We start from the raw sequence: 72089 nt of genomic DNA, 5'->3' as shown, positions 1-72089 counted from the left end.
AGTTAGTGAAGCGTTGGCTTGTGAGGTTCGAGTTTGAGAGTGTTGGTTTTGGGACAAGAAATTTGTGAATGTTGGTTCAAATGAGATTTTGGAAGTTGTTCATGAAAGAAAATATTTGCAAAAAGTTTGTGAGGAAGGATGCAACGTATGAGGACCAATAGAAAAAAAAAAGAAAAAAAAAAAAGAGAAAAGGAATTTGAAAAAAAAATGAATTAAAAAAAGAGGTGAAAGAAATGAAAAAAAGAAAGAGAAAATGATGGGAGAAATGATGTAATGTTGTGAAATTTGTATTGAAGGTTGCAATTTGAATTAATGTTCAATTCTTAGGTTGTTCTTGAGAGATGGCCACTCTTTTGCTTCACTTAGGATTTGCCACCAAAATTTTCAAATTGATTCCCAACCTTAACCCCTAGCCATGACATTACAACCCGAGTTAAGACCCTTGGACTTGGAGGAGTGCGGTCAAAGAACGATGGAGGGAGATGGATTTCAACCCTATAGAGAGAGTATGCATAGCTGAGATGTCGGGATAACCTCATTGTTCCACACAGAAATATCTTTTCCGGTTCCCTCGAGGAATCATGAGGAGCTAACTAGGGGATGAATGCAAATTTATTTTAGGTTATTTTATTAAAGCAATGAAAACCGAAAAAATTAATTTTCCAGAAATTCTTCGAGTACGGAAGTCGAAAATTTTCCGAAAAACACCGAAATTTGCCCAGCATTTATCTGCAAATTAGCGCCGCTTATTTGCAACTGGCGCCTGCCAGGGAAATATGGCGTCAGGCGCCAATTCCATCGGCTGGCGCTGATGGCTGTTGGCTGGCGCCAGAGCTTTCTCTGCGACGCCGATATTTTGCCGATCTTCTGTCGAATTTTAATTAACTCTGGGACGCGAGAGTGTCGAAAAATAAAGTGGCCGCACCCGTAAAGGGTTGCCTACGTATCCTTTCTTAAGGAATCAGGCCAAACGTAGCTCTCTTGAGTATCCTACTCAAGTAATTATGGGTAGTATTTCTTAAGTTGGTCAAGATTTGTCATGTTCGAGAACTCATTTCCATCCTTATCAGTTAGTTTTGCCGCACCTCCTGACAGGATTGTTTTGACAATGTAGGGTCCAGACCAATTAGGTCTAAATTTTCCCCTTGGATCTAAAACATTCTTCCTTAGCGCTTTTAACACCAAGTCTCCTACTTTGATGTTCCTTGTCTTGACCTTCTTATTAAAATGCCTAGCCATACGAGTTTGATAACACTGAGTGTGATGCAGAGCTTCTAGTCGTTTCTCATCGAGTAGAATTAATTCTTCATATCTTGCCCTAGTCCATTCGACTTCATCGAGTTTACTCTCTTACGCAATGCGTAGAGATGGTATTTCTAGTTCAACAGGTTGTACAACATCCATTCCATATACCAAGGAAAATGGCGTATTTCCTGTTGATGTGCGGATTGACGTGCGATAACCCCACAATGCGAAGTGAAGCTTGTTAGGCCAATCCTTATAATTTTCAGTCATTTTCTCGATGATAGTCTTTAAATTTTTATTAGCTGCCTCAATTGCTGCGTTTGCTTGAGGTCTATAAGGGGAAGAATGATGATGTTGAATGCCGTATTTTTGTAGCAATTCTTCACATTCAGCTTGAAAGTAAGTTCCATTGTCACTTATCAACTCATGTAGGACTCCATATCGACAGATAATCTTTCTTTCGATAAAGAGTGCTACATGTTTTGCAGTGAGTTTAGCGTATGATTGCGCTTCGACCCACTTTGTAAAGTAATCGATTGCTACTAGAATAAATTCGTGGCCTCCTGTTCCTGGGGGAGTGATTTTGCCGATTATGTCAATTCCCCATGTAGAGAATGGCCATGGCGATGTGTAGGTGTAGAGCAAAGATGGAGGGACATGTTGTAAGTTGGCGTAAATTTGGCACTTAGGGCATCTTTTTACGTATTGATGGCAATCCCTATTCATTGTAGTCCAATAATATCCTTCTCGCATTATTTTCTGGACTAACATTTTGCCATTTACATGAATGCCACAGATTCCTTCGTGAACTATTCTCATTACTCTTTGTGCATCCATCTTTCCTACACATAAGAAAGCTCGACCTTTAGGTACCCTTTTATGTAGCTCATTGTCTATGAGTACATATTGAGAAGCCAAAATTCTTAACGCTCGCTTTGCTCTTTTGTCAGCATGAGGAGGGTATTCTCCATTGGTGACATAATTGAGTATGTCCGTGTACCACGGTTCTTCTTCTTCTTCTTCTTCTTGGACTAAGTCGTCGTCTTCTATAGCTTGGATGTATGCTGGTTTGTTCCTTTTTTCGATAGTTAGAGGCATTTGCTCGATTTCCGTGGGAATCCTAACCATTGAGGCTAATCTTGCCAAGGCATCGGCAAATTGGTTTTCCTCTCTAGGTAGATATGTGTATTCTACTTTCTCTAACTGATCGGTAAGAGTTTCCAGATAAGTTTGGTAAGGGGCTAAGCTTTCGCTCCTTGCTTTCCACCTTTTAGATATCTGATTGATGATCAAAGAAGAGTCTCTGAATATCCTTAACTTCTTTACTCCCAATGCCAAAGATGTTTCAAGGCCTACCACGCATGCTTCATATTCAGCAGCGTTGTTGGTAACGTCGAAATCAAGCTTTATTGAGATTGGAACGTGCTCTTCTTTTGGTGATACTAGTAGCACTCCGACGCCACATCCCTTTTGGTTTGAGGCTCCGTCAAAATACAAGGTCCAAGTATCATCTTCAGTGACCATTAGGTCTTCATCTGGAAAGCCATTGTCTTGTATTGGCGTTAAGTCTTCTATTGGAAAATCTGCTATAAAGTCTGACACCACGGATCCTTTAATAGCTTTTTGTGGCATAAACTGTACATCAAACTGGGCTATATTGACTATCCATCTTGATATGCGTCCATTGAGCGTAGATTTCTCGAATAGATACTTGAGTGGATCTAATCGGGAGACTACGAAAACGGTATGCACCAACATGTAATGTCTTAACTTAGTTGTGGCCCACACCAAGGCGAGGCACAATTTCTCGAGCGGTGTATAGCGTGTTTCGTATTCGAGCATCTTTTTACTTAGGTAATAGATTGCGTTCTCTTTGCCTTCTACCTCTTGTGCTAGCATGGCTCCCATTATCTCCTTGGTAACCGTCAAATATAACCTAAGAGGTATTCCGGGAAGTGCTGGTGCTAATACGGGAGGATTTGCGAGATAGGCTTTGATCTTTTCAAAGGCTTTTTGACACTCGTCATCCCATATTACTGGTACATTCTTCTTGAGCTTCTTGAAGATTGGTTCACATATTGTCGTCAGTTTTGATATGAACCTACTTATGTATTGCAACCGGCCAATAAATCCTCGAATCTGTTTCTCAGTCTTGGGCGGTGGCATTGACATGATTGCTTTAATCTTGGTTAGATCTACCTCTATTCCTCTAGAGCTTATGACGTATCCCAAGAGCTTGCCTGAGGTGACTCCAAAAGCACATTTTAATGGATTCAACCTCATGTTATATTTTCTCAGTCTTTCGAAAAATTTCCTTAAGGCTATTTGATGGCCTGGACGGTCTTTTGATTTTACAATCATGTCGTCGACATATACTTCGACTTCTTTGTGCATCATGTCATGGAGTAAGGCAGTTGTTGCACGTTGGTAAGTAGCACCCGCGTTTTTCAACCCGAATGGCATTACCGTGTAGCAGTAAGTGCCCCATGGTGTTATAAAGGTTGTTTTCTCCATGTCTTCTTCTGCCATGAGAATCTGGTTATAACCTGCGTACCCATCCATGAACGAGAGAAGCGCGTGATTTGCCGTGTTATCTACCAGAATATCGATGTGTGGCAAAGGGAAGTCGTCCTTTGGACTTGCCTTATTTAGATCTCGATAGTCGACACACATCCTTACCCTTCTGTCTTTCTTTGGAACTGGGACGACGTTGGCGACCCATTCGGGGTATTTGGATACCTTGATGAAACCTACAGTTATTTGTTTTTGAACTTCTTCTTTTATTTTAAGTGCTACGTCGGGTTTCATTCGACGCAACTTTTGTTTTATAGGTTTCATTCCTGGAATTAGTGGTATAGTGTGTTGAGCTATTTCTCTATTAATGCCTGGCATATCTTCATATGACCAAGAAAATACATCGATAAATTCTTTAAGTAAGTTAATTAAATCGGTTCTTTCTTGTTTATTCAATGTTAATCCGATTTTAACTTCTCTTTTATGGGTTGAATCGTTCGAGATATCAACCGTTTCAGTTTCTTCAATTACCGGTGTTTTCTTTTCGAGTGTTTCCATTGCTTTAATAATTTCTTTGTCTTTTTCATCGTTGGCTAAGCAATGCTCGTCATCTTGGGTTAGGGAGGAACACAAGAAGTAAGGAGAATGAGAAATATTATTATACTCTAAGATCATTACATCAAAGAGTGATATCTCCTCAGGGACTGGATCACTAACTATCCTAGGAGAAGAGATAGGAGGGGAAGGTGCTACTACTAAAGACTTAGAAGACTCTAAAGGGAAAGACTCTGACTCGGACTCTGACTCGGAAGACTCTTCAAACATCGGTCCCTATCCTGTCGTGATTGATATCTTCCTTCCGCTTGGAGTAGTCACTTTGATAGTCTTGCGCCATCCATGTAGTGATCCTTCAGCTGGAGTAATTAGCTTCGAGGGGTCGAAGCTTTCACTTTGTAGGACCGTTTGAATGAGTGAGGAGTTATCTTCTTCATAAGTTAGCTCATTCTTTTCTCGCCCAAACAGTAATCCCATGACGTTAAAGTCAAAGCATGGGGGTGCTTTCTCCTTATGGACGGGAATTGGGATTTCATCAGTGAAGTATCAATCCAAGAAAATCTTGAATCCCGGTTGTCGTATGCCGTTTACAACAAATGGTTCGGGAAATTCATGGCATGGATAGTCCTCTCCTTCTTTCATGAACTGACCATTAAGCGTAAGAGGGTACTGATCCATTGGGATTGCTTTCTTTTGAATGTGAGCGTCCCTACGTGCTTTCAACCTTTCCTGGGCTCGCTTGATATCCTTCCGAGTCGGTTCAAAACCAAGTCCGAAAGTATCTAACTTAGGGAGGCCAGGTGACTCCAGCGGTTTTGCTATTCCTTTCTTCTTTCCTAAAGTCATTCCAGGAAAGTGTCCTTGTTTCTTCAGCATGGCGTTGACGGTCATGTTGGAATGGGGGTCATGGCAAAGAGATGTCCTTTCATCCTCCTAGATTAAGGATACTTCTTCGTTAAACCCCATAGGTCTTCATCATCCTCGTCGTGCTCCACATTAATGATTGGATTCTCTATGGATTTGATTCTCATAGGCGAAGCATCGATGGTGATTGGAATTCCTCCAACTATAGCTTTCACTTGTTGGTGAAGAGATGAAGGGACGGCCTATAGATCATGAAGCCAAGGGCGTCCCAACAATAAGTTGAATGAAGCTTTGATGTCTACTACTTGGAAAGTAGTAACATGTTCTATTGCTCCTGCCGTTACATTTAGGGTAATTTTGCCAAGAGCTTGACGACGAGTATTATCGTACGCTCTTATTCCTTGTGTGGACGGAGTTAGGTCCTCATCCCTTATGCCGAGCATCCTCGCAGTTCTAAGTGGACAGACATTGATAGCCGATCCATTGTCTACAAGAGTCATGGGAACATTCATCCTTTTGCAGACTACCGTGAGGTTTAATGCCTTGTAATGTTTGTCACCTTCTGGGGGTAAGTCTTTTTCAGAAAAGGTGATCAAATTAATCGGACTAGGAAGGTCACTTGTGAGGAATTTGGCTAGTCCCTCAGGAGTAGTGTCAGAATCTATCCCGATTTTATCCAAGGCATTCATTACAGCCAACCTATGTTCTTGAGATGTTGCCAGAAGTTTCCACACATTCATCTCAACTTTTGTCTTCTTAAACTGTTTAACAATGTCATTGTCTTCGATGATAGGTATGGGAACTTGATGTATGGTGGGCATAGGTTGCGTTGAAACGGGAGGTTGCATTCTCCCGGATCTTGTGAGGACATCTATTGATGAATCTTCTTCAGCCCAAATGTCATCTGTGGTGTATGATACAGAAGGTGAAGGTCCTACTATGTCCTTTAGATAGACATCTTCTTCATCACTGTCCCAAACTCCATTAATGGTTGTATCCTCTTCTTGTTGAACTTGGACTAGTTTCTTTTCATCAATCATTTTCTATACCAAATCCTTGAATTTAAAACAGTTTTCTATAGTGTGACCCCCTGATTGATGATACTGACAGTAATATCTATCTGTCATTTTCAATTACTCGAATGGTCTCGGTTCGAGAGGTTTGACCTCGCCACTCTCGAAGAGCATTTCGAACATTTGCGCATATGGGATCCCAATCGGAGTGTAGGTTCTATTGCTCTTCTTGGGTTTTTCAGTGACTTGTAAGGGAAAGCACTTTGCCTCATAAGTCGTTCTCACTGGTGTGAACTCTCTTTTAGGTTCTTCTTTTGGAAGTGGAAGCTCATCATATTTCTTATGGAGTTCGTTCATAACTTTGAGAGATTCACGTAGTAATTGCGATGCCTCCTTCATAGACAGTGTGAGCAATTGTATATCTTCCTTATTTGTCGGTTCTGGAAGACTATCCTTGACATCGAAAAAGATCTCCTCTTATTTTCCTATGGCACAGATTTCTTTGACAGGTTTAATGAGAGAGGAGGGGTTAACCTCGTTTTCTTCATCGGAGATGGCTAGGGTATGAGCTAGAGGTGCATTGTCGATACTTGGCTTCTTACTAGCAGGGGGAAACGGCAGTTTGTTGTTGTCGATTAGGTCTTGGATAGCTTCCTTAAGCTTCCAACAGCTTTAAGTGAAATGGCCCCTACCTTGGTGATACTTGCCGTGTGCATTGGGGTTCCAGTTAACCGACCTCTTCTCAACTGGTGGGTCCCCAAATGGTCCAATAGGAGTTATAAGACCTTTTGCATTTAATCGATCAAATGCGGTGTCATAACTCATGCCAATAGGAGTGAAGTTCCTCCTAAATGGTTTCTTCTGTCCTTGGTTGTTCATGGCAAGAACTTCTCCTAAATTAAAGGTGCTAACATTATTTGAGTGGGCGGTTTTGGAAGAAGAAGGATTGTCGTTCTTCTTTCCTTTCCAGCCACTGTTGGAGTTATTGTTGGCAGCTTTTAACTTAGCCAAGTCATCTTCAATATTGATCCCAATGTCATAAACGGCCTTGAAGGTATGGAGATTATTTTGATATTTAAGATACTTGGAATATTTTTCTTGGAGATTCTTGATAAACAGTCTCACAGACTCTTTTTCACTTGGCACCTTAATCATCTTAGCTGAGGTTTCTCTCCACTTGTTAAAGAAAGAGGTGAAGCCTTCATTCTCTTTCTGCTTGAGGATTTCAAGTTCTCTATGGTCAGTCTCGACTTGAATGTTGCATTTGTACCTATCTACGAAAATGTTTGCTATAGACTCCCAGGTAGAGGTCTTTTCTTTCTCGAGAGAAAAGAACCATTGTTGGCAAACGGTCTCGAGAGATAGTGAGAAAAGAGAAGGAAAGACCTTCTTATCGATACCCTTGATACTCATTATTGTTTCAAACGCTCTTAAATGGAAGTAAGGGTTGTCAATTGCTCTGAATTTTGGGATGTCGTTGGCGTTGAACTTCTGCGGAAGAAGATCTTTGTCCACCGAGACCCCTTGTGATGTAAGCTCTTGAAACTTGTAGTCGCTGGACAACTTGATTAAACTCTCTTGCATGAGGTCCATTTGTTGTTGCTTCACGGGATCATCGATTCTAAGTGCAAGAAGCTTCAGTGTCTCAGTCACAGTAGCCAGTTGGTTCTTAAGATCATTGACTTCTTCTTGAGTTGCCATTATAACCCTAGCTTTTCTGTTGTAAGGTTTTGATGATTGTGAACAAATGATGATTATCTAACTAATATATGTATTGAGATGTGCATGAACAAGTCATGAAGCATGAAGATGATTGAGTACAGGTTAGATCATCATTGAAGATGGTTCCCTACATACAATGTATGGATCGTGCTTGAGTTCCTCAAGGGGAACATAAAGAGAAGAAGTCTAAAAGTACAAACGTATTGTTAGACTTTACATACAGTTCCTAAGAAGAATGAGAAGATGTTCTTTGCAAGGAATGAGCAGCAGTTCCTCAGGGGGAACAAGTAAAGAGAAGTTCCTTTGCGGGAGTAGAAGCTTCAGAGTAGAAGTTTCATCAGAGAAGAGAAGTTCCTTTGCAGGAACAGAAGCATCAGAGTAGAAGCTTCATCAGAGAAACATGAAGACAGAAAAATAGGAGTATATTTTTCTAGGAATCATGTAAGTATGTTGGACAAGAGAAATTGTCTGGAACAAGCCTAAGGAACTACATTGGAACTTCAGTCGGTAAGAAACTTAGTGTTGATGACCAGTAAGTTCCTTACTAGTCAGTCTAGAATTCATTTATAGAAGGAACACGAGTTTGCACAGCACTAGTAGTCAGTTTTCCACGTTAAATAGTCATTGCATTATGTTTGCCTACTTTATAGGAATTTAGTTTTTACTTGGTATTAATATTTATTATTAGATTTTATTTTATAAAATATAAGTTTTTGAAAATAAAATCTGATTTTCTCTTAGTCAAAAAGATAACTTATTTTCCTAGTTTCTAGGGATTTAGTTTTCAAATAAAATAATTTATAAAATGATTTTATTTTATAAAACAAAGTTTTATAATCAAAATCTGATTTTATTGTAGTCAAAGTCGTGGGAAAAAGATTTTCAAAGTGGTTACCTTAAAAGTAGGAGTTCAGTTGAGATTTTGTTTGTTAAGGAACAAAATGAATCTGCTCTATATGTGAAGTTAAATTAATGAATGAGTGTGTTATTTTAACTTATCTTCTTAAAGAAGTCAGTTTTAAACTCCTATTTTTTAGCACAAGGACTTGGTCCCCAAGGAACTTGTGGCTGGTATTTGCAAAACGTGCTGATTGCTTTCCTAACAAAAAGGAAGTTATTGAGCGAGTCGTGGAGAAACTAATTGACCCATTATTGTTGCTTATAATCAGAATTAGTTTTCTATTCGTGGGCCTAAAGATTCGGACCACTTCTGATCATAAGGAACATGGGCAATTAGTGGGTTTTCTAATCTTCTATTAATATAACGTTTTTAATTCTTTCAAAATTGTCTGACTTTAGAGAGTCATTCCATATAGTGTCTCACTTAAGTGGAATAGTTTTTCATGAGAAATATATTATGTCTTCCACGTTGGTGAGTCAGTTCCTTTAGGTTCCAAGTTCCTTACATGTCTCAAAGTGTCCAACATATTAATTTCGTACATCTATCTTTCATATGTATTTGAGAAATGTTTAAGGGTTTGAGTGAACTCTTGCATTAGGGAATTTGTAAGGGTTTGAGTGAACTCTTGTATTAGGGAATTTGTAAGGGTTTGAGTGAACTCTTGTATTGGGGAGTTGGGAAGTTTGAGTGAACTTCTATTTGTGAGAAAGAGAAGAGAAAGGGAAGTGGGAAGAGAAAGAGAAAGAGAAAGAGAAGTGAGAAGAGAAAGAGAAGTGAGAAGAGAGAAAGAGAAGAAAAGAGTAACAAGTTGGGTGACTTGTTCCTCGGGGCTTTGAGTTCATTGAGGAACTTGAAGTTAGAGTCTTTAGTTTGTAATGGGTCATTGCCCTATTCTAGTGAAGATTCTTTTCCTAAAATCCCTTGTGGTCGTGGTTTTCCTCCTTGATTAGGGCCAAGGAGTTTTCCACGTAAAAATCTCTCTTGCACTTTTAGTTCCTTTAGCTATCTTTCAGTTCCTTTAGCTTACTTAATTTTATTTCCGCAAAAAGTTTGGCTAAACTGCCATACTACAATTCAACCCCCCCCCCTTCTTGTAGTATTCATTGAAACAACATTTTCTCTTGCGATCTATAGGTTTGTCGAAAAGTTGGACTTGTACGAAGAGGTTATCTTTGATTAATCGTCCTTCCTTTCTTGACCACGCGCTGTAAATTAAACCATTTTGCGTTTTAATTACTTTACTCGAATCATCTTGAATTTATGGTTTATTTTAAGGGAAAAAAGAAAAAAGGGTGCATATTTTTGGCAAAAATAATGTACATATTTTTAGGGAATTAAGTATTATTATTTTTATTGGAGGATTAATATCCAACTTACCCCCCTAAAAAAATGACGGAAAAACGCGCACACAAGACTCTCTTAATCATGGTCAAAGTATGTGTATTGGTGTGTGCGTTGAGTGTAAGTGACATGCTTGGAATCTTGTGTAAGACCATGGGACTTAGTGCCTAAACTCAATCATTGATTCAATTAAACATTATTGACAGCAAAACTAACCGAATTAAACAGAAAACTGATTAATTAGACCTTAGGTGATGACTCGACAAATAATCCGAACTGTCGGCCAAGCGACAGGACTAGCGTCACACTGTGGAGCTTGGCGCCAGACAACATAGCTGTCGTCAGGCGCTACACTCCATCGTGTGGCGCTACAGCTCAGACCTTGGCGCCAATATTGGAGCTTCGGTCTGGGACTGTTTTCGGTGTTATTAATCAACTGGGGTATGCCTAAAGTCGTACTAGGTCAATTCCGATTAAAATATTAGACTTTATTGACTCAAATTAATTAATTAATTAATTAGGCAAAGTTCTTTAAGTCATTAATTTATTTAATCTCAACACAAGTCAACAAACGGTTAAGAGAAACATATAATATATATGCACAACAAATGATGCACAATTAGTCAAGTAGGCACAATATGATGCAATGCGTTCGCAACCTAAACATGGCTCTAGTTCTCTAAAGTTTGGGATATGGTTTAGTCAAAGAGGGTCCATGGTTAATTGTCCGGATGCACCGCGTGGAAGCCTAACCGTGAAGGGTTGGCGCGAGTGGATGGGACACCGCGAGTTTTAGAAAAAACTCGCTTCCATGGTTTGGTGAATTCAACATCTCGGATGTACCCTTTGTTGCACGGAGCGTTCAATCAGGTAGATGGAGCATGAATTCCCAGAGGGTTATGTCCATATGTAGAACACATATGGGTTTCAGAAAAGTGAGAAAAAATTCAATCAGGAAGTAGGATCGAGCAAACAATACGAAAAACCGGTCGAAATTAGAACGCATATTTCTGGCTCGGTATTGGGGGAAATTGGCGCCAGCAATCAGAGACTGGCGCCAGCTTTTAACTGTAGCGCCTGGCGCCAATGTTGGCGTCTGGCGCTACGGCTAAAAGTCTGGCGCCAAGCTCTGGCCCCTGACGCTACTTCCCACATGCCTCAGCAGCTTTCTGTGCTCGATAAAATTTTCCAGTTTCGCGCGATGTTATTTCAGTCCTAGTTGTGAAAGACATTCCTCAAATTTCCTAAGTGTAAAATCCTATGTTTTTAACTCATTGCGGATGGTCTTTCCAATGAGATCTTTTTTATGCATATGACAATAATGTTAATCAAAATTACGCACATGAAATACTTAGAACTTTTCGAGTCTCATCCACTCATTCTAAATCATTGCCGAAACAAATTCGAGAATTAAAATAGAAATCCTCCCCAGTGGAGTCGCCAAAAACTGTAGGGAATAATTTCAAGCCTTTAAAAATCCCACTAGCTTGAACCCTACTGAGATCATACACTAAAGTACGGTGGCGTCCAAAAGGGAAGAAGATAGAGCAAAAGAGTCACCAACAAGTTATTAAGGAACTTGTAAACCGTTCACGAGGTGAAGGTTACACCCCTTAACGATCCAAGAGATCGTCAACTCCATAAGGTCTAGAACCAAATAAGGGTTCGGGGATGAAGGTACAAATCAAACCTAAAAGAGATTGAACCTGCCCTAATAATAGGCCTCTACTTTATTCTGATCGTATTCATGTGCGCTTTCTGACTAACATGCAATCAATAAGATTAACCCTAAGCCTGTTTAATCTATGTTTGTTGAATATTAATGCACAAATAAATCTATTATTGGCGATCACTTGAATTTATAATCATAATTAACCCTAAACAAGATTATTAAATATCTTATTAAGCGTGATTACAAGTACCAATTCCCTTTAAACATGCATAAAAAGGTGTGATCAAGCAATAACAAAATAAGCATCAAGCAACATAATAAATAATCAATATCATGAATAATAATAATCACCATCAAAATAATAATAATAATAATAATAATAATAATAATAATAATAATAATAATAATAATAATAATAATAATAATAATAATAATAATAATAATAATAATAATAATAATAATAATAATAATAATAATAATAATCATAATCATAAATTATAATAATTATAATCATAATCATGTTCATGTTAATATTAAAGCATAATAAAAATAGCAAGATCCTAGGCATGATACTAACAAGATTAATAACAAACCCTAGCATGTCACTAAGCAATAAAAATCAAATCTTTAGCCCTAACATGATACTAACAATCATAAATATTAGGAAGAATATAGGAAGCATCGCAGGAATCATATTTAATATATTTGATATTATAACATTTTCCCTAAACATGATACTAGGAATATCATAATAACAATATAAACATGATTTCTACATCATAATATCAATTAAAACCATTAAAGCACTTACTTTGATGCCTCGTACCTCTTTCTAATAACAAAATACACACGTTAGTAACTTCAAGGAAAATAATAAACAAACAATCAAATTAAATAATTGAAAGAGAGATTTGGGACCAAACCCTCAGAAATTAAACCTTTCACGTCTAGAGCAAAGGCAACTTCGAATATAGCTAGGTGTTTCTAGATCTTGATGCGGAATTTTGTATGAAAAGCAAAGTAAGAAAGAATTGAAGGTTTAAGAGAGCTGAGATGATTTAGAGAATGCTAAAGAATTAATGATTGTTGATGATTGATCATGAGAATTGGTGAATGAATGTAGATGATGATAATTGGTGTATGAAAACGGAGTTTTTAATACGATATTTATAGAGAAAATCAGCCAAAAAAGATAATTTAACAAAAAAGAGTATGACGCTCAGAAAACAGGGTTGGCGCCAACCCTGGCTAGCTGGCGCCTGGCCTGGTTCCAGGCGCCAAGGCCTGGGGTTAGGCGCCAAGCCTGATTCCAACGCGTTTTCGAAAATCCGATAAGTTTACCGTACTGGAGGATAAAATAATATAATTTCTTCGAAAATGCTATTTGATTTTGATTAAAAACTCTAAAAAGTCAACAAAAGTCAATTTATCAATGCTAATTGAATTAGGAAAGAAAGGAACCTTCTAGAAGAATCTAGAAGACTAAAACCATTCCTAATTGCATTAGGAATGATAAATCATATTAGGCCCTCCCCTAGATCATTGGGCCGTACATAAAGCTCAAACCGGGCCCAGTTTAGTAAATTGGTCATAATTTCCTCAATATTCATCGGAATTGGGCTTATAATATATCGTTGGAAAGGTCTTTGCAAGCCCCATCCAACTACACTACTATTGGACCCATATCATGGACCAACCAAACTGGATTGGCTGTTTTCTTAAAATAAGTTTTCAAAAACAGAGAGAAGAGAAAAGAAATTAAAACCTTCCGCAACACTAGACCTTTCCACACTTTCGTTTCATTCGATTATGATTCGACGCAAAAGGTACTCATCATCGGGTTTGGTTTTGGGGAGACACAAATGGGTGTCTACAATGATAGTCTTTAAATTTTTGTTATCTGCCTCGACTGCTCCATTTGCTTGAGGCCTATAAGGGGATGAATGATAATGTTGAATGCCGTATTTTTGTAGCAATTCTTCACATTCGGCTTGAAAGTGAGTCCCATTGTCACTTATCATTTCATGTGGGACTCCGTATCGACAAAAAATATTTCTCTCGATAAAGAGTGCTACATGTTTTGCAGTGAGTTTAGCGTATGATTGCGCTTCGACCCACTTTGTGAAGTAATCAATCGCTACTAAGATGTATTCGTGGCCTCCTGTTCCTGGGGGAGTGATTTTGCCGATGATGTCGATTCCCCATGTAGAGAATGGTCATGGCGATGTGTAGGTGTAGAGCAAGGATGGAGGAACATGTTGTAAATTAGCGTAAATTTGGCACTTAGGGCATCTTTTTACGTATTGATGGCAATCCCTATTCATTGTAGTCCAATAATATCCTTCTCGCATTATTTTCAGGACTAACATTTTGCCATTTATATGAGTGCCACAGATTCCTTCGTGGACTATTCTCATTACTCTTTGCACATCCTTTTTTCCTACACATAAGAGAGCTCGACCCTTAGGTACCCTTTTATGTAGCTCTTTGTCTATGAGTACATATTGGAAAGCCAAAAGCCTTAATGCTCGTTTTGCTCTTTTGTCAGCATGAGGAGGGTATTCTCCTTTGGTGACATAATTGAGTATATCCGTGTACCACGGTTCTTCTTCTTCTTCTTCATCTTGGACTACTTCGTCGTCTTCTATAGCCTGGATGTATGCTGGGTTGTGCCTTTTTTCTATGGTTAGAGACATTTGCTCGATTTCCGTGGGAATCCTAACCATTGAGGCTAGTCTTGCCAAGGCATCAGCAAATTGATTTTCTTCCCTAGGTAGATATGTGTATTCTACCTTCTCTAATTGATCGGTAAGATTTTCCAGATAGGTTTGGTAAGGGGCTAGACTTTCGCTCCTTACTTTCCACCTTTTGGATATCTGATTGATAATCAAAGAAGAGTCTCCGAATATCCTTAACTTGTTTACTCCCAATGCCAAAGCTGTTTCAAGGCCTATCACGCATGCTTCATATTCAGCAGCATTGTTGGTAACGTCGAAATCGAGCTTTATGGAGATTGGAACATGCTCTTCTTTAGGCGATACTAGTAATACTCCAACGCCACATCCCTTTTGGTTTGAGGCTCCATCGAAGTATAAGGTCCAAGTATCATCTTCAGTAACCATTAAGTCTACATGTGGAAATTCGTTGTCTTGTATTGGCGTCGAGTCTTCTATTGGGAAGTCTGCTAGAAAGTCTGACACCACGGATCCTTTGATAGCTTTTTGTGGCATGAACCTTACATCAAACTGAGCTAGATTGACTATCCATCTCGATATGCGTCCATTGAGTGTAGATTTCTCAAATAGATACTTGAGTGGATCTAATCGGGAGACTACGAAGACAGTATGCACTAACATATAATGTCTTAACTTGGTTGTGGCCCATACCAAGGCGAGGCACAACTTCTCGAGTGGCGTATAGCGTGATTCGTATTCGAGCATCTTCTTGCTTAGGTAGTAGATTGCATTCTCTTTGCCTTCTACTTCTTGTGCTAGCATCGCTCCCATTGTCTCTTTGGTAACCGTCAAATATAACCTAAGAGGTATTCCGGGAAGTGCTGGTGCTAATACGGGAGGATTTGCGAGATAGGCTTTGATCTTTTCAAAGGCTTTTTGACACTCGTCATCCCATATTACTGGTACATTCTTCTTGAGCTTTTTGAAGATTGGTTCACATATTGTCATTAACTTTGATATGAACCTACTTATGTATTGCAACCGGCCAATAAATCCTCGAATATGTTTCTCAGTCTTGGGCGGTGGCATTGACATGATTGCTTTGATCTTGGTTGGGTCTACCTCTATTCCTCTAGAGCTTATGACGTAACCCAAAAGCTTGCCTGAGGTGACTCCAAAAGCGCACTTAGATGGATTCAACCTCATATTGTATTTTCTTAGCCTTTCGAAAAATTTCCTTAAGGCTACTTGATGGCCTGGACGATCTTTTGATTTTACAATCATGTCGTCGACATATACCTCGACTTCTTTATGCATCATGTCATGGAGTAAGGCAGTTGCTGCACGCTGGGAAGTAGCACCCGCATTTTTCAACCCGAATGGCATCACCGTGTAGCAGTAAGTGCCCCATGGTGGTATAAAAGTTGTCTTCTCCATGTCTTCTTCTGCCATGAGAATCTGGTTGTAACCTGCGTACCCATCCATGAACGAGAGGAGCGCGTGATTTGTCGTATTATCTACCAGAATATCGATGTGTGGCAAAGGGAAGTCGTCCTTTGGACTTGCCTTATTTAGATCTCGATAGTCGACACACATTCTTACCCTTCCGTCTTTCTTCGGAACTGGGATGACGTTGGCGACCCATTCGGGGTATTTGGATACCTTGATGAAACCTGCAGTTATTTGTTTTTGAACTTCTTCTTTTATTTTAAGAGCTACGTCGGGTTTCATTCGACGTAACTTTTGTTCTATGGGTTTCATTCCTGGAATTAGTGGTATAGTGTGTTAAGCTATTTCTCTATTAATGTCTGGCATATCTTCGTATGACCAAGCAAATACATCGATAAATTCTTTAAGTAAGTTAATTAAATCGGTTCTTTCTTGTTTATTCAATGTTAATCTGATTTTAACTTCTCTTTTATGGGTTGAATCATTTGAGATATCAACCGTTTCAGTTTCTTCAATTACCGGTGTTTTCTTTTCGAGTGTTTCCATTACTTTAATAATTTCTTTATCTTTTTCATTGTTAGTTAAGCAATGCTCGTTATCTTGGTTTAGAGAAGAACACGAGAAATAAGGAGAAGGAGAAATATTATTATACTCTGAGATCATTACATCAAAGAGTGATATGTCCTCAGGGACTTGATCACTAACTATTCGAGGAGAAGAAATAGGAGGGGGAGGTGCTACTACTAAAGACTTAGAAGACTCTAGGGGGAAAGACTCTGACTCTAACGACTCTTCAAACATTGGCCCTTGCCCTGTTGTGATGGATATCTTGCTTCCACTTGGAGTAGTCACTTTGATAGTCTTGCGCCACCCTTGTAGCGATCCTTCAGCTGGAGTGATTAGCTTTGAGGGATCGAAGCTTTCGCTTTGTAGGACTGTTTGAATGAGCGAGGAGTTATCTTCTCTGTAAGTTGGCTCATTCTTTTCTCGCCCAAATAGTAATCCCATGACGTTAAAGTCAAAGCATGGGGGTGCTTTTTCTCCTTATGGATAGGGATTGGGATTTTATCTGCGAAATAACAATCCAAGAAAATATCAAATCCCGGTTGTCTTATGCCCTTTACAGAAAATGGCTCGGGAAATTCATGGCATGGATAGTCCTCTACTTCTTTTATAAATTGACCATTAAGTGTAAGAGGGTACTGATCCATTGGGATTGCTTTCTTTTGAATGTGAGCGTCCCTACGTGCTTTTGACTTTTCCTGGGCTCGCTTGAGATCTTTCTGAGTCGGTTCGAAACCAAGTCCGAAAGTGTCTAACTTAGGGAGGCCAGGTGACTCCAGCTTTAACGTTCCTTTCTTCTTTCCTAGGGTCATCCCAGGTTAATGTCCTTGTTTCTTCAGCATGACATTTACAATCATGTGGGAATGGGGGTCATGGCAAAGAGGGGTCCTTTCATCCTCCTGGATTAAGGAGACTTCTTCGTTAAAGCCCCATAAATCTTCATCATCCTCGTCGTGCTCCACATTAATGATTTGATTCTCTATAGATTTGATCCTCATAGGCGAAGCATCAATGGTGATAGGAATTCCCCCAACTATATCTTTTACTTGTTGGTGGAGAGATGAGGGGACGGCCTTTAGGTCATGAAGCCAAGGGCGTCCCAACAGCAAATTGAACGAAGCTTTAATGTCTACTACTTGAAAAGTAGTAGCATGTTCTATTGCTCCCGTCGTTACATTCAGGGTAATTTTGCCGAGAGCTTGACGACGAGTGTTGTCATAGGCCCTTATTCCTTGTGTAGACGGAGTTAAATCTTCGTCCCTTATGCCTGGCATCCTCGCAGTTCTAAGTGGACAGACGTTGATGGCCGATCCATTATCTACAAGAGTCATAGGAACATTCATCCTCTTGCAAACTACTGTGAGGTTTAATGCCTTGTAATGTTTGTCACCTTCTGGGGGTAAATCCTTGTCAGAAAAGGTGATCAAATTAATTGGACTAGGAAGATCACTTGTGAGGAAGTTGGCTAATCCCTCAGGGGTAGTGTCAGAATCTATCCCAATTTTGTCCAAGGCATTCATTACAGCCAACCTATGTTCTCTAGATGTTGCCAAGAGTTTCCATAAATTCATCTCAACTTTTGTCTTCTTAAACTGCTTAACAATATCATTGTCTTCAATGATAGGTTGCATTCTCCCGGATCTTGTGAGGACGTCTATCGATGAGTCTTCTTCAGCCCAAAAGTCATCTGTGGTGTATGATACAGTAGGTGGAGATCCTATTATGTCTTTTAAGTAGACATCTTCTTCATCACTGTCCCAAACTCCATTGATGGCTGCATCGTCTTCTTGTTGCACTTGGACTAGTTTCTTTTCATCAATCATTTTCTGAACCAAATCCTTGAATTTGAAACAGTTTTCGATAGTGTGACCCCCTGACTGATGATACTGACAGTAATATCTATCTGTCCTTTTCAATGATTCGAATGGTCTCGGTTCAAGAGGTTTGATCTCGCCATTCTCGGAGAGCATTTCGAACATTTGTGCATATGGGATCCCAATTGGAGTGTAGATTCTATTACTCTTCCTGGGATTTTCAGTGACTTGTAAAGGAAAACGCTTTGCCTCATAAGTCGTTCTCACTGGTGTGAATTCTCTTTTAGGTTCATCTTTCGGAAGTGGAACCTCGTCACATTTCTTTTGGGGTTCCTTTATAGCTTTGAGAGCTTCACGTAGTAAATGCGATACCTCCATCATAGACAGTGTGATCAATTGTATATCTTCCTTACTTGCCAGTTCTGGAAGGTTATCCTTAACATCGAAGAAGGTTTCCTCCTCCTTTTCTGTGGCATAGATTTCTTCAACAGGTCTAATGAGAGACGAAGGGTCAACCTCGTTTTCCTCATCGGAGATAGCCAGGGTATGAGCGAGAGGTGCATTATCAATGCTTGGCTTCTTACTGGCAGGGGGCAACGGCAGCTTGTTGTTGTCGATTAAGTCTTGGATAGCTTCCTTAAGCTTCCAACAATTTTTGGTGAGATGACCCCTACCTTGGTGATACTTACAGTGTGCATTGGGGTTCCAATTAGCTGACCTCTTCTCGACTGGTGGGTCCCCAAATGTTCCGATAGGAGTTATAAGACCTTTTGCATTTAATCGATCAAATGCGGTGTCATAACTCATGCCAATAGGAATAAAGTTTCTCCTAAATGGTTTCTTTTGTCCTTGATTATTCATAGCAAGGACTTCACCTAAATTAAAAGTGCTAACATTATTTGAGTGGGTGGTTTTGGAAGAAGAAGGATTGTCGTTCTTCTTTCCTTTCCAGCCACTGTTGGAGTTATTGTTGGCAGCTTTTAACTTAGCCAGGTCGTCTTCAATATTAATCCCAATGTCATAGACGACCTTGAAGGTATGGAGATTATTTTGATACTTGAGATGCTTGGAATATTTTTCCTGAAGATTTTTTATGAACAACCTCACAGACTCTTTTTCACTTGGCACCTTAATCATTTTAGCTGAGGTTTCTCTCCATTTGTTAAAGAAAGAGGTGAAGCCTCCGTTCTCTTTCTGTTTGAGGATTTCAAGTTCCCTATGGTCAGTCTCAACTTGAATGTTGCACTTGTACCTATCAACGAAAGTGTTTGCTATGGACTCCCAGGTAGAGGTCTTTTCTTTCTCGAAAGAAAAGAACCATTGTTGGCAAACTGTCTCGAGAGATAGTGAGAACAGAGAGGGGAAAACTTTCTTATCGATACCCTTAATACTCATTATTGTTTCGAATGCTCTTAAATGAAAATAAGGGTTATCAGTTGCTCTGAATTTTGGGATGTCATTGGCATTGAACTTCTGCGGAAGAATATCTTTATCCACCGAGACCCCTTGTGATGTAAGCCCTTGAAACTTGTAGTCGCTAGATAGCTTGCTTAGACTCTCTTGCATGAGGTCCATCTTTTGTTGATTCACGGGATCATCGATCTTGAGTGCTAGGAGCTTTAGTGTCTCAGTCACAGTAACCAGTTGGTTCCTAAGCTCGTTGACTTCTTCTTGTGTTGCCATTATAGTCTTAGCTTTCCTCTTACGAGCTATGGGTTTGTCGAAAAGTTGGACTTGTACAAAAAGGTTGTCCTTGATTAACCGTCCTTCTCTTCTTGACCACGCGCTGTAATTTAAACCATTTTGTGTTTTAATTACTTGACTCGAATCAACTTGACTTTACGGTTTATTTTAAGGAGGAAAAAAATTAAAAATGGGTGCATATTTTTGGCAAAAATAATGTACGTATTTTTAGGGAATGTAGTATAGTTTTTTAAATTGGAGAATTAATATCCAACTTACCCCCCTAAAAAATGACGGAAAAAACGCGCACGCAAGACTCTCTTAAACATGGTCAAAGTATGTGTATTGGTGTGTGCGTTGAGTGTAAGTGGCATGCTTGGACTCTTGTGTAAGACCATGGGACTTAGTGCCTAAACTCGATTACCGACTCAAACAAGTAATATTGACAGCAAAACTTAACCGAATTAATTAGCAAACTGATTAATTAGACACTAGGTGATGACTAGACCAATAATCCGAACTGTCGGCCAAACGACAGAACTGGCGTCACACTGTGCAGCTTGGCGCCAGACGACAGAGCTGTTGCCGGGCGCCACACTATGAGTGTGGCGCTACAGCTCAGACTTTGGCGCCAATATTGGAGCTTCAGTTTGGGACTGTTTTCGGTGTTATTAATCAACTGGGGTATGCCTAAAGTCGTACTAGGTCAATTCCGATTAAAATATTAGACTTTATTTACTCAAATTAATTAATTAATTAGGCAAAGTTCTTTAAGTCATTAATTTATTTAATCTCTACACAAGTCAAACAAACGGTTAAGAAATCATAACATATATGCACAACAAATAATGCACAATTAGTCAAGTAGGAACAATATGATGCAATGAGTTTGCAACCTAACCATGGCTCTAGTTCTCTAAAGTTCGGGATATGGTTTAGTCAATAGAGGGTCCATGGTTAATTGTCCGAATGCACCGCGCGGAAGCCTAACCGTGAAGGGTTGGCGCGAGTGGATGGGACACCGCGAGCTTTAGAAAAAACTCGCTTCCATGGTTTGGTGAATTCAACATCTCGGATGTACCCTTTATTGCACAGAGCGTTCAATCAGGTAGATGGAGCATGAATTCCCAGAGGGTTATGTCCATATGTAGAACACATATGGGTTTCAGAAAAGTGAGAAAAAATTCAATCAGGAAGTAGGATCGAGCAAACAATACGAAAAACCGGTCGAAATTAGAACGCATATTTCTGGCTCGGTATTGGGGGAGGTTGGCGCCAGCAATCAGAGACTGGCGCCAGTTTTTAACTGTAGCGCCTAGCGCCAATGCTGGCGTCTGGCACTACGGCTAAAAGTCTGGCGCCAAACTCTGGCCTCTGGCGCTACTTCCCACATGCCTCAGCAGCTTTATGTGCTCGATAAAATTTACCATTTTTGCGCGGTGTTATTTCGGTCCTAGTTGTGAGAGATATTTCTCAAATTTCCTACGTGTAAAATCCTATGTTTTTAACTCATTACGGATGGTCTTTCCAATGCGATCTTTTTTATGCATATGACAATAATGTTAATCAAAATTACGCACATGAAATACTTAGAACGTTTCGAGTCTCATCCACGCATTTTAAATCATTGCCGAAACAAATTCAGGAATTAAAATAGAAATCCTCCCCAGTGGAGTCGCCAAAAACTGTAGGGAATAAATTTCAAGCGTTAATCCCCTTGCTTGAACCCTACTGTGATCATACACTAAAGTACGGTGGCGTCCAAAAGGGAAGAAGATAGAGCAAAAGAGTCGCCAACAAGTTTTAGGAACTTGTAAACCGTTCATAGGGTGAAAGTTACACCCCTTAACGATCCAAGAGATCGTCAACTCCATAAGGTCTAGAACCAAATAAGGGTTCGGGGATGAAGGTACAAATCCAACCTAAAACAGATTAAACCTGCCCTAATAATAGGCCTCTACTTTATTCTGATCGTATTCATGTGCGCTTTTTTATTAACATAAAATCAATAGGATTAACCCTAAACCTGTTTATCTATGTTGGTTGAATATAATGCACAAATAAAACTATTATTGGCGATCACTTGAATCATAATCAAATTAACCTTAAACAAGATAATTAATTATCTTATTAAGCATGATTACAAGTACTAAATTTCCTTTAAACATGCATAAAAGGTGTAATCAAGCAATAACAATAAATATCAAGCAACATAATAATAATAAAATCATGACTATAAAATTATAATCATCAAAATAATCATAAATAAAATAATCATCATCAAAATAATAATATTCATAATATTCATAATCATCATAAACTATAGTCATTATAATCATAATCATGTTCATGTTAATATTAAAGCATAATAATAGCAAGATCCTAGGCATGATACTAACAAGATCAATAACAAACCCTAGCATGTCACTAAGCAATAAAAATCAAATCTTTAACCCTAACATGATACTAACAATCATAAATATTAGGAAGAACATAGGAAGCATCGTAACAATCATATTTAATATTAAAATTACCCTAGACATGATACTAGGAATATCATAATAACAATTTAAGCATGATTTCTACATCATAACATCAATAAAAACCATTAAAGCACTTACTTTGATGCCTCGTACCTCTTTCTAATAACAAAATACACACGTTAGTAACTTCAAGAAAAATAATAAATCAAACAATTAAATTAAATAATTGAAAGAGAGATTTGGGACCAAACCCTCATAAATTAAACCTTTCACGTCTAGGGCGAAGGCAACTTCGAATATGGCTAGGTGTTTCTAGATCTTGTGAATGCGGAATTTTTTATGTAAAAGCAAGTTTTAAAAAAAAAAAGAAAGAAAGAGAGATGATGAATGAAGGATGAAGGAAATCTTGATGAGAATTAGCGAATGAAAACTCATTGTAGGTGAATATAATTGAAAACTGATTGTAGGTGAATGAAAACGGAGTTTTTAATACGTTATTTATAGAGAAATTAGCCAAAAAGATAAAATATCAAAACAGAGCATCTGGCGCACGAAAAACAGAGTTGGCGCCAGCACCAGCTCATTGGCGCCAGGCACCAACACTAGCGCCAGGCGCCAATAACTGGCGCCAGGCCTAACTCCAGGCGCCAATGCCTGGCGTCAGGCGCCAGGCCTGTTTTTGACGCGTTTTCGAAAATCAGATAAGTTTTGCCGTTCAGGAGGATAAAATCGTATCTTTTCCTCGAAAAGGCTTTTTGATCTTAATTAAAACTCTGAAAAGTCAACAAAAGTCAATTTATCAATGCTAATTGAATTAGGAATGAAAAGAATCTTCTAGAAGACTAAAACCATTCCTGATTGCATTAGGAATGATAAATCATATTAGGCCCTCCCCTACATCATTGGGCCGCATATAAGGCTCAAACCGGGCCCAGTTTAGTAAATTGGCCATAATTTCCTCAATATTCATCGGAATTGGGCTTATAATATATCGTTGGAAAGCTCTTATCAAGCCCCATCCAACTACACTATTATTGGACCCATATCATGGACCAACCAAACTGGATTGGCTGTTTTCTTAAAATAAGTTTTCAAAAATAGAGAGAAGAGAAAAGAAATTAAAACTTTCCGCAACACTAAACTTTCCACACTTTCGCTTCATTCGATTATGATTCGACGTGAAAGGTACTCATCACTGAGTTTTGTTTTAGGGAGACACAAATGGGTGTCTACACTATTATATTTAAGTACTAAATGAATAACAAAAAAAAAGGGTTAAAAAAGATATAGGTTTGAAATTAATTTAGTAACATTATATCTATACTTAGTATTTATAAACACAAACCACGCATTACTCATATGCCACATGTCACCACAAATCACTCATATGCCACATGTCACCTTCTTTATCAAAAAGTAAAGTTCGTGTCTTTTTTTTTTTTTGACAAAAAGTTCGTGTCTTTATGCATTATGTAACTTGCAATTTAAGTAAGGAAATTAAGTGTTTCAGCTACACCAAAATAAAGTCGTAGTCTTTTCATCTCCTACACTTACAATAAAGTAATAGTAAAAAAAAAAAAGGTGAGCTAATCAGTTCACGTTATATAAATATAAATATATATAAATATATATAAATATATATATATATATATATATATATATATATATATATATATATATATATATATATATATATATATATATAAAGTACAATAAAACAATGTTGACTCATGTAACACAAATAAGCAACACATTACAAGGAAAATATTTTACGTAATAACCCGTGCATGGAACGGGCCAGAAGACTAGTTGTTAAATAGTATGCGGAACCTATATTATAGTTTGCAAATAATAATGGTTGATGGGATTAGTAATTTGGTATGCATTAAAGGTTGTTGTTTTTTTAATTGTAAAGAAGTTGGTGGGATAAGAATGCATTAAATGCATGTTTGGGCCTCAATAAAACTCCCGCTACTGCTTGCATTTAGGCGTTTAAACTCAATTAAATTCACCCGGCCCCCTCCCATTCTCCCTCTTCTTTTTTTTTGCAAGCATTGACATGACAACTTTTCATTAGAAGTTTATATTCAGCCCACATAAACCAAGTTTATGTGTATCATCTCTCAATAGAAAATACTTGGAGTCTGTTCGGCAAAAGTAGTTGTAGCTGTTGACTGTTAGCTTTTGAGCAGCTGTTAGCTGTAGAGGTAGCTGTGAGCTGTCAATACTCAATAGGTACTTCCTCTGTTTTTAAATACTTGCTCCATTTCTCCATGCACGGAGTTTTAGGAGAAATTAGATAAAGTAATAAAATATAGAGGTAGTGGGGTATTGGGAGAATAAAAAATTATAAAAAGCAAAAGTAGTGGAAGAATAGGAGGAGAGAGAGTATTATGTTGGGTCTACTAGGTGTGAGAATTGAATTTTAAATATAGTTAAACCTTTCCCAAAAAGGAAATGGAGCAAACATTTAAAAACGGCTGGAAATAGAAAGTGGAGCAAGTATTTAAAAACGGAGGAAGTAGTTGTTCATAATATGAATGTTTGGCAAAACTAGCTGTTGAAATTATTATTATTATTATTATTATTGTTGTTGTTGTATGACAAATCTTATTTTGATATTTTTAAAATATCATGGACTATAATATACTTCCTCCGTTTTCTTTTACTTGCAACACTTTCCTAAAAAGGAAATGTCACAATACTTACAACACACTATAAAAGGAAAGTTACTTTAGGGAAAAACTATACTATTTCCCTTATTTAAAGCACATGGCCCACTAAATTACACTCCTAACAACCACTCATCCTATTTTAAAGTTTATTATATCATGTAAACCCCACCTTTCTAAATTACCGCGCTAAAGGGTGTGTTGCATCTAAAAGAAAACGGAGGAAGTATAAATCTATTAAGCAATCAATTCATAAAATAAGATATGTACTAAAAATCAGAGGCTTCTGATCATAATGAAAATTAACGTCAACAATCCTTTTTAAAATACTACGTACTACAATAAATTAATTGCGTCGTCCAGCTAACCATAAAGAATTAGCTATACTATCACGAGTAGCCTTCATTGTTGTACAATTTGTTGCTTTAGCTTCACCTTGTGAACTAGAGGTGATATCTGGAAGTTCGAATGAAGGTATAAAGTTAGGATACTCTTCTAACACTCGAAAAAGTGGATCATCTAGTGAATATATTCTAATATAATTATGAAGCATAAAAGTCACAACTATAATTTGTATTTGTGTCTCAACACTAAATTGTGGCATTCTAGTAAGTATCTTCCATCTTTGCTTCAAGACTCCAAAACATCTCTCGATACAACTTCGAAGTGAGGAGTGCCACCGATTAAAAGTTTCTTGTTTATTGTTTATTGTTTATTCTAGTAACTTGGATGCATGATACCTTAACTTTGGATATGGTACTAGAAAACCATTTCGATCTGGATATCCTTTGTCAGCCAAGCAATACTTGCCTACGTAAATTTGTTATTGAAAATTGTCAGATAAATAAATCATAACAACAACTCAAAAACGTATTATATTAAAAAAAAATCTAAATATTGTAAGAAATGTATAACATACACATACCTTCAGGTGGTTTAGGGAATTTTAATTCCAGAGTTCCAATAGCATGAAGAAAAACACGAGTATCATGTGCTGATCCTTCCCAACCAGCTGATACAAATGTAAAACATGTATCAAAATCACATGCAGCCAATACATTAAATGTAGGAACTCCTTTCCTTCCTCTATAAGGCATTTGTTGGGCCTCGAGTATTGTAGCTCCAATATGAGTGCCATCTATGCATCCAATACAATCCTACCTGAAAAATAACAATTTAAACCACTTGTAAGTATAGATTTATAATTATGTTACAAGCTAACATCATAATAGTAGTTTACCTTGAAATACGGCATGTATCTTTTACCAAACAATCGATTTGATACACCTTGAGCAAGTGCGTATAAAAAAATACCAACTTTCTCGTGTACGGACATATTACAACTAGCTTTTAGTCCATATTTTGAAGATAAGTCCTCACATAATCTCATAAATAGTTGTGGTTGCATTCTAAATGCATTATTGACACAACGAATAGGATGGCCATTTAACACTTCTTTTATCCACATTTGTCCTGTCAAAATCAAAGTCATACATGGTTCCTTAAATATATACTTATAATAATATATAGTTATCAATGACATGGTATATATGATTGCAACCCAAATTGTGCGCTTTCTGTCTTCATCAATAGAAGTAAGGCAGAGTGTTTCCTTACTCGTATCAAACTATGAAACATGATAACTATGGAAATTAAATATCTAGATAAAATATATTTTCCAAATCTAAATATTTCCTAAATATATCGTAATAGTAATGTACACCTTCAAGTACCCGTTGATTATCATTATATATGGCGCATGCATCAATTAACATCCACATTTTTTATTCGTTTGAGATAAATAGAGCATGAAGTTTAATTTATAATCCATAAGAATTTTTTTTGTTTAAATAATCCTCAATCAAATGGGTCCAATATAATTTTACTCAAATTTATATACTTTAACCAGAGATCATTGTCATTTGATGTGACGAAAATCAAACTTGAATAAAATAATATTAACTTTGATACCCAAAAAATATAATAACAAAATAAATAAATGAGGAAGAACACATACCTTAACAAATCAAAGAAACTTGTATACTTTTTTTTTCCTCCTTTTGATTCTCAAATAACATACGAAAGTATAAATTTAATTATTGAAAGAAGAAGATGGAGTAGAGAGTTTACATATAGGTAGGAAAATATAACGTTATATTAAAAAAAAAAATCTGGTAGAAAAATATGGTAGAAAACCTAATATTGTGGTTGACTGGAAAACAAACACACTGAGTCAAAAAAATAAAACTTTTGTTTTTTAAAAAAAAAATAAGAAGAAAGATAATAAAACCTAAAAAAGCTACCGCCGAACAGTGTTAAAATCTAAAGATATAAAAAAATGAATCACCTCTTTTAAAGGAAAAAATGAATCACCTCTTTTAAAGGAGGCTGAGAAGTATTAAAATCTAAAGCATATAAAAAAGAAAAGTGTTGCAATTATTATGAAACAAATGTAATACATTTTTGAATAGTTCTTGAACAAGGGCTTGTTTGCTTCACCTTATTTTTGCTAGTCTGATAATCTGATATGATTTGAATGTCAGATTTGACCAAACTTTAACCTTAAATATATGATAATTTATATGAAAAACATATATTAAGTCGGGTTTTGTTAGATTTGTAATAATGTGTATTTTATTAATATGTGATATATTTTCATAATTTTTTCATTATTAAATTAAGGATATTGAGCGATAAAAAAAATGTACATAAAACGATGATCTGATCTGAATTTATTTTTCCTGATCTAATATGAACTTATTCTTTTTTATCTGATTTGATCGGAATTTTTTTTTTTTCCTAAAATATGTAAAAATAGGGTAAACTAAACAAGGTCTAACTGTTATCTTTATGTACATTTAATTTAAGTGTATTTTATAAATTGACCTCCAAATTCCAGCGTCGACTCTCACATGATTTGCACTTTTTTTTTTTGATGCAAGCCGGGGGCAGGAATTAGATTAAAACAAAGTCAAGACGATACAAAGAGTTAGGGAGGTCTATCCTCCAAAAGTAAATCACGAACATAATCTGGGGGATTAGTTAAGGTTACAATCAAAATGCCCCTATGTGGGGACTTTCTACAATATTTAGCTAGACAATCAGCTACCTTGTTAGAACTTCTGCCTTCATAATATAACCTTGCTGAACTGAGTTGCTCAATGCGGTCCCTGGAGAAGACCATGATTTGCACTTGACTATTAAAAAAAACTGACATTTCCCTCCAATTTCCTTCTTCCCTTTTTGTTTCGTCTCAACTCTCTAGTCCTCTACTCCTCCACAGACAACAGCCAAATTACAATAGTCCCCATTCATAGGCGATCAACATAGTCTATGGCCTGAATTTAGAAGATGAAGAATGAAGTTCCATAAACCAAATCTTCCCCATTTCAATTGTTACAGAGTCGAGCCAGATATCAAGGAAAGCTCTGTCTCCTATTTCCCCAATTATACGAATTTGAAGGTTAAGTTAAATTAGGGTTATGTTTTTTTTTTTTTTCTGCAATTTTTAATCTTATGTTTTTTTAATTCTTTGTACATCTATCATTTCCTCCTCACAAAGATAGCTTGTGAAGTGCGGATTTCCAATCGAATAAATGCAACAATGTTGTTTTGGTGGTTGGTGCTAGTAGTTCGAAAAAGGGAAGGAATGAAGTTGTTTTCAAGCAAGCAGTCACGGGATGATCAACGCCCCAAATTGGATGTCAATAGTTGAAATCCTGGTAAATTAAAGGTTTTTCCTTCGCAACCAAAACGGGAATAAGTTTTTTTTTTTTTTTTTTTAATGTCAAGAAAGCTATAAAAGTATAGAGTGTAAACGGATTTGATCACAGCCAACCTCGGATGAATAATTAAATATGGGAATTAAATTACTTCGTATTAAAAGAGTGATTATAATTCTTTTTAAGACAAAAGATTAGTGCATTATTTACAACTTGTCTACGAGTACTTGTACTCCCTCCGTCCTCAAAACTTTAACCTTTGGATGATTTCGTGGTTATTAAGAAATTTAAATAAAAACAAATAAAAAGATAAATTTACATTGGGTTTATAAAGAAGCATGAAAAAATAAATATTTTATATGGGGAAACTAAATTTGCACAAATATTGTTGTAAATTGGTGGGTATTTTAATATAAATGAGTCAATCATTTTGAGATTAAAATTAGGCCAAAAGGGTCGAAATTTTGAGGACGAAGGGAGTAGAGGTGGAAGTCTTGGAGAAACCGTTGAAAATATATACGAACTCAATGAAGAATTTTTATGGTAGCTATAAAGATGACAAAGCCATCCTTAATCTCAATGTATTGTATTGTATTGTAGTTTTATACTCCCTTCGTCCTTTTACTAGAGACTCATTTCTCTTTATTATTATGTGAGTAATAAATATTAAAAATGTGTCTCTAACAAAAGGATGGAGGGAGTAGTATAGAGTATTTCTTATATGTAGGGAGTACTTGAAATTGAAAGTTTGAATGTCAAAATGTATATTCCAATATTTTTGAATAGTTGTATTTTGGAGAGCTAATTTTAAAACAGAAAATCATAACCGTCAAAGGACCCACACTACACGTGGCAAACTTCCAATTACCTAACACAAACAAGTTTGTTATTGTTCTGTTTTTCCTAATAGGACATCACGGATCATCATCACTCTCCCTCTCTTTCTAAGATTTTCCTCTTTTGCAATAAAATTATCCGATAATTAAAATGGGGATTTTGTTTCCTTTTTGAGATTAATTAGGAAAACGTTTTGATCAAAAAGAAATGATTAAACCCACAATCTAATTAAAAACAATAACAAGAAGAAAAGATGGATCATATGGTGGTAGGAGGATCAAAGGAGCTAAGTTTAGGAGATTCAAATGATTTCGAGAGGGAATCGAACCTCTCGCTTAGCGATCGTCTTAAGGTCTTTAAAAGTTCTCAATTTGATCCTGACGCCTTCATCGACTCAAAATGCAAAAGAATGGCCGAAAAGGTATTGCCTTCTTCACAATTAGATTAATATCATTTTTGTATAATTTTATGATTAACATTGGGATTAGACTTTTGTTATATATACTAGCTGAATTCTCGAGTTTTTAATAAAATGTTGGGATTTTTGGTTGTATTTCTTTTACATTGTGCTACATTCTTCTAAGTATTTATTGATTTGTTTGTGTTATGGTATCCAGGAGTTAAAACACTTGACAATGTATTTAAAGGACTTAAAAAAGGCATCAGCTGAGGAGATGCGTAAAAGTGTTTATGCTAATTATTCTGCTTTTATACGGTCAGCAGAATCATCTATCTTGATTTGATTAATTTTTGTCACGTCTTTTGTTATCCAAACATCTATATCATGGTATATTTTCGTAGGATACTATCATCATAATAGATTCGTGTTAAGGTGTTATATGTTCTCGCCAAAAAGATGTACTTATATCTCCTGTATGGTTATTGTTAAATTCCTAGCGTTATGTAGAAAGTATTCCTGCAAAACATTTTTTTTCAGGGAACATGATACATCTGCACAACTTGCAGGACAGCGAAGGAGATATCAGCGCTAGAGGGTCAACTTCTATCACTTCGTAACCTCTTATCAGCTCAAGCGGCAGTTGTTCATGGCTTAGCAGATGGAGTCCATGTCAATTCTTTGTCACCAGGTGTACAAGGTCCATCAGATGAAGAGTTGTCTAATAATAAAAATAGTGAGGTCACCAAGATTGAGACATGGTTGAATGAATTCCTCGAGTCCCTAGAAGTGCTCCTAGCGGAGAGAAGGGTGGAGGAAGCATTAGCAGCCCTAGACGAAGCAGAGACAGTGGTGGAAGATGCCAATGACAGAGGATCCGTGAAAACAACGATGCTGATATCGCTCCAAAATGCCATTACAACAAGCAGACTGAAGTTAGCAGATCAACTGGTGGAAATAGTTAGTCAGCCTTCCACCAAAGGTGCTGAAAGAAGAGCAGTTGTAATGGCGCTGAAAAGACTAGGGGATGGACCGAGGGCTCATTCGTTACTTTTGAATGCACATCACCAAAAGCTTCACCATACTATACAAATTCTGAAGCCTGCAGCAACTCTCAGTGCAAATCCAGGGGCAGCATATTGTACTAGTCTCTCACAGCTCGTATTCTCTACTATCGCTCAAGCTTCTAGTGATTCTCTGGCTGTTTTTGGGGAGGACAATTCATATACATCGGAGTTAGTGACTTGGGCAGTTAAGGAAACCGAGAATTTAGGTGTTTTGGTAAGGAGGCAATCGCTTACACAGTCAGCAGCTTCAGGGAACCTGAGAGCAGCTGCTCACTGTGTGCAGATCTGTTTGGGACATTGTGCATTGCTTGAATCTCAAGGACTTTCCCTTTCTCCTGTTCTGCTCAAAGATTTTAAGCCACTTGTTGAGCAGGCGCTTAGTGCTAATCTGAGAAGGATCGAACAGAACTGCGCTGCCCTTGCTTCGTCTGACAACTGGTCTCTGACGCCTCCACCAGGCGGGGGTGTGAGTCAATCTAGGCTTAGTAGCAGTGCCAATAGATTTAATTCTATGGTCCAGGTGCGCCTCATCACTAATTGCATTTTGCTAATCAAATTCCAACAAAACATTTTTCCTTGTGATGGACTGATAATTTTATCAGAAATTTTCCTTTTCCAATAAAATCTCTTGTAGTAGTTTCATATACTCTCGTGCTTCCTCCTTCAGGATCTTTTCGAAGGCGTGGAACCCCTAGAGACTCTACAACTGGGGACACCATTGCTTGAAGGGTTAATACATGTGTTCCACTCCTACGTGAACACCCTAATAAGCGCGTTTCTAGCATCAGTAACTGAGGCAATCCAAGATGGTCTAGGACCTTCAATTGTCAAGGTGGCCGATACTGAAGCCCAACAGCTTGCTTTGCTAGCCAATGCTCTCCTTTTATCAGACGAGTTTCTCCCTCGTGCTGCTGCAAAGATGTTTCCCTTCAATCAAACTAATAGGAATGAAGAACCTTCAAGAAAAGACATTGATCGACAACATCGTGTAGCAGAACAAAGAGACTGGAAGAAGAGGCTCCAAAAATCTGTTGACAGGTTAAGAGATAGCTTCTGCAGACAGCATGCCCTTGAGCTGATCTTTACTGATGATGGTGAACTTCGTCTTACAGCACACCTATATACTCGATTGGATGGTTATGCTGAGGAGCCTGAGTGGTTCCCTTCTTCAATTTTCCAGGTTCTATCCTTCACATCTTCAAATATAATTAAGTATTAAGGCCGTGCTGTCTTCACCAATCACCCTTTAATTTTACTGAATTGAATCTATCTTTACTAATTAAATTTGATTTTATATCAACGATAACCTATTCTTGAATGATCTACAATGGTTCGTAACAGAATAGAAATTAGGCCTGCAGTTCATATACCCATAAAGGTCATAAAACAATTTACTTTTGGGTGTTTTTTTAGGAGCTTTACATGAGATTGAGTCAAATAGCTGCACTAGCATCGGAGATGTTCGTAGGAAGGGAAAGGTTCGCGACATTACTGCTAATAAGATTGACAGAGACAGTGATTTTGTGGATTTCTGATGATCAAGCCTTTTGGGAAGAAATCGAGCAGGGGACCAAGCCTTTGGGTCCTTATGGTCTTCAGCAGGTAGGATATTCAAATTCTCACCCTAGTCACCTTACCATAAGTTGCATGTTCTTAATGATTATAAGGACTTCTTTTACAGTTTTACTTAGATATGGAGTTTGTGATGCTATTTGCATCACAAGGCCGTTTCTTGTCTCGAAATCTCCAACAAGTAGCTAAAAACATCATTGCTAGAGCTATCGACGCAGTTTCTGCTACTGGGATTGATCCTTACAGGTTAGTATACTTTACATTATTAGCACGAGTTTAATTGGTTCATTGTCACTCGCCAAGTAGCACAATGCTAAATGCTTCCATTTCTGTTTGTTCTGCTTCTTTCACCCCCTTTGGCAGTTCTTTGCCAGAGGATGAATGGTTTGCTGAAGTAGCTCAGATAGCATTAAAGATGCTAACAGGAAAGGCCAACTTCGGAAATGAGGACCGTGAAGCTATCAGCCCTGCAGCATCAGCGTCTGGAAGATCATTAACATCAGCCTTTTCTCATGGGAGCCTCACAAGTATGCAATAGTAATCAACAGTTTTCTTTTTGCAGTTTTTAAGTAAAATGGACAGATCCCAATTGTAAATTTATACTTCGGAACATATGTTTGTGAGTTCAAATCTTAGCCATATTAGCTCCTTACAATAATTTTAATACCGCGATCCTACAAAGTTTGAAAAGTGCTTCAAATCAAGGCAAATGTGAGAGTTACACACATCAAATTGATTTTTACTGATTACAACTATTTATTCTAACATCTATTTTTCAAATTTTAGGATAACAACTGAACAAGTACTAAGATGTCAACAAATTATCTCAAAACATACATAGTGAAGGTGCTAGACTGGTAGTTGTATACATATGTATAATATAGAGTTGACACATAGCTAATTAACTTTGGATTCTGGTAGTTGTATAAATATATCATAATTTTGCCCATGCAATGTTATAATTGTAAAAATATAAAAAAGTTTGACCTTGGAGGTCACATGGTGCCATCTTAGCCGCCAGATTTGGCATTGGGATATGCAAGGTTAAAAATATTTTGCTTTTGATGCTCTACTTTTGATATATTTCTTGTTGGTTTTGGAACTATTGTAAACTTGTAATTATCATTGTATATAGAATGATTATATGAGAATGAAATTTATTAAAATAGGGCCTAAAGTTTGTACTAATACAGGGCCTCTTAATCTCCTGAGACGGCCCTGCATCCGCCTCTCAGCAAGAAAAGATTACTTCTTTAGACTCCACACTCATAACAATTATCATGTATCATCGTTATTATGATCATTAATGTTAAATTACAAGTTGATACAAGGATATATCTTACAAGTTTATAAGGAACAAAATAAAGCTTGTACTAATACTAAGAAAAAGTTGACTAACAACCTACCATAATTATTGGATAGTGGGGGGGGCCTTCAAACATAGGGTTGACCCCTGCTAATTTATACAATTACTATCCAAAAAATATCAAGTTAACAACTTGAATAATACTTTTCACGTTAATTAATAATGCAAAAAAGTATCAACCTTGGTCGTCGATCAGATTTAATATCTACGCAAGTGCATTAATCATTTGTATAATTTGTCCACATAATAATATAATATATAGTTTATTATTTTATTTTTGTAAAAAAATATATAGTTTATTTTAGTATTAACACTAATAAGCCTTTTAGTGTTTGTTGAAGCTTTTTAATAACATGTGCCAGCAATATGTGGCTTGAAATTATATGCAAAGCATGTTCCATAAAGAGATTAATTCCAAAGAATTAACATTAGAAATGCTACTTAAAATATACGCTTTGGACTTTATTGAGCACTACAAAAGAGAAAGACAAGAAAACCAATGAATTCTCAGGTTATTGAATAATTTTCACTTAAATAATTAGAGAATATAGTATAATTACCCACCTACATTAGATGAGTAGCAATTTAAAAAAAAATAAAATAAAAAATACAGTAGTTTAATTAATCTCTTTGTTTCTTTATCGGTAACAAAATGCAAACGATTTCATATCATCCCCTCCATTTCATATTAACGGTTGCATTGACTATAAACCAATTCAATGTATAGTTTTAACACATAGTAAAAAAATTACCCGTCAAAGTTTGTTGTTAAAAAGTAAAAGCGACAGTTAATGTGAGATGAAAAAAAATACAAAATTGAACAAATCTTTGGATTCTTTTTGTTGAATCCTAATAATATAACAAATATTTTATATTATTTGTTTTTAACCAAATAATAATATATTAATATTTTATTACTCCATCTGTCCTGTTATTAAAAGCTTATTTTTAATATTTATTATTCACATAATAAAGATAAGCAAGCTTCAAATTTAGGGACGAAGGGAGTATATTCGGTTAAAATCAAATAATATTATGAGAAACAAATGATACGGAAGTAAAATGGAAAGACTTTATTAACAAATGACATGATCCAATCCTTAAGGCTTGTTCACATTTACTGAACTGAGCTGAACTGAAATGAACTGAACTGATTGGAGCTGAACTGAACTGAACTGATTGGAGCTGAACTGAACTGAACTGAACTGAACTGAGCTGAAATGAATATTTTATAAGAGAGGAAAATTAAGAGCTGAACTGAACTGAAATTAAGTAAATATGAACAGGCCCTTAGTATCACTAAAATAATCTCAAGTGTGTCGGTGAGTTTTTCAAATGACATGATTATAAAACTTTAATAATCACTTTTTAGTATAAAGATTAAAGAAGAAAGATATTTTCTTTTTTTCACTTTATATAATAATGTTTTCTTAATGGTAGGGTTCTAATTCTATTAACCTATAAATATAGAGCTAATCTCAAGTCTCATTCATCCTTTTTAGCCAAAACAAAAATATGGCATATCAGTTAATGTTCATCATCTTAACATTCTGTTTATTTTATCTTGAATTTGTCAAAAGTATTAGCTCCCAACCATGCAACTCTAATGACCTAACAGCTTTGCATAAATTCAAGGCAGCTATTCGCCTTGACACTTCTGGCAGGCTGCTAAAATGGGTAGGCCGAAAGTGCTGCGAATGGGAGGGGATTGTATGTGAGAACACAACATATAGAGTGACAGAAATCAATCTGCCCGGGCTCATCTCAACCGAAGATTTCATTGGTCAAACGAAGATGGAAGGCGTTATATCTCCCTCAATCATGCGCCTTTCCTCTCTTGAAGTCCTTGATCTAGGAGGGCTTGTCAGCCTTTCAGGAAACATTCCTAAATCTATTGGCCTTCACTTAGTGAACCTTAGAAAGTTGAATCTCTTTGGCAATAATCTGAGTGGTCCTATACCAGAAAGTATTGGTAAGCTGTTAAAACTAGAAGAAATTCAGCTTCAAGAGAACAGGTTTCTTGGATCAATACCCTCTAGTATTGGTTCTCTAAAGAACCTGCAAATATTACTCTTGAATTCCAACAGACTTTCAGGGTTCATGCCGGATACTATTTCAAACTTGGTGAATCTGGTGACACTTGACCTCCATGACAATGCTCTAAAAGGTCCAATCCCTGAGAAGATTGGGGCCTTGAGCTCCTTGAAATCACTCGATTTCTCAAATAATCGTCTGGCAGGAGAAATTCCTGCTTCTGTAACTAACTTAACTGCCATTTCAACAGCTTATTTTGACACCAACTGTCTACAGGGTCAAATTCCATTTCCTATAAATCCTGGTGATATGCCCTCCCTTGGTTTCTTGAGGCTGCAAAACAATCAGCTAACGGGAAACATACCCTCTACATTTGGATATTTGTCATCCCTTCGTAGATTATCACTTGCAAATAACAAACTTGAGGGTGCATTACCTTCTAGTTTTGGCGATTTATCAAAACTGTCAGAGTTATATCTTGATGGTAATCGTTTATCTGAAACTATACCAAAATCCATAGGCAAGTTATCAAATCTTATTCTCTTAAACCTATCACATAACTTTATACAAGGTCCTCTTCCTCAAGAGATATCAACCCTTAAGAACCTACAAATCCTTGATCTTTCATTCAACCATCTAACCCTTCAATCCATCCCAAAGTGGCTTGCTGAGTTGCCTTCTCTTTCTCGGATTTTGTTAGCAGGGTGCGGGATCCAAGGTGAGTTTCCAGAAGTCCTGCGAGCAACTCCAAGTGCATTGCAGGAATTGGACTTGTCAGACAACAGTCTTACAGGAAGCATACCAGCTTGGATTGGGAAATTAACTGAGCTCTATTCACTTAACCTATCTAGAAACTCCCTCATTTCAGATATTCCAGACTCAATCACGAATCTGCAAGATTTGGGTATAATCGATCTTCACTCAAACAATCTCACAGGATCAGTGGAGAAGGTTTTCCAATTGGAGACCAGGTTTTCAGGCGGGTCTCTGACATATGTCGATCTTTCTAACAACAGTTTCTCAAGCGGGCATGAGAATATCGGTATAGGATCTCAAACTGGAATTCAGCTCCTAAATTTATCCAACAATTTACTTAAAAATGGACTGCCAACTTCCATAGGGAATATAGGATCACTGAAGACCTTGGATTTTAGCAACAACCAATTAACCTCAGCATTGCCAGAATCATTAGGTGATGCAAGTTTATTGGAGATATTGAAGTTACAAAGAAACCATTTTAATGGCAATATACCAAATGGGTATTTGAAGCTGAGGAAACTAAGAGAATTGGATTTATCAGATAATCTGTTGAAGGGACAAATTCCTATCGGTAAACCACTTAGCGGGTTTCCATCGAGCTCTTACTCTGGAAACCGAGATTTATGTGGAAAACCTCTTCCACCTTGTAAGATTTGAATTAGAGTTTTTGGTTCTTAGCATGATAGGAAGTTAGAAGTAGACTAGAATACTTTTTTTTTTTTTTAATGCATTTTGATTTTTAGAGCAAGTTAGCATCACACATTCATTCTCTTTGGAAAATACAATGATGATTTTAGCAGAAACTTAATGACTTATCTTGGCATGATCCAAAATAATAAAATGGAGTACAATTCACGAGTATGGGCCATACACCCATCATTTAAATCATGAGCAAAAACTATGGTGATGAGTTGGTGAGTGTCCCACTGTTTCCAAGAAATTCATGTACATTTAAAAGTAATAAAGTGCCATTTATATAGATGCTCAATTTCTTCAAATCAAGGGGTCATGCATTCATCATTATGTCTAGACAGAATTATAATTACAGGTAGGGCAATAATCCACTATGTCTAATATATCCTATAGTATTTTATATCATATGCATGTGAATGACCCTGTTATCTATGCACAGTACATGTGCATCAGAGTAAAAATTTCAGCTCCATCCATAATCAAAGGAACTGTAAAAATTCTTTTTAGAACTATACACATACATACAGACTAAGGAAATATATAATATGGGGCAAAACTAAACTCTCTTTTCTTTTTTATTTCACATATTTTGATCTTGCAGTATACCAGCTTAAATTCAATTCAATAAGGGGTTGTCTTGATTCATCCCTAATTGCTGGTAATTCATGTAGTCAAGTCCGTTTAATCGTACACAACATAAAATTTGCTCAGGCAAGTCTTCAGCTTTGTTCCCCTGTTTAATAATGTAAAACAGTTTTATCAGTAAACGATGTCGGCATGTCGCATGAGCTTAGTTTATGATAGAAAGGGATACAGCATTACAGCAGAATAAAATAAAACATAAATAATCTCAAAAAGTGCAGTATCAACTTGCCTGTATGGTGAGCCCAAAATCCAGAATACACATCTTTAATCTGTCCAGGAATGCCTCAAACCCTTTCCTTGAGATATAACTAAATCTATGCATATCTAAATCGATTTCGAAGTAATTTTCTCCCTGCAGAAAATTTGCAACAGATAATAAGAATTTTAGAACATTGAGGTAATGGTTTAACAGGGCTTATTGATTATATAAATCAGACAACCTTTAAGAAACATATTGCACTTAGTTTAGGTAAAGACAATAACCATTATTTTCCTGCTAAAAAAAGTACAATATATGTATTGTACAAATTTTCTGATTACTCATAGTTGATTTCTTAAACAATGGAATTCAATTTCAAAAGCACAAGCGCTTCAAAGAAACATAACACTCCATTCCTAAGTTCTTAACCTCTAAATTATCATTTATCAAAACTTCAAGGTGGAACAGAAACAGAACAAATATCATGAAATATATTGGGGAAGATGAATAGCTAAATTTCTACTAACCGTGAAGAACTCATGTTGAGGACGAGAAAGGACAGGCTTTTCGTTATATGCATTAATAAGCTTCTTCTCGGCTGCACTTAAATGAAGGTCGTCCACATTGCCTAGACGACCCAAAATTTTCAACCGCTCCCGGTAAGGTGCAATTGTGTCCATAGGAAAACCTTTTACCTTTTCAACTTCATCATCCATCAATCTCTGCATACACAAGAAGCATACGAAACAAATTTAGAATACAGAGAATGAAAAAATTCTGAAATTAGGGAATTAGAAGTAATTACATGACCATCACATCTTACCCTGATACTTTCTTGAAAGTTGGATGGAATTTCCTTTAAAAAACTTTCATTTATCTTGAAATACATCACTATATTAATTCCTTCCCCATCAACTTCATTCTGGAAAAATGCAGGAGGATATAATGGCACCTGCACATCAAGAAAGAAAAGCTGAGACTATCAAACGCAAAATCTAAATAAATTGGCCATAGTGAAAGAAGACCTTTGCCATCAAATTTAAGCTAGTTATCATGTCAATCACAGTACCATATTAAGGTCGGACAATATAAACTAGTTAATGTAAACAAAATAGCATGCACTGTGTATTGACAAATGCTCGAATGGACAAATAATTATAATGTGGCACCTCAAAGAGTAAAAATAATAAAACAGAATAAGGTTTCCAACGACCAAACAGAAAAGTTCAATGCAAGATGCCTGAATCACAATTCTTATAGATTTCAGCAGACAAATCAACCTTAAGAGGCCAAACATAAAAATTGAAAACCTCATGCATATGCAGAGACTTCAGAAAAGTAGGAATGTTGTTCCCCTTCTTAGCACTCCGTACTATTTTACTAAAAAACCATTAATCATAGGGTCTATATTGAGTCACAGGAGGTGCTCATAAAAAATAAATAATAAATAAATAAAAGAGAGGCTCCAAAACGAGTTGGCCATCAGTCTTTCGGATTGGAAATTTTATAAAGAATAAAAGTACAGAAACATTAAGATATCTCAAGCTGAGAAACCAGGATCAGAACTGTTAATTTAAACAAGGGAACACATTTCTTAAAATTTGGCTTTGGTATAAGATGAGTTAGACTACCTGAGCATTTACAATGAGAAGGGGTGGGAACCCCCCCGCTGAAGAATTTACTGCAGGAAGTTCCACATATCGAGCCACGTGCTCAATTTTACGTGGGGACAAGAATAAATCAACACCGATAGGATAGTATGCAGCATAAGGTGGAGCAAATTCCTTCTTTTTATCCCTGTCATATGAAAGTAAGTTTTCCAGAGTCAAACAATCAGAAAAAAATCTGAAATTATGGATCAAGAAATTAAGTTTTCACTATATTCATGACTTATGCATCCCAGAAGATATTGGCATTATCCTTCAAAGATTAATATAAGCAGCATTTTGCTCTTACCTAAAATAATTCTGGCCACGAACTCTAAAGGAATTTGGCTCAATATGTGACCAACTATCCATTACTCTCTTTTCTATTCGACTAAAAGGTACTTGAGACCCTGCTAGTGGTTTTTGCAGGAGCATCTTTGATGAAACTGCACAGAATTTAAATACTTTTGAGATTAGTAAACCGACATAAAGATATCTACAACTTTCATTACTTAATAGACACAAAGTAATGGTGCATACATCTTGAATTGGGGGGTCCATCCCTCCATTTGAAGGAAAGCTTTAGCGCTGCCTTCTTTTTCGCACTTTGCGGACTAGAGCTGAGAGAATTTCTCTTCTCAATAGAAGGTATGGTCGTAGTATTCAGGCAAGGCAAACAATTATTATGAAGGATGCCGCAATTATCTAACATTTTGTCCTCCTTGCTGCTGCTTTCATCCACAGAAGAGGATATTTCATCAAGGTACACTGGATGCTTTGTTTCTATTGAGTTTCTACCAAGATCACTCGTAGAATTCCGAGCAGAGTGTACTTCATGCGAATTTCTACCCACTGACAAAGCATTTTGAGATGATATATCTGCATTGATTCTTTTCTACTAAGATGGGTACGGAAAGCCTATACCATTGTGTTCATATAAGTATAACAAAGGGGGGAGACATACCTTCTGGGATACTCTGAAAATCTTCTTCGCCGTCAGACTCAAAAATCATGTTTGAATCATACCATGCCTCCTCAACGCTATTGCCTGTCAAGACCATAATAAGCGATAAACACAGTTAATGTGAGAGAAGAGCAACACAATAATCCACAAGAAGTAATGTTATATCTCAGTAACTCTCAATCTGACAAGGGCTTTGTTTGATGGATAAGTCATCAGTGAACAATGCCCACAATGATAACAAGCAAGAAACAGCCACTGGATTTTTTAAAAAATTTAGTTCATAATGTCTAATTCATTTACACATTTGGAAAATTAAGGGATTGCCACTATTGTAACCACACAATCTCAATTACTCCGTACTTCTTATAAAAGACGGAGCAAATGTAACAGATGGTTCAACTAGATAACTACTTGACTGTTGCTTATCATTCATCATGGTAAAACAACTATGCCCACTACCCAGCTTTCAGCTCAACTGCATCAGAGAGCCCAAGATTGTATTTAGCATAATTCTATTCTTAAAAACAGGTCTGTAATTAGCACTTGGTGCTGGAAAACATTATCTTCCACAAACTCAACATAAAAGCATAAGCGAGTTTGCCAATGATATACATTCTATGCAAGATCAACAACAGGAATTTGTCCAATCTGTTTAACAATGTGTAACAAGTCCAACAAACCAAATAACGCTGAAATCTCACACCATCAGCAGCAATTAATCAGAAGTTAATGCAGTCTGAGACGAATTGCTAGCACTAATAAGCAAATTCCACTATGCTAAACACCGTAAGCATGACTATTCAGGCACTCAAATGCCAGCATATCAGCATTACTAAGCCTCATTTATCCTCTTTTTTCTTTAATTAGATGATCTTGAATCCTTAAACTTCCGGCATTAAAATCCCACATAATTAGAACTTAATAATAGCAATTACCTGTTGTTATAAACAACCATTCCTAATTATCAATCTAGGTTTGAAGTCAGAATCAAAAACCCACTTTTGGCAATAGCTTGTACATGGAGAAAAGCATAAGAATCAGCTAAATCAAGTACTACCACAATTGGATAATTAAATTAATTTAATCATAATACTAATCACATTAATCAAACTCCCATCTAACTTTTGTATGTTTACATAATCTTACCCACAAAAGTAAAGTAACTCTCAGCCAAAAAGTGAACAAGCATCAGCTGCCACCCAGAAAAATTAATGCACATTTCCTCACATCATCAATTAAAAAAACAACAAAAGACCACAGCTTTATCCAATTCTACTTGTCGGTACATAGAGACCGCCAAGGACAGTGGTGTAGACGGGATTCGATCTGACACGACCTCTCGAGACTTTACCAACTAAGCTAGCTAACATCGACTTTAACCATCCAATGCAAGTAATATTTTCAGCTCAAAAATCAAAATTACAAAACCCACAAAACAAATCACACTAAAAAAAATCAACTACAAAAATGAAATTAAACATAAACCCAGAAAAATTAAAAGTAGAAAATAAACCTTGGTAGGTGGGATTAGTAAAAGATCGATCTGTGAAAGAAGTATTGTTACAGGCATCCAAAGAACGATCAGATAAACGAGAAGAAACGCGTTTCTTAATTCCAGATTTTCTCTTTTTGCGATTGTTACTAGTAGTAGCAGTACTAGTACTATGATGGGTTTTCTTCTTTGACCTCTTTGATTGTTTCCCAACACACCCTTTTGGGGTTGATACACAAGCTCCCATCTTTTGTGCCCCTTTCTCTCTCTAGAAATTGCAGAAGAGAGAGAAAAAAAAAGGGGGAAGAAGATGATGAAAAAATGGAGGAAATATCGAGAATTATAATACTACTATAAAGTATAAACAATTATAATTATGAAGATGATGATGTGTATAAATACAATGCAATGAATTGAATTGAATTGAATGCAAAGAGAGGAAAGAGAGAGAAAATAAAAAGCAGCAAAACGTGATTTCGAAGGAAAAAGATATATTTGTGTGGGTGGGTCGGATGATATAAGGAAAGAAGAAAGAATAGGAAAGAAAGAGCTTTGTTATGCAACAAACGAGGAGAAGAACAACCGCATTCTTTTATCTGGTGATTATAAATTTATAAATTTGCAGCGATGTAGACGAGACTCGGTTTGAATAGCAAACATATTAAAGGGTGTTTTCTTCATTTAAATTTACGGAGTTTTAATTTTAGATGATTAACTTTGATTTCACCTTCTTCGTCTTTATATTCACGTTTAATAAGATCTAATGAAATATTTTATGTCTCATAAAAAATACTTCATCTGTTTCTATTTAGTTGACGCGTTTGATTTAGACAGTTAGACACATATATTAAGGAGATGAGAGAGAGTGAGAGATAATGAAAAAGCAAGTGGAGTAGTTTGTAAATACAAGGTAAAAAATTTATTCCAAAAGAAAACGTGTCAACTAAAAAAAACTTCCTAAAAAGGAATACGTGTCAACTAAAAAGAAACGGAGATAGTACCTCTTTATTGCACATAATAGTTAACATAAGAGATATATAAATAGTTTTTTTTTTTTTTTTTTTTGTAAGTATATTGTTGTTGATTTTTATTTCTCTTTGATTGATGTTGATTTTTTATTTTCTTTGGTTGATGTTGATTGTTGAGAAAATTAGAGTGATTATTTTATTAGCATTATGATGATTTGAGGATTACTATGAAAAAGATTGATAGTAGATCTAAATATTTAATGAATTTAAAAATATCATCCTTAATTATTGTTGGACTAAAATCTTATCAATTTGATTTTGGTTGAGACCTTTTATTCAATATTGGGATATGAGGTGGATATTGGAGCACCTACTTCTCCAACCCTCACTTTTTGTTTAATTGACTTGGATTATGTTAATAGTTAAAATGGATCTTATATTGCTGTCATTCAAAGAAAGTAAATATTTTCAAACCCTTTTAAATCATACTTTTTTTATTTAATATTCATTTACATAATTGTACCCCGTACATTTTAAGTACTAGTGTACTACCAATGTGATATTGGTAGTCAACTCATAAATTAATATGATCCATTCATTTTAATTTAATCTTTACGTGCATATAAAATATCTCGATTACATTGTCAAATTTTAACCTAAGAGAAAAACAATTGTGTGAGATTTTGATAAATTTGAGTTACTCCGTAATATACATATCTAAAATATCAACTTTCAATTATTTAAAAAAAATCATGTACTTAAAGATATCTATATTTAAAGTTTTATTAAAGATTTGAAAAGGACAAACAACCCATTGAACTAGAATTATATTCCGAAAAATACTTTCTTGGAATAACATATCTAATCAATTTTCAAGTGCATTAAACTAAAAAGTAATCTATACCTCACCACTAATATTCTTTAATCAAGTAAAGACTTGATAAAATCCAAAAACTTTATAACAACTTGATCATTACAAGAATATATAATAGAATTAAAATTACCTCCACTTGATTTGACTTTATCAAAATTAATATTTTGCTCACTACAATATAATTTGAATTAAACTAATCTAATTAAAATTTATAATCGTTAATTAAAAAAGTACTCCGTATTTACTTCATTGAGAGTTAAAAAAATAACACATAATTTTAATTTATGTATACTATCTTCATTAAATATAAGATGCAGTTTTGGAATTTTTATATCTTATCAATAATGTCAAATTACAACTAATATTTAACGGAAGTAGTATATTAAATCTATATATGTAATTGGATAGAATTTGTATCAAAAGCACCGTGTAAGAATAAAGAAACCAAAGCCATTTTTTTTTTTTTTTAAGGGAAAAACCAAAGCCAAATTAAAGAAGAAAAAGAGTGAGATTTTTTATTTTTTTTGAAAATCAAGAAAAAGAGTGAGATTGATTAATTAGTTGAAACTTCAAAGTCTAACCGATAAGAAGGGCAGTCAAAATAGAAAAAGAGGTTCAGATTCAGTCAGTCAGTCACGGCAGTTGTAAGCCGCGTTTGTTAGCGTATTCTTATTGGCTTTAACTATTGTTTATTACGCTCATTAAGTACTTCTGCCACGTGTGACCAAATCTATGGCAAAGCGTGTGCATTTTTTTTTTTTTTATTATTTTTTCTTTGTTTTCAGTGAATTTTTGTAATTTTCAGTAGCATGCACCTTTATTTTTATTTTTATTTTTTTATTTTTTTTTAACTTTGATGTTATTTTTTAGTGGAAATTGGAAGGTACAGAAAGCAAGGACTCATGTTTGTTGTTGCTAGCTAGCTTTACCCTTTTCCCAATTTTGTCTATTATGATTGTTGTATTGTAAAAATGGCAAAATTTTCTTCTTTTATGTGTTTGTTTTTCTTATGTGGACCGCTTAAGTGGTTGTTACTACTCCTTCGGTCATTCAATATTGTTGGCGGAGTTGAGGAGTGAGAAAATTAGTGGGATCGAAAGTAATGTATATGTGAAAAAGTTATGATTTGTTATAGACATTTATAACATAACAAGTATAAGAAAATTTAATAGAGATAGGGTAAAATTTAGGTAAGCGAAAATAAATTTCATCAATTTTATGTGACATTATATCACTATATCATGTCCCTTAATCTTAAGGAATAGATCAATCACTCATGTGGCATGTGCTGAAATGTCCTTGCCACCAAATAGCTCTTTCATCATTTGTATAACAAACGTCTACATTATAAGTACATTGGCTTAAGGAAGTTGTTTTCCATCTAAAAGATGCCATGTAGTATATGCTAATTATGGTTAAGACTTAAGAGGTATTGATGGTGATATTATTAACCTTCTAGTACAATCTTTAATGTTTAAGAGATTAAATTAGAGTCTTTTCACTTTCTTTCTTATAGAGCTAGCTAGGCTGATCATGCAATAATTTTGTGTTTTTTTAACTTTTTTTTCATACACAGTAAATCTAATTTATCTAATCGATCCTAAATTATCCACGCAATTATCCAAGTGTTTTTTTTTTAAAATAATAATAAAATTAAAATTAAAAAAAAAAAAAAAAAAACTCCTTTTTTTAGTTAATTTTGTAATGTATAGGGCTTGTTCATCAACAAATCAAATACTAGAAACAAGAAAAAAAGTACTTTTCACTCTTCTAATTATTAAATTTTCTTATAATCATGATTTCAACAAGTCAGACTAATTTTTTTTATTCTTAATATGACACATACACATGACTTTATAAAACTAAAAACCATAAAACTTAAAACTATAGTGATTGATAGAGTATATGGGCCTCAACCATCAGTTTAAGCTTTTGGTTGAAGCCCAGGAATATGTTATACTTCCTCCGTTCTATTAATATTGCAACAATGACCTTTTGCACTATTCATCACTCTTGTTTGACCATATAATATGAGTTATACGTTAAGCAAAACATAGTCAAGTGGGATCTTGTTGGATTCGTCTCATATAATACTTTCACAATATCAACTTTTTATAATTTTTACTCTTACACAATTATAGATATTTAGCATATAAAATGTGTTTTGGGATACGTAATTTCCCCTTGTTGCAATATTAACAGAACGGAGGAAGTATACTCTATCATTTACTATCCCCATTATCCTAATTTCTACTTGTACATTGTTAACTTGGCTTCAAAAACTTAGAAATATTCAAATTGGACACCGTTCAAGTGAGTATTTTACATTTAAAAGAGAGAAAGAGAAAGAGATCAAAGAGTTTTATTATTTACAATAGGGTCTCATAACTCACAAGGTGAGGTAATAAAAGAGTATAAAATGAGAAAAAAAAAAACACAAATTCTTATGTGTGGATGGTCACACGGTGTAGCTGGCCATTATATGGGTTATTTCGTCAGTGTAATAGGGGTTATTTGGTGAGTATTAAAGGAGTTACTTCGTCGTTGTGATAGGGTTACTCGATCAGTGTAATAGGGGTTACTCGGTCAGTAACTCCGGGGTTATTTGGTCAATATAATACGGGTTACTTTGTTTCTTTATAAGTAGTCACACAGTGTAACCGGCCACACACAAAACGAGTTGAAAAAAAAATCCAAAAAATAGGGTAAAAGTAGAGAAAACTTTAAAAGCATGGATAAAAATTAAATAGTAAAAATTTAAGAAAAGGTTGATAGGCATGATAGGTACTGTAATTTTGATTAAAGGGATAATTGTATATTTGTATAAATGTTAATAAATAATAATAGTAGATTTTCTAAAAAAAAACACAAAGGGCATGTGCTGCATCCACATTTTAAGCCCAAAGGTTCTTTCATGTGAGGGGGAGTGATAGAGTATATAACATATTCCTGGTCCTCAACCATCAGTTTAAGCTTTTGGTTGAGTTGGTCCTCTAATAGTAAATGTAATGTAAAAAGTGTTTAAATCACTTTTAGCTTTTTCTTGCATTTGTAGAAAAAGCCATCTACAACTATCTTGAATTGGAGAAATTAGTATTAGACTACTTCAACGTTCTTCAAATTTAGTGGTTGACAAGTATCACTTTTGCCACAAAGTTGTAAAGGGTAAATAAATTTTTAATTAAAAAAAAAAAGTAACACTATATTTAATTTTTGTAACAAAATCAACTTTTCACCGTAGGCAAAAGTAGTTGTTACATAAATGCAAGTCCAACTAGTCTCAACCTGTGTTTCTTTACTGCCATCTTTTCATCTTTGGAATAGTAAGTAAGAAGTGTCCCAACTACAAGGTACAACATAAAGAGATGCCGTGAGTTTTATGGAACTTGCAACTTTTTTTTTTTTTTTTTTTTTTTTTTTTTTTTTTTTTTTGTCAAAATACAAGATAATAAGATAAATCTATTCAAAAAAAAAAAAAAGATAAATGGATACACTATATGACATACATGACCAATCAAATTTTGCTTATATCACTATAACATATTTATCTGATATTTCATCACCACCAAAATATATCTATCAAATATCATTATCGAAATCAATATCAATATCAATATCAATGCATAAGGTTAAGGTACCGACATAAATATTCAAGTCTCATCGTTTTATTATAGTCGTTGTGAGGCATTCCTAGTTAGTACTCACTCTTCTTCTAAATAAGTCATACACGAAGTATAATATTTCGTAGAGGTAACAAACGAATTTCTTAAATTAGATTTGGTTATGGTCATTGGTATATTATGGGTCGTTTTGTTTGTCTAGCATTCAATGGGATTGTATTTAAATGCATCATGATGATATTTTAATTGATATTTTGTATTACATGTTTCTTTTGCGATCAAGTTGAAATTAATTAGGTCATACTAATAATTTAAGAATAAAATTTGAATTGAAAACAACTAATACTCTTGTAATTGTTAGGTGTAGTTTCTCATAGTACACCAAAAATTTGAATATATAAATATTACCTCCGTTTTTTATTAGTTGACACATTTTAATTTTAACACTATTCACACACCTGACACCTCTCTTTGATTATATTTTATGATTTATATGTAAAGAAAAATATAATCAAGTGAGATCTTGTTAGATTCGTCACAATGTATATTTTCAAAATATCAACTTAATATAATTTTTGCTTATTGGTAATTAAAGATAATAATGATTAAATTTATGCATTGACAAACGTGACTAAGCAAAATAAAAAAACATTATTTAAAAAAAATCAAACAAACCGTGCATCGCACGGGCTTCATCTAGTTAATAATTATTGAAACACGAGAGTGAACCTTAAACGCAACACCTAATAGTCTTCCCGTTCCATCTTTGAGACAGCCGCATGGTTTTCTTGGTCGGGTTTCATAACAATGGTTCGAGTAACTCTAATCACCTCTAAAAGCCACACCCTTTTAAGATACCCTCATGAACTACTAAACGACCTCTAGTAGTCGATTATGTAGGTTGGTAATGAGAATGAATTTTAGTATAATTTCACCTGTAAAGTACGAAGTAACATCCTAAATGTTACCGTTCACAGTAATGTTCACATCATTAATGTTCACAGTAATGCAATCACATCTCAAACTTGTACGGTAATAAGATGCTAATAAAAATGGTTGGAAAAAAAAAAAAAAAAACGAATTTCAAATACACTGACAGAATATTTATTGATTTTTCTAACAATTTTATACATTATACAAATTCACCAGGACAACCTTGCTTTAAAGAGAACTGCTCTTACACTGAATTACAATTTTGTAAAAAAAAAAGGGTATAAGCTATATAACATGCTCTAATTTAATAGCTTTACAATAGCACTAAAGCATCAATATATGCATTAAACTAAATTCTTTGAAGCTAGTCCAATACAATGTGGATAGATTCATCCTTTAGTTTGACTACCAAAATCCGAATATTCATTAAGACTGTTCTTTAGAATTCTCTCTTATGCTTTGTACTTCGTATATGACATTGACAGGGCATCGGCCTTAAAACAGTTTCGCCTTCCACTTTTTCCATGAAACTATGTGGATGATACAAAAGTTTTCTAAAGTGTGACCAGCATATCACTTTATTTCATCTTCCGCAAACAACACTTTTCTTTATTCTGTCTTTTCGGAACATTTGCGTGCTTCATCTGAGTTAACGCTTCTTTAGTAGGCACTACCAGGTGTTCTCCCCAGCCTGTAACCAAAAAAAAAAAAATACAATAACCAAAGCTCTGTGAATTTTGTGATAAAATGGAGGTTGACACAAATTTGGGATTTCTGCCACACTTGCAACTCTCAGTCTTCACAGTCAGTAATCCTGGCACTCTGTATCAGCAAACCTGCATGGTATTGGTATTGGTGCAGCAGATAAATAATTGTATCCGGCCACTAACAAAGTCTGTGTAAGTTCATATGTAAACAGTGTAAATCTACAATTATTTGCAAAAAAGACAAAAAAAATAATTCACTGAAAAACACCCCTTTTCTCTCAAAGCTAATGGAAAGTAATTACTGTATTTATAAGACAGATAATGAAAGAAATATGGCACCTTGGGGCAAAATGATGAACAATGTTCTACAGCACAGAAATTAAGTTGCTTCAGCTGGCTTCACCCCATCAGAACTAATGAAGATCCTTTGATTCCACGGCAGTGATCTCGATCTCCCTTGCTTACTTCTGAGCTGTCTCTACCTTAAAAAGGCATGCACGCTCACCCGCCCGCGCACACATACACACGTACACACACGCCCGCACGCGCACACACTCACATTTTTAAGATTCAAATTGTCCACATATATATATACATATAAAGAGGAGAGATAACTCTCATAACTTATACAACACATTTAAGATTCAAATTGTCCACATAGGAAAGACTTACTAAACCTCATGCTATTCATACGTTGTGTCAATTAAAGCTTATCATGACGAATCAGATAGCAAAAAAGGAAACAGAAAATTCTTCTTCAAACTTTCAATACAAACACTGAAGACGGAAATGCAAAGTGACTTCAGGCACCACACATGATTTAAATTTTACATGGTCTAAGTGAAGAATGTAGGTCTAGCAAGAAAGTGGGTGCAGTAGACAACTCCTGTCCCATTTCATAGCTCACCTCTGAACCACTGTCCACCACAATGCCACATCATCCACATTCATCAATGATATAAAAAAACCTTACTTTATATTGGTAATGTATCTAATGAAAGGGGAGAGGGGGCACTAATTGGGATACATGATCCCAAATTTTATACGAATTGAAGAAGGGATAATACCAATGCAATCTAAAGAAAAAAGGGGGAAAAGCTGGTACTCACAAGGTACTGGGCTTCTCAGGCATTCTCCTTGATTGAACAGCAACAATGCTAACAATACTTCTGACCTGCATTCTCACATATATATAGAACTATAAATGTTATGATCAGTCAATCAAACCAACAATAGCAATGTGGGGTTGAACATAATCTAATTATGGTTCACCATACAAGCAAACAACATTTTAATTCTATAAGTAAGAAAATCATGAGACACGCAGAAAATTTCCAACTCGAGTGATAGATTGGCAAATTGACCCCATGCAAGTCATCTGTCAACCCACTATATGGTATGGTATTAAGGCACAATAGAAATGGACATTCCAAAAGGAAGACTCAACTACAACTTCAATGTCCTCAAGTAGCACATAACAAGAATTGAATGGTGACTTTACGTGATGCTACTGTCTTCTTTCTGTACTACTGCATGCCACAGATGGCTCTAATGGATGGCCATGTTTGAACCCCAAAGTACGCTCAAGTAAGCAACACAGGCTTTCGGTACTTACATGAAAGTTCAAATGTACGCAAGAAACAACTGAGTAGTAACCGTCAACCAATTCATAAGGCAATCCAAAAACAGGACTCCAAGTATATATAAACAGCTATATTAAAATAATATATATACAAGCTTCTGAAACTAAGGAGAGTACAGAGCAAGAAAAGAAGAAATCACAGGATAATAAATAAATAAATAAGAAACTCATTCTTCCCTACAGAAAGTAAAATTCCTTTATTCCATTTTAAGGTGCTTAAAAGAAACAATAAAATCTACAATTGTCAATCTTCTTCAACAATGTTAGCCAGTAGCCACTATAGAATGCAGCTAAGGGGAAAAGAAGGAATTTCCTCATCTCCAAGCAGGATAGATAAATTACATACTTTATCATATAAAACAAATGAAAAACTCCTAAATGATTAACCATTAACTGAAAGTAAAGTGAAACAGATTGCCAACAGAGCCTACTTGAAGGGAAGCCTTTACACAGAAGTTTTCATATGCGAGTATGAACAACTGCTACATGACACCATGGAAACCAGCCGAATCCAACAACACTGCTTTGATCTGCTCAGGCAAGATTTCATTCCCTTCCCTGCATTGCTGATTGCAAAAATAAGAATTGTGAATGTCTGTCCCTTTAATTGCTGACAAGACATATATTTGAAACAATCTCTAGTAATTAAATTTATTTCAAATTGCAATTGCTTCCATCTTGAAACATTGCCTAAGACTCTAAGAGCATAATACCCAACTCTTTGGAAGATTGGATAATAGCCAAAACTCAAAAGCATTTGAAAATTTAGGGGACTGATCAGGTTTATAGGGGTAACAGGGAATTTTCATATTTCTGAATACAAACCTAAACCAAGTATAGATGCACATATACATTAATAATTTAATAAAGCATCAGCAGAAATGAGTCTTTTTATAAGAATTTGATAGGGCAGAGCTCATTCAGTGAAAACAAGTTAATCTAAATCAAGCTATTCAATCTAATATTGCCTTAGATTATCGTTAAATAATATATCCTTACCTCTGCTCGAAATATATCCAATGCAAATCCATTAAAACAGCTAATAACACCTTGCTGAATATCCAGCCCAAGGTTCTCCAAAGCTTCTAAAGTGGACAGCAACAGACCAGGTCTACGAGCACAAAACAAGTGGATATTAACTGCCCTTCCTTCTCCAGCACTGACTTCAATCTATACATGGTGAAAGGAAACATGGAACCATTTAGGTTACAAGACAAATGGCCTATATAATTCCATAAATTAGCCCCAAGCATCAAATTGAAAAGCCAGGGAACATTATTGCTGATTAAGGCCAGCTGAAATCACTTTACTAAACTGAGTTTTGCTGATTTACTTCTACTGAAGCATGGATTAAAGCAATTATTTTTATGTATACAAATCTGAATGTTATTCTCTAAAAAAAAAAAAAAAAAAACTCCTTGAGGCAGTTGTTAAGCCTTGGATACTTCCACACTTTAAGAAGAAAATCTTCTGTCTTAAGGACTGTTTCACAAGATTTATCCAAATAAAGCATTAGGTTTTACTACCATATTAGTTCGTATCAACGAATACAACATTTGAGCGTTTGTATTTAAATAGGTCAACGTTTTGATTATATCTTAACATTACAACCTTCGGAGGATATTAATTTTAAACAGCTGAAAACCAAATACAACCTGTTAAATAGGTCAATCATGCCACATATCACACTAAGATTGGTTTAAAAGTTATTTTAATTACATTTTTCTCTCTCCTCCCCCATCCATTAAAAAAATTAAATATATTCTTTTTTCTCTCTCCTCCCCCTCAGGCCTCAACACCACCACTGCTTCACCCACTTCCGACACCCCACAACACTGCCACCCCTCTCCACCACCGCCCCACTACAACAACACCTCCACCCATCTTAAACCCATTCAAAACCACCCACCCACACACATGATACCACTCCCACCAAAACAGCCCAACCATGCCCTAATTCATCTCATCCACCCCTAATACCACTCCACCATGCTGAAACCATCTCTCTGGCCCCTAAAACCACCCCTTATTCCCTTAAGCCCACTAGAAATCCCCCTTTTGCGATAGTTCGTCAGCTAGGTTCATTTGTGGGTTGGCTTGGTTCGTGGTGGTCGATGTGGGGTGGTTAGATTTATGTTGTTCAGTGTTAGGGGGATGGGTTCATGGTGTTGGGCATACGGTAATTGGGTCCATGGTGTTCAGCGTAAGGGGCTGGGTTCGTAAGGGGGTCGTTGTGGGGTGTCACACTGGTGGTGGCGTTGTGGTGGCCTGTGTGGGCCGTAGGCGAAGAAAAAAGAAAAAGAAGGGCGGTGGCCGGTGTGTCATAAAAGGGGAGGAGAGAGAATGAAATTATTTTATATTATTAATAAAAAACAAGTTTTAATTTTTTTAAAAATATAATTTTATAATTTAAACCAATTATATGACGGCACTTGTTATGATAACCGTTTAAAATCAATACCCTCCAAAGGTTGTAATGTTAAGAAATAATTAAAGATTGACCGGTTTGAATACAAATCCCCAAATATTGTACTCCCTCCGTTTTTAAATGCTTGCTCCAACTCCATGCGCGGAGTTTTAAGAGAAATTGGAGAAAGTAATAAAACATGGAGGAAGTGAGATAAGTGGAAGAATAAAAAAATTGTAAAAAACAAAAATAGTTGAGAGAATTGGAGGAGAGAGAATATGAAATTAATAAAACAAGATTTATGGTGGGTCCACTAAGTGAGGAATTAATTAAATATTGTTAAAGTTTTCCAAATAAGGAAATGGAACAAGTGTTTAAAAACGGACGGAAATGAAAAGTGGAGCAAATGTTTAAAAACGGAAGGAGTTTTACTCATAGCAATTTTTACTATTGTTAATAATCCCATTATTTTTCTTCATGGAATAAGAAGAAAATATTAACTAATACTAAAATAGCATCCGTTGACATCATCTTATCTTAAAATTGTACACGTCATGTTGTCATTAAAAAATTTCAGTCCAAAACTATATATGATAATTTTAATTTAATTTTATTCAAAATCGGGATAGGATTATTAGTAGGAAAAATTAACAAAAATAATCCAAACTATTACTTCCCTTCTCATTTTAATCCTAACTAAAGTTTAAATCAAAATAATCCCAACTATAGGGGAATATTCTAAATTAATCTCTCTTACCTATAACCTATGATACCGGTTTTTTTATTTTTTTTTTATTATTTTTTTTTTTTTTTTGGTGAGAATTACTTTTTATTTATATAATTTAATCATTGTCACCCACCATTCACTTAACCATCACCAGATTCACCCCCAAAATTTGCGACCACTAACAAGTGCCCTTCTGTCCACCACCTCATCAGTCATCAACACCCTAATCATATCCCCTTCCGGCTACCATAATTTCTTGCTATCTAACCGGCCACAATGGACCCACCACCTGTCCACCTCCCCCTGCCACACCATAACCACAACAACCCTTGACACAAAGGGTGGTGTGGGCAGGTGGCATAAAGGGTGGTTTGGCTGGAAAGATACGTTTGGTGGCTTGGTTCCGGGGGTGTAAAGGTAGTTTAATGGATGGACTTGGTTTGGGTAGGTGGTGAGATCAGAGGGTGGTGTGGGAGTTTGGGTTTTGAGAGTATGTGATTTTTTTTTTTTTACTTTATTAATAATGTTAAATAATCAAACCCTTTTTTTTTTTTTTTTTTTTTGTGAGGGGAAAATAATCAAACCAATTATATGTTGACACATTGTTCAATTTACCTGATTTATAGGTTAGCAAAAGGTTGAGACTAATTTGAGAAAGGATCCCCTATAATTAGGATAATTTTGATTTAAACCTTAGTTGGGATTAAAATGAGAAGGAAGATAATAGTTTGGATTATTTTTGTTAATTTTTCCTTATTAGTATCAATTACTGAATAAAAAAAAAATGTTTAGTGTTCATACGTAACTATTCCTATTCCTATGCTTTAAAGTTTTCTATGTTCACTTTTATTCCATACCCAATCTATTCTCTCTAAAAAATAGTAATTTAATTTTTTTTTCTTCGGGTACCCCTTTAATCATTCAATTTTTCTATGTGCTTAATTGTTTTTTTTTTTTTTTTTTTAATATTTCTTGTATTATTTGTTTTGGGATTTTTTTTATGTTTTATATTTTATATAAAATTATAAACAAGTTTTAAAAAATTTATTTGTTTAAATCATGCATCGCACGAGATTAATCTAATAGCATAATATTTTAGTTCAGATTCACTAATTGTAATAATTCACAACAATTTTCTCTTTCTCGACCTTTGTAGTTAAATCAGTACACATGACTAAGGGCGTGTTCTGGTTTACTGGGCTGAGCTGAATTGTTTATGAGAGATAAAATTAGGAACTGAATTGAGCTGAGATTAAGCCGAAGAGAATAAGTCCTAAGTTATCCCAAAATCACTTGTAATTTTTAATTGCTAAAAAAGCCAGAAAACATGACACGAAAATAGATCAACCTTCCAACTCTCTTGTGAAATTCATTTTTTCAATCTTTTTAATAGAATAAACTATACTCTATTATCAAAGGGTGGACAATGTACAAGCAAGCAACCAGGTTTCATGCACACTTACTAAGAAGGGTCATGCATAAATAAATCATGAGTAACGAAAGCACTCTAAGGCAGTTTCTACACAATCATTCACTGACAATAACTTTTCCAGGGACAAGGTGAGCAGTATCATGATATTGAGTGGTTATAGTTTGTACTTTTTATGAGATTGATCAGCCCATTGCATACTTCTAGACTTAAGTGGCTAATGTGCTAATCTAGTTGGCAGCATGAGATTCATGGCTATGGCACTTCATCTGCAATATCAGCCACGTTCTTCTGATTGCTTTGGCCATAACACTTATGAGACACAAAATCCCAGAAACCTCCCACCGACCATAAGTAGACTAGCCGTGCAATGATTGATATCGATAACATTGCTTAGTTAGACTAGGCACATGAAAAGACTAATACCCCATCAACCTCGTTTCTTACACTGTAGTTGACCCCCTCCTTCAAGTAATCAAGTCCTTCCCACCAAATTCATAGTTCCTGCAATCTACTTAAATGTCTCATCTGTTACCTTTAACTAGCATGCATAGTTGGAATGTGATAATCAGCCGTGTTTTATGAGTGCGTATCAATCTCCCCTTGTTCCCAAATTAATTTGAAAGCTACAAGTGATAATAAAAATATTAAATAAAACTTTGCCACTGAGTACTGCACTAAATTTGTCACCACAGTCTAGTCACCAATTTCTGAGAAAATCCTCAAGCTGCCTAAGGGTATTCATACCATCCATTAAGGAATTATAGAGGGGAAAAAAATAAAAAGAAAAAGGAATAAAAAACTGATCATCATGCATATACATATGAGGTTCCATGACAATCGACCTAATTCTGTGCCTTGGCAAAATATAGCTATAATTCTGGTTATTGAGGTAATAGCGGTTCTTTCCTATAATATAAGGCACTATAGAGCTCTCCCACTTCTATAACCCTTCTCAATCTTGACTCTTAGTAAATTAAGCAATCTAACTCTTCTTGTCATCAGGTAGTGGTTGCTTCTATAGTAGAATGCATCCTCTACCATTAGGAGAACCTACATGCTACTGCAGTACTACAAATGTGGTCAACACTGCACCACTACCCATGAGAACCTCACAAACAAATGGAAATTAAACAAGAATTGCCCAATTCGTAGCCCGATATAATCAGTGAGAAGATAAGTGAGATAAGTGGCCCATTAACTTTTCAGCATTAGCAGAAGAACTTCTCTCCTTGGCCATCAATGGGTGAGATAAGTGAACAAGTGAACATTATAAATTTACAGCAAGAACAACTCAATTCACTTTGTGATACTCCTTCTATCCCAGAATAATTGACACAATCTAACTTTGCACACATGACAATGTACTGGTTTGACTTTATTTTTATATGATTAATATTAAAGAATATTATTTTTTTTAAAAAATTATATTATGAAATTTTACACTAATACTCCTCTATCAAACTTTGCACACATTTCGACGCACTAGATTGACCTTATTTTAATGTATTAAATATTAATGAAAATTATAGAAAAAGTTGTATTATGAAACTTTATTTTAATACCTATCAAACAACATATATTATGATAATGTTTTTATAATGCTAGGTAAAAATAAAAATCAAAGTTGATATACATAGTGAAAAAAAAGTCTAGAGGGAGTACCTATTTTAAAAACATATTTCTTGATAAAAATATATTTTTATTACGTTAATAAAAAAAACAATAGTCAATGTTCATATAAGAACAGTGAAAAAAAAAGTCCAATGTGTTTCAGGACGGAAGGAGTAGCGTTCAACATTAGCTTGAATAGCATCATTGATCATGTCTTATGCCTCGTCTCTTCTTAGATTAATTCTCTCTCTTTCAAAAGCTGTAACACTTTTCATAAGCAGTCAAGTCCTTGAAAATCAAGTGGGAGCTCCATAATTGGGCTACGGCTACCACCAAGGGCGAAGGGATGGGGGGGCTGGTGGAGGCCCAGCCTCCCCGGCCCAGATTTACAGCCCATGGTTTTAGTCTTACGGCCCCCCTTAAATTATTATATATATTATTAAAGACTAGAATGTAATATCAAGTATAGCTTGTCATGTTGGTTGGGTACTAATGCATTTTCACAAGAGACCAAGGTTCAAATCCTATCCCTCGCATACTTTTAAAACTTGCTACCACCCAAAAAGATTTATGGTCGAAGAATTCCTCTCGTCTCAAGGTTATAATCGATTTCATAAAAAAATAAAAAAAAAACGGGAACAACTCCTTTTGATGTGGATTAAACAGTGTTTTTTAGAGGTTGTGCAAATTTTTGATGAAATAAAGGATACTAGCAATTAGGGATAAACCCTATGTTACATTGACACGGGTACGGGTATCCGATATTGGTACGTATCCGAGTGTCGGATACGCCATTCTCAAAAATTTAGGACACGGGGACACCGTCTTAACATTGGACTCGGGTACGGATACGGCAATTTTATTGATAGATTTTTATATCTAGGTGAGTGGATTGCTAAAAAAAAGTAAACAAAATAAAAAGCCCAAGTTGTTTATTTAAAAAAAGCCCAAGTTGTTGATAGAGAAACATAGGTTTAAGGCCTTTTAAGCTTTTTACCAATTAAAACAAAACCCTAGCCGCCACCCTTAAGCACATATATTAAAAAAAAAAATGTTACTGCTAGGTAAATCAGGAGAGAGGAGGGAGAAAAAAAGTCAAAAACTTCAGAAATTAAATAAGTAAATACACGTGAAAGAAGAAAGAGAGAGAAAACTGCATTGAGAAAACTCGTAATCGTGTTCATCTTCGAAATTGTTTGAGAACCGTCTTCATCTTCTTCAAAGCTTCAACTCCTTCAATGGCCGCCGTACCCGAGAACAAAATGGAGTATCCGGAACGGATTTCATACCCGGATCGGTGTCGCGTCGTATCGACCCGGGTATGCCGGCCAAAATGCCGTGTCCAGGTAACATAGGATAAACCTACTTCGAGAAAATTTGATCTTTTCCTCTAAAACAAGAAGTAACAATGAAATCAATTCGATTCACTCAAACCAAGTCACAATTTTTAGATTTCATAAACAAGAGAAATTTCTTTTGTTGTTGATTTCTCACCCCTATTTATAGGGTTAATTGTACATGAAATAGTCTAGAAACCCTATCCTACTTGGATTCCTAATAGAGTTGGATTGCTAGCACAAAATCTTATCTAAAATCTTATCTAATTAAACATAATTAAATAAACTAACTCAAACCTAAATAATAATTTTAATGCGGTAAGGCCTAACATAGAAAGAAAAAAATAAAAAATTAAAAAAAAACCTCTTTCAAGTGAAAAATAAAAACCTATAGGCAAACTCAATATAACTACTAGAAACAAAAACAAGAATGTCCCATATTGAATATGCATCACCTTTACATTAATACACCCCATGGGACACGAAGTAAGGTTCCTAGTTCATGAATATCTAGAAATCCATTTCCAATTTCCTTAAGTGACTTGGTGACTACTTGGAAGTTGGAACTTCCAATAATTAATGTTTTCCTCCTGTCACCTTTGTTACAAGCTGGATTCTTGGATTTTGGCAAATGCAAAGCTGCTCCTTAATCTAAGATTGCAACAAGCAATTAAGTGTGCTCTAGGGACTACCATCATTTTTCAAGGCATGTAGCAATTTGTTTATTTCATTTTTATAAATGTATCACAATATCTTTATCAAGCAAGCAAATCATCTTTATCAAGCCAAACCAAAGAAAAACAAAACAAAGCAAACTAAGCAACACAAGACCGAGGAAACAAAATAAGATATTCGATAGTCAATTCATAAAGTTACCCTAGCAAGCTGATTCTTGGGGACCGGTAAAGAATTTGGGGAAATTTCCTCCTTCACACGGCATGGAAGAGTTGGTGGGATAAGTGTAGAAGGATGAGAACTAGTTGGCATCAGAGGGCCAGGATTACTGGACTCCAATTCATTGTGAAGCTCACTAATCCTTTCCAAAAGCTCTTTTAAATAATCAATGGCATCTCCAAGTATTGAGGCTCTGTCCATCTGCAGGAGGAATACCAATTATCAAATAATATTAGTGTGTGTGTTTATTAAGTGAACATGAGAGTATTGTATTACATAGAGCAGTAAAAAGTACACAAAAATAATCCACAGTAAAGAAGAATTCAGTTGCACTAAAAGATTTATCAAGTCATGACCACAAATGAAATCAGGAAAAGATGCATCATAAAAAACATCCAGGACATAGTATAAACCAAACAATACTCTGTAGAAGTTGGAACGCGCAAGAAGCAGGCAGCCATCTAGCAGTGTTTTTAAAATTTTATCTATCATCAAAGCACTCTGTATTCCGTAATAAGAAAGATTTCCACATCAAGCTTTTGGAAGCATCTTCCCAGTCTAAGGAGCCTTAGAAAGTAAGTCTTAAAATCCCCTAGATTTATTTCAAGTTATCCAATCTACAACAAGCAAAGTCATCTGCTGACACAAAACTCCAGAAAACCAAATAAAGCTAGACTACAGGGTAATATGTTGATCCAGTGAAGTTTCGCTAATCCTAAATGCCATAAACCCTCTAAAGTACCACCTTTACCATTTGAAATAACACCCCAACCATAAAAAATACTATAAAATATGCACCAGCCCAGTCCACTGCAATTCTCAGATGTACAGCCCTACAGAAACAATGTACGCCAAAGTCACAAAATATATGGGACTTTGATCTCTGAGATCAATTGGAAGCTTCTCAAACTAGATCGAAAAACCATCAGCATAATTCCAACCAGCTTACTTTCACGCATGATCCAATCATCAGAAGCTCATAATCCAGTTCTAAACTTTTAACTTATGGTTATGAGATTATGGTGCTCTAATGATGACCACCTAAAATAACGTTGAACCCTGTTTAAAGATCTAACCTATATGTCCCCACTTAGCAGCTAGCAAGTTATAATTCAAATCACAATCATTAAAAGCAAACTAACTCAATCATATATAAAGGATTATAAACCAATCCTTTTCAGTTCTTCTGTATAACTACAAAATTAACAAGTTCTAATAACACATAGAATCAAGTCCAATCATCCAAAGAGAACAAAAGGCAATTAACTAAAATTCATAAAGCTAGTAATCATTTATCATATATAATAAACCAAAATAAAGTCAGCTAAACTAAAGATGACCTTGATAATCTTTAGCAATAATAAACCAAAACAAAATAGGCTAAACTAATGCTGACCTTGCTAATCTTAGGCACAACAGACCTAAGCAAATAAAGGCGGTCATTAAGCTTCTTCCTCCGCCGCCTCTCCGCCATCAGATTCTTCGCCGGCAACCCCTTCCTCTTTCCCTTCCCCTTCCCATTACCACCACCACCACCACCTGCCACTAAACTATTGGTATTCGAGTTCGAAAAATTGCCATTATCATCATCATTAATACTATTATCATTGTTCATAGTAACATTATTATTATTATTGCCAACATCACCTTCCTCAAATTGTTCATCAGAATCATAATTAACCATTGAAACCCCAAAACTCCCTTCAACGTCATCTTCTTCAACATCACCATTACCATTATTACTTTCCCTCTTTCTCTTCCCTCTTCCTCCCCAAAACCCACCTCCCAATTCCCCCATCTTATCCGACCCGGTTGAACTGGACCGGACCATAACCCGTTTCTGAAACAAACTGGGCTCAACCAGACCCGGCCCAGTACTCGGGCCCACTTCAAGGGGCATCAACATTTTCACCCGGTTCCCAAACAAAGCAGAATTCGAATCCAGACCATCTAACCCCGAGTACCCAAACCCAGGTAACTCGAAACATGAACCCGGTTCAGTCGCATGAACCGGAGGAAGAAAACCCGGTTCAGTACAGAAATTATAAGCAATTGATTCAAAAGGACTGTGATTATAGAACGAAGAAAGAGAAGATTTAGCAGCAGAAAATGGGAAGAACGGAAATTGGTGTTGTTGTTGCAATGAAGAAGATGATAGTAATGGGTCGAATTGAGGTTGAGAAGAGCAAGACGACGTCGTTTGAAGAGTAGAAGGAAGGAGTAAATTGTCATTTCCAATTTCTGATGGTTGGGTTATAATGTGACCGCCGGTGAGGTACCAATCAGCACCGTCAAGCGGTGGTTGTTGAGGTGGATGCGGTGGTGGTCGTGCCCATGAAACGGCGTCGTTTTGGTCAGCTGTGTCGTCGACCCATGCGACGTCGTTTGATCTTGAAAGCATTTTGTTGAGGAGAGAGAAAGTGGGTTTCAGGAGGAGAGAGAGAGAGTGAGTTGGAGGAAAAAGGAGGGTAAATTAGAGTACTCGGTGGTTCAGAGAGTGCCGTGCACGGTGGTGCGAGACACGTGGTTTATGATTTATGGAGGCGCTGCTTCATGTCACGGGTGTGTTGGGTTGAATTCAATTTTGAGGTATGGGTTCAAGTTTCAACTTTTCAAGGCTATTTTTTCATGCCACATACAACTATTGTTTTTGTCTTTTCTCTCTTCTCGGCCGACCTACAAGATACTCGTAGTGGTAGATTATACTCCCTTTGTTTCGCATTAGTTGCAAGACTTGCAACACTTTTTTATTTTTAGCGGTTTCATATTAGTTGCAAAACCATTATATTTTAACAGGATTTATCATTATTTTATAATTTTTCTCTCCACTGACCCCATTTTCACAAATCTTCTATAATCAATACTAAAGTAGCAACCGTTACATCATCCTTACCTAAAATTAGACACATGTTAGATCGTCATTAAAAAATTTCCCTCCAAAACTATAAATGATGTCATCATGATTTTTTATTTGATTTAATTAAAATTCTGATCAGCTATTTTATTATTAGTATCAATTTTCAAAAATAGTCTATCCATCTAATAATAGTAATTGGAAAAATATTGTGTAGAACGGACTTACGTGAGTCCGTTCTATTAACAGGCCCGCGCGCGGCCCGATTTTATATTCTTCTTCAATTCTTATTCTTCTTCATCATCTCTATTGCTTTCTTCTACAAACCTTCAACCATGAAAGGACTCTCAACAATGGCGGTGACCTTCTCAAATTCTATTCTTCGTCAAGAACTTATATGACTTGTACTAATTTTCTGCACTGATGTTCCCAAATAGAAGCTCAGTTGCTTTACCGGCAATATGAAGCGGAATATACTCTGAGTCATCCCATACATATATAGGTGTATTTTACAAGAATAGTCCATTAAAAAGCATTCATACAACTTGAATTGCATTATGTGCAGTAAAACTTCATTATCTGATCAAGCTTTTTAGAGTATGTAGTATCGGAGTAACATATTTTACAAGAAATGTCATATATTAATCTTTTAATGTTTGATATAAAACTTATAATGTCAAATATAAAACTTTTGATGTCAGACATTAAACTTTTAATGTTTGCATGATAGTAAACTTGTAAGGTTTGATATTAGAATATTATTGTCATATATTAGAATATCATTGTCAGATATTATAATATTATTGTTAGACATATTTTATATGTCAGATATTAAGTAATTAATGTCAGATATTTGGTTATTATAGTCAGGTATTAGGTTTATTTTGTTTGGTAAAAAATTAGTATGGTCAGGTGTTAGGAATCTTTTGTTTGGCAATAGATTAGTATGGTTAGGTGTTAGCTAGGAATATTAGTGTCATGTATTAGAATATTATTGTCAGATATTAAAATATTAGTGTCATGTATAAGAATATTATTGTCAGGTATAAGTATATTAGTGTCATGTATTAGAATATTATTGTCAGATATTAAAATATTAGTGTCATGTATAAGAATTTTATTGTCAGGTATAAGTATATTAGTGTCATGTATTAGAATATTATTGTCAGATATTAAAATATTAGTGTCATGTATAAGAATTTTATTGTCAGGTATAAGTATATTAGTGTTATGTATTAGAATATTATTGTCATGTATAAGAATATTATTGTCAGGTATAAGTATATTAGTGTCATGTATTAGAATATTATTGTCAGATACTAAAATATTAGTGTCATGTATAAGAATATTATTGTCAGGTATAAGTATATTAGTGTCATGTATTAGAATATTATTGTCATATATTATTATATTATTGTAATGTATAAGAATATTATTGTCAGATATAAGTATATTAGTGTCATGTATTAGAATATTATTGTCTAATATTAAAATATTAATGTCGTGTATAAGAATATTATTGTCAAGTATAAGTATATTAGTGTCATGTATTAGAATATTATTGTCGGATATTAAAATATTAGTGTCATGTATAAGAATATTAGTGTCATGTATTATAATATTATCGTCAGATATTAAAATATTAGTGTCATGTATTATAATATTATCGTCAGATATTAAAATATTAGTGTCATGTATTTGAATATTAACACATGTGAAGGACATTTACAGCTTCATTCATCATTTGTTTTTAGCTTTAGCAAAAAGGGGGAGAAGTTGATGATTATGTGAGTACCTACCGACATTATCTTCTGAAATAACAAGAAAGCTAAAGATTTACCAGGCATGCAATTTCTTCATAACTATATTAGGGTAACAATTAACATTTATTTATAAAACAAGTTTTCTGGAATCGATAAATTCGAATGGTGAAAGCATAATGAAGTAAATAGTTCAGAAATCAAATGAAAAACCAAATTTTTTGATTCGATTTTCTCTCTCCTATAACTTCATTTTTAGTTGTTGTAGGAGAGAGAAAGGTTGAAGTATCAAAGAATCGGTAGTTTCTCGATCTAGACTCAGAAGCCGATCTTCAAAGCTCAACCTTCTTCTTCGGAGTATCAACAATGACGAAAAACAATCCAAGAAAATGGAGGATGAAGCAGTACTAAGGCAAAGTTGGTTTCGCGGGCCTCGCAATCGGGTTTAGTTTACCCGTGCCTTTTTGTTGGCCTTTTGTTATTGAGCCCGGTCTCACGTGAGTCCGGTCTCACACAAAACCTTTTGATAATAATTTAATTTTCTTCGTCCCCTCACTTAGCCCTTTTATTATTCAATTTTTATATGAACTCTAAATTTTATTTTTAATATTTGATGCATTATTTATTTTGGGAATATTTTTTTATTTTAATTTTGGTATGAAAATATAAACAATTTTTTTTTAAAATATGAGACTAATCTAGTATTTTATTATTTCTCTTTCCTATCAAGTATCAACCACACACACACTATTTTTTTATTATTATTTCTACCTCTTACTAATAATACTTGTACTATAAGCTTATAAGGGTCTGTTCTCTTATGTTGAAATTCAGTTCAGTTCAGTTCAGCTCTTAATTTCCTTCTCTTATAAAATATTCAATTCAGTTCAGTTCAGCTCAGCTCAGTTCCGTTCAGCTCATTTCAGTTCAGTTCAGTTTAGTTCAGTTCCGTTCAGCTGAGTTCAGTCAATGAGAACAGGCCCTAAGTCTAGTCTATAATATTCTTAAACTATGAGCCAAGTCTATTGTTGCAACTAATACAAAACGAAGAGAGGATGAAAATTGATACGGATACATTTGATGTTAGAATATAAAAGTCGAGATAGGATCAACCAATAATCAAACTACTCAACTCTACTTCTTACTCTAAATTGAGGCATGTTGAAGGGAGTAAAATACTGCATTTGCTGATACATAACAAGGGATATATATAAAAAAAATATTTCATGTACGAATGAACAAATACACATCCTTAGTTTAGAGTAGTATCACTGGGTGATCAAATAGTACCATTGAATATCCAATGGTACTATATGTACATGTAGTGGTACAATATATGCATTCATTAGTACTAAGTAAATACATATATAGTACCACTGGATATGCAATAGTATTTGTTGACATCTCCTCCATACGGAATAAGGCATAAAGACCCATCTCCTCCATACAAGGCTCGGATGACAGAAGTCTATAAGTATATAGTATGGAATAAGCCAAAAAGGCTATGTACTATAAACACATGACAAAACCCTAGCTATTTGAAGAGAGGAATCAAGAGATCTACGAGAGTTGTAAACTCACAAACTATCAATAAAATCATTGTTTTCGTATATTTTTCCGGCTCATCATTTGTATATTACAAGTCTAAATTTTTTTTATGGTTTACAAATTGGCACGCTCGGTGGGATAATTTTCACTCTACATCTTAGCTCTCCAAGTTTTAAAATCCATGGAATCAATGGAGGCATCACAAATTTGCTTTCAAATTCTAGTATTCTACAAAAAAAAAAAAGGTATCCGATGTCAAATCCACAATAGGTCTTGAGGAGGCATTTATTGACACTAAAATTTTGTTAATATTTAGGTGTTAGATATATGTAAATTAGGAGATAATATCAAAAAATATAAGTTATTATCTTCAAAATCTCGTAGAATATTTCATAACTATCTTGTTTACTACTCTACGACACTCTATATAAAGAGGGTCGTTTCTAGGGTTTGATAAAGCTTAGATGGATTAAAGTCACAAATATCTTATCTCATCCCTACTACCAAACATTATAGGTGTATAGTATGGAATAAGCCAACGAGGCCATGTAATATAAACACGTATTAAAACCCTAGCCTGTTGGAAGAGAATTCTTAGCAAGCTACAAAATAGGATAAGATCAAGCAAAGAATACAATAATTGACTTCACTCACACATAATAAGGAAACAAGCTAAAAATGAAAAGATGCACTGACAAAGATATCAAAGAATATTAGATAAAATTATAGATCATCAATCAAGGACTTGATTGGGTCAATCAAGGAGTCAACAATCAATTAAAGATCTTATGAAGACTATGGAATCAATCAAATAAAAGCTAAATCAGGAAATGGGTCATTTGTTTGACGAAATATTATTCGCGTGGTGGTCCCTAATGAGTACGGACAGTACGGACTCAACTGCACATTTAGGAGTAAATCGGTCGCCTTACTGAGCGTTTCTGAGAAAGGTAGCTTCCCTTCAAAGCTCAGACTATTTGAAGACACGTAATGAATGCTTGGGCAACAAGCACAATCAAGGTGCATGATTGAAGGAGCAAATCAAGGAAATATCAATCACTAAGTCAACATTTCCTAAGATATAAAGATGTCAATCAATATTGTCAACATTACCATAACAGCGAGGATTCTTCAATATTTACCTTTATTAGACTCACAAATCATTATAAATAGGATGCTCTTTGTAATAGAATTTATTCACACATTCATACATTGCATAATAAAATTTACTACACTTTTATACTAAAATCTTTAATTTATGTCGTCTTTATCGACATCAATTCGTCCTTACTCAGAAATGCCTCTCTTATCTTGATCTTTGTTCTTTGATTTATAATTATTATGATTCTATTTATTGCTCTTAACTAATTATTCATTTGGAGGTTGTGTTTATTTTTTTTTGGTAGATTTGATTATTAAAACCCTATAAAACCTATAACAAATTCCTAGAAACCCCTTTCTAATATTTGTCCTAAACATAGCCCTTTGAAGAAAGCAAGGAATCAAGAGATATACGAGACTTGTAACCCCACAAACTATCAATAAAATCATTGTTTCCGTATATTTTTTTCTGGTTCTTTATTTGTATATTCCAGGTTTGAATTTTTATGATTTACAATATTACATAAATTATCAGTGGTACAATTAAATTGTGTGGTCCTATCATATGATTGCAATTTGAAAAAAAATTTATAGGGTCCACTCACTTATCTCTTTCTTTCTCTCTCTTTCATGGTACATGTATTTAACTACATTTCTTTCTATCTCTTTCATGGTACATGGTACATGTAAATACATAACAATACTCCATTTCTACTTACACCACTAAATCTAGGTACAAGTACAATGAAATGTATTAAGTCAAGCCTAGTCTAGTGGAAAGGAGAGCACCTTCCAACCATGAGGTTGAGGTTCAATCCCTACTAGTGATAATTTGGGGGGAGTGAGATTCCCTTATCCCCCCCCCCCACTTTTCCAAATTGTCTAGCCCATCAGTAACCCGGGTAGGAAGGACTGGTGAGATGTTCCGGTTCAATAGGGCACTTCTCCTTACCAACCCCCCCCCCCCCCAAAAAAAAGTACAATGAAATGTATATTTGTTTTGTTAATAAGAGTTTCATTCACTTTTAAATTGGTAACATACTTGCATGTTCAAGTCATGTCAATTTCGATTCTTGGGGATGTAAATTTTTGTTCCTCTCCCACTTATAGATCTTATTAAAGTATAGACATCCGTTGTCCAAGTTAATGATGGTCATTATATTTTTAATTAATCTTTCTCTCTTCCACCTCAGTTCACTCATGTCTCATTTTTATTCCCACTTATGACCATACATACCCATTTATTGCCCTTCAAAATCTAAAAATTAATTGACAAACAAAAAATTAAAAATAAATAAATAAAACTTGCAGTCCAATAAAATCGTGACAAGTGGTGCTAAATAATGTCTTGCCCAACCTTGGCCAAAGGTCATGGGCAAAGCATTCCTCTCTCCTAAAATATAGTGTCTTTTAATTTATTTTTTTAAATACTCCGTCTTGTTTTTTTTATTTTTAATTTATATATATATATATATATATATATATATATATATATATATATATATATATATATATATATATATATATAAATGCACTAGTTTGACTTTTGCACTATTCAAATGTCATATTTGACTTAATTTTTTTACTAATATATAATAAACAAATGTTATTATATAATATATCATTAGATTCGTCACAATATCTACCTTTAATCAATTTTGTCTTTAATTATTAATAAGTATAAATTCTAACAATTGAAAATTAATAATCTATCCATTGAGAAAATTCCAACAAGTACCCATAAGACTATATTTTTTCTTATGTATAGATCAAAAACATTAGTCAAAGTAGGATAAATGAATAGTACGTGTAAAAAGTAGAAATGGTGTAAGTATTTAAAAACAGAGGGAGTATATATTATATTACATTAATGATGCATATTATTGCCAATAAAATCAATAATCAATAATCTAATATATATAAATAAAGTAGGCATTTTTCGAGAGCATTTGGAGCACTACATAAGCAAAGTCATTATTTCGACCAATGAAAAAATAGATTTACAGTTTATTTTAGAATTAAAAAAATCAATTGCCACATAAGCAAAATTAACGAATAGGATTTGAGAGTTTATATTCAAGCATTATTATAAATTAAAATAAATTAGATAATTTTTGTAAGTTAACATAGATATGTAAATTAAAAAGATAACACAAATTTTTTAACAAAAGATAGACTTTTTTGAGAATTTAATTAATAGATGATAAAGTAGGTTGATTTAGAACAATGATATTACATACATTAACATAAACGTTTTTGGATATAAAGCAAAAGAATAATTTTAATTTTTTTTTGAGAATTTAATTAATAGATGATAAAGTAGGGTAGTTGATTTATGATATTCCATACATAGCAAAATATAATTTAAAAAACAGAATATATATAATATAATCTAAAGATTAAATAAGTAGAAAACAAATCTATTCATTTTTAGATAATCATAAAAAAAAAAATTAAACAAAATTGATTTACAAGGTATAATTTATGAAGTCTATCATGATATAAGAATAAAAAAAAAAAAAAATGATTTTCTTGATAGAATTTTATGAAGTCTATCATGAATTTCATGATAGCACATAGTTAAAGTCAAACACCCTATATAAACCTTGCACTTCCCATCCCATTCCCACTCACCCTTATAAACGTTTATTTAGCTCACCATTGGACTCACCCCATATAAACGTTTATTTAGCTCATCACTGACTTCCCATCTCAGTCCACTCACCCTTATAAATGTTTTTTTTAGCTCACTATTTGACTCACCCCATATAAACGTTATTTAGCTCACCATTGGTTGGGTCATTGATTTCAATGTTTTGGTGGATGGAAAGTAATATTGTCATAAAAGGTTGAGGTTTATATCAACCTTCTAGATTTATTTTGCAGAGTAATGATTAACTTTTTAACACTTTAGTTTTCCATTAGGGATGATACTAATGATTTGTACACATTATTATGCTCATGCTAGGCTTCATTCGTTCAAAAAATCATGATATTAGTATACTACTTATCTTATTATAATTTTTTTTGGCAACTTTTGTATTCTAAAGATTGATTGAGTAATAGTTTCATATCAAGCAATCAAATGTGATAATGAAAGTTCATTATAAAAATTTAATTTTATTCAATTAAATTAATTTCAGTAATGCAACACTCTTGGTATATATTTTTCATTTAACTACTTAAAAATTTATAAATTCATATTTTCGTACTATTTCTCCCACCGTCTTTATTTTACCATATAGTTTTGGGTTTAATTTATTAATTTTTCATTGTATAAAGTTGATACGAGGGAAAAGAATAATGATGGTCTAAGTTATTGTTTGTGAAAGAAAAATAGTGATTCTATATCTATATATGTATAGATGAACAACACGTTTTCGTTATACAAACAAAAGTTCAAAGAGGATATATAATTTAAAAAACAAAATAATATCTTTTCACATTAAAAATTTAATCCTAATATCCGATGATAATGAGATACTTTAAAATAGAGTATAAAACTACGAATAGTTATTTAGAATTTAAATTTTATGATAAAAAATATCTTTTAACATTATGAAAATAATCTTTTCAGATATGTATAAAAAAAATCGTGCATCGCACGGGCTTCCATCTAGTAACTTGTAAAACAGACACCAGATTTGACACGTGTCACATCCTGGTGTTGTTTTTTCCCTCCAAAACTCCTCTTTCCTTTTTAACCCTTTTTTTTATTTTATTATTATTAATATCTATAAATCTATACTAAAGGCGAAACCTGGAATGACACTTGTCATTTCCTGGTTACAAAATTTCCCGCCTTTTTTCCTTTCTTTTTTTTTTATTTTTTATTGTTTTTTTTTTATTTTTTTTATTGCCATAATAGTTATTTCCATTTTAACAACTTATTTAATCTAATTATACTAAAATTTTTTTACATATATTTTATAAACTAGGAAAGTTTTTTTAGCTACAAAAATATTAACATAGATTAAAATAAGGTATTGTAATATATTATTTTTCAAGATTATCATAATATTATCAACATCATTTTTTTTTCTCCAACTTTTATCATTTGATAATAAAATTTATTTTAATTAAAAAAGAAAAATCATTTGGTAGCATACTTTGTATAATCTTGAAATTACATAACGTTTATAAGAACAAAATCTCTGTTATAGCATACATGTATATTTTTTATACAATCCAATCTTTACGTATTTGGTATTGGTATAAACTAAAATTCAAGTTATTTTGTTACAAATAATTTTTTTAGATAAATTAATGTTGAATTTACACCATTATTTATAATTTATTTGTTGTAAAATTTTATTAAGACCGTGTATGGCACGGGACTTAACCTAGTTTGATACTATAATAATATTATTCTAAATATTTTATATTATCTTTATGACAAATATATTTCTTTTTATTTGGTGTTCATAATTATGCTATACACATTACCTAAATAGTTATTCCAACTCCTTTCTAATTATCCTTTAAACGAGTATTATTAGATTTTGCCAAAAAAAAGTAACAATTAAATTGATTCATAAAATTCTATTTGTTATATATAATTAATTTTCTTAAAAAAGTTGGACTCATCGTGTAAGGCATAGGCCTTAAGCTAGTTATACAATTAATCTAGTGAATATATGACTAAAGACTTATTACTAAAATCTACATTAAAACTATTAATATATACAACATACATGTAAATATATAAATTACAAATAGTATATCACCTTATATCAATAAAATAAGGGGGTTGTTATTCGTCGCTCCCATTTTACCGGGTAACGCTCCCATTTTGACTTGAAGTTCCAATTTTACCCCTAACATATAAATACGGTTTTTCCACTATACGACTCACATTTCTCACTCTCTTACCTCATTCACTATCTCTCTAACTCTCTAAAACACTCTAAATCTGAAATTTTTTTTGTTCCAATTTTTTTTGTTCAGTTAAAAAAAAAAAACAACAATCATAAAAAACACAAAAAAGGATGGGTGATTCAAGACGAATAAGGCTTACATTCGGAGGGAGGAGTTTGGGCGGCGGTGGAGGCAGCGGCGACGGTGAGCAGGTGATTTTTTTTTTTTAAAAAAACGGAACCTCCAGCTTCCGCCCA

General features: G+C 34.7%; 5 protein-coding genes across 6 annotated transcripts; 2 read left to right on the top strand and 3 right to left on the bottom strand.

Moving 5' to 3' along the window:
- Positions 1 to 25513: 25513 nt before the first annotated feature.
- Positions 25514 to 26635, bottom strand: LOC145628491 (uncharacterized). The gene is made up of 4 exons (XM_081680802.1): positions 26408 to 26635; positions 26093 to 26324; positions 25908 to 25977; positions 25514 to 25700 (listed from the first exon to the last, which is right to left on the bottom strand). The coding sequence occupies exons 1-4, from the start codon at positions 26633 to 26635 to the stop codon at positions 25514 to 25516; spliced, it is 717 nt and encodes a 238-aa protein (XP_081536928.1).
- A 3947-nt stretch (positions 26636 to 30582) lies between these two features.
- On the top strand, positions 30583 to 33474 carry LOC145628486 (exocyst complex component EXO84A-like). The gene is made up of 6 exons (XM_081680787.1): positions 30583 to 30599; positions 30693 to 31710; positions 31858 to 32370; positions 32604 to 32792; positions 32872 to 33008; positions 33126 to 33474. Exons 1-6 carry the CDS (start codon positions 30583 to 30585, stop codon positions 33298 to 33300), a joined length of 2049 nt encoding a protein of 682 aa, XP_081536913.1. The 3' UTR covers positions 33301 to 33474.
- Positions 33475 to 35642: 2168 nt separating this feature from the next.
- On the top strand, positions 35643 to 37861 carry LOC145642231 (uncharacterized). Its single transcript, XM_081693345.1, has one exon. It carries the CDS (start codon positions 35644 to 35646, stop codon positions 37576 to 37578), a length of 1935 nt encoding a protein of 644 aa, XP_081549471.1. The 5' UTR covers position 35643; the 3' UTR covers positions 37579 to 37861.
- A 16-nt stretch (positions 37862 to 37877) lies between these two features.
- Positions 37878 to 43142, bottom strand: LOC145642242 (uncharacterized). 2 transcript variants are annotated; one of them, XM_081693356.1, is made up of 9 exons: positions 42582 to 43142; positions 41069 to 41152; positions 40645 to 40983; positions 40415 to 40550; positions 40090 to 40255; positions 39282 to 39410; positions 38986 to 39180; positions 38489 to 38611; positions 37878 to 38347 (listed from the first exon to the last, which is right to left on the bottom strand). In XM_081693356.1, the coding sequence occupies exons 1-9, from the start codon at positions 42805 to 42807 to the stop codon at positions 38231 to 38233; spliced, it is 1515 nt and encodes a 504-aa protein (XP_081549482.1). In that variant the 5' UTR covers positions 42808 to 43142; the 3' UTR covers positions 37878 to 38230. The 2 variants fall into 2 exon arrangements, with proteins under 2 accessions (XP_081549482.1, XP_081549491.1); XM_081693365.1 differs by having other exon boundaries at positions 40645 to 40956.
- Positions 43143 to 51482: 8340 nt separating this feature from the next.
- Positions 51483 to 62298, bottom strand: LOC145642222 (transcription factor ICE1-like). Its single transcript, XM_081693334.1, has 4 exons — positions 61109 to 62298; positions 59695 to 59913; positions 52304 to 52474; positions 51483 to 51870 (listed from the first exon to the last, which is right to left on the bottom strand). The coding sequence occupies exons 1-4, from the start codon at positions 62111 to 62113 to the stop codon at positions 51787 to 51789; spliced, it is 1479 nt and encodes a 492-aa protein (XP_081549460.1). The 5' UTR covers positions 62114 to 62298; the 3' UTR covers positions 51483 to 51786.
- Positions 62299 to 72089: the final 9791 nt, after the last annotated feature.

This window comes from Chenopodium album, chromosome 1 (assembly GCF_948465745.1).
Source record: "Chenopodium album chromosome 1, dcCheAlbu1.1, whole genome shotgun sequence".
Taxonomy (NCBI): Eukaryota; Viridiplantae; Streptophyta; class Magnoliopsida; order Caryophyllales; family Amaranthaceae; genus Chenopodium; species Chenopodium album.
Note: the sequence above shows the minus strand (reverse complement) of the source record. Positions and strands in the feature narration are given on the sequence as shown.

Excerpts from the sequence above, each read along its gene's own strand:
- LOC145628491 (XM_081680802.1), bottom strand. The coding sequence starts at position 26,635 with ATGTGGATAAAAGAAGTGTTAAATGGCCATCCTATTCGTTGTGTCAAT. Across the intron at positions 25,978-26,092 it reads ATTCCCTAAACCACCTGAAG|GCAAGTATTGCTTGGCTGAC; the intron begins GTATGTGTATGT and ends AAATTTACGTAG. Across the intron at positions 25,701-25,907 it reads GTACCATATCCAAAGTTAAG|AATATATTCACTAGATGATC; the intron begins GTATCATGCATC and ends TAATTATATTAG.
- LOC145628486 (XM_081680787.1), top strand. Across the intron at positions 32,371-32,603 it reads TCCCTTCTTCAATTTTCCAG|GAGCTTTACATGAGATTGAG; the intron begins GTTCTATCCTTC and ends GTGTTTTTTTAG. Across the intron at positions 32,793-32,871 it reads GTCCTTATGGTCTTCAGCAG|TTTTACTTAGATATGGAGTT; the intron begins GTAGGATATTCA and ends CTTCTTTTACAG.
- LOC145642231 (XM_081693345.1), top strand. The coding sequence starts at position 35,644 with ATGGCATATCAGTTAATGTTCATCATCTTAACATTCTGTTTATTTTAT.
- LOC145642242 (XM_081693356.1), bottom strand. The coding sequence starts at position 42,807 with ATGGGAGCTTGTGTATCAACCCCAAAAGGGTGTGTTGGGAAACAATCA. Across the intron at positions 39,411-40,089 it reads TTCTCATTGTAAATGCTCAG|GTGCCATTATATCCTCCTGC; the intron begins GTAGTCTAACTC and ends CTTGATGTGCAG. Across the intron at positions 38,348-38,488 it reads ATTTTGGGCTCACCATACAG|GGGAACAAAGCTGAAGACTT; the intron begins GCAAGTTGATAC and ends ATTATTAAACAG.
- LOC145642222 (XM_081693334.1), bottom strand. The coding sequence starts at position 62,113 with ATGCTTTCAAGATCAAACGACGTCGCATGGGTCGACGACACAGCTGAC. Across the intron at positions 59,914-61,108 it reads TTGTGCCTAAGATTAGCAAG|ATGGACAGAGCCTCAATACT; the intron begins GTCAGCATTAGT and ends TTCCTCCTGCAG. Across the intron at positions 52,475-59,694 it reads CCAAGAATCAGCTTGCTAGG|ATTGAAGTCAGTGCTGGAGA; the intron begins GTAACTTTATGA and ends CACCATGTATAG.